Source organism: Leptinotarsa decemlineata, unplaced genomic scaffold (assembly GCF_025532065.1).
Source record: "Leptinotarsa decemlineata unplaced genomic scaffold, Ldec_3_MD MMD2_P_RNA_scaffold_6, whole genome shotgun sequence".
Classification (NCBI taxonomy): Eukaryota; Metazoa; Arthropoda; class Insecta; order Coleoptera; family Chrysomelidae; genus Leptinotarsa; species Leptinotarsa decemlineata.
In genome coordinates this window covers 8,031,240-8,103,328 of record NW_027412533.1, presented here as the reverse complement: position 1 = coordinate 8,103,328, position 72,089 = coordinate 8,031,240, and the positions used below count along the sequence as shown (strand labels likewise).

The following is a 72,089-nucleotide window of genomic DNA, read 5'->3' as shown; positions in this document are numbered from 1 at the left end:
ATTGTCAACTTTTCACACAGTAGCGTATGCAGATGACACAAATTTCATAGTGAAGGAAATTGATGTAACGACCCTACAGGAAAGAACCCAGGGTGTACATAAACAAGTAAACATATTGGCAGAGAAAAATCACTTAACACTCAATACATCTTAAACTGTGATGATGAAGTTCACAATTAGTAAGTGGCCCGAACATTTTGTTATCCATGAAAATTGGGGTTTGCCAATTGAATCTTGTACTTCTACAAAAATGTTTGGCTTCACCTTGGACTACAAACTCACATGGACTCCTCATATTGAGACCCTCTGTATTAAATTCAGAAAAAACTGCTATGCTCTGAGATTCATGGCTAATTGTTGTAGTAAAGATATTTTACTGAGCTTATACTATGCGACCATAAATTGCCACTTGAGATGTGGAATTTTGAATTGGGGTACCGGATCTGCTGCTGAAAGAATATTTATCTTGCAAAAAAATGCAGTAAGAATCATTGCCGGTATTGGTTGGAGAGAATTATGTAGAGATGCTTTTAAAAATCTCAAGATACTAACTGTTGCTGGTCTCTATATTTATGAATTGTGTATATACGTTTATAGAAACAAGCATAATACACCTTTCCAGAAACATAATTATCCAACTCGTTCTAGAGACAAACTGATGCCCAATTTTCATAGAACAACTCTTTATCAGAAAAGTTTTTTTTTTTCTTGGACCAAAAATGTTTAATAAATTAGAAGAATCAATTAAAATATCACGAAATCTTAACATTTTTAAATCAAGACTGATTTAAAAATGTCATTGAAAAAAATTGCTACACACTTGACGAATTTTAAACTGTTTTTTTTATATTTTAATGACAAAATATCACAACTATGTGATAAAATTGACTTTCATTCATTTATAGTCATTTTTTTTACATAATCTAAGCCAAACAAATAATTATATGTATATACGTATATTTATCATATTTTTAGATTATTGATTACTACAAACATTATACTCTGTAACGTGTCCTACCCTCAGACGTTTTACTTGTCACTGTACGTATAACAATGTACTTTTTAACAAGGAAATAATAAAAAATCATTATTATTATTATTAACTGATCGCGGTTGATCGTTGTTGATGTTGTGTTTTCTAATCGGTGCGATCGTCAAAGATGTAATCGGCTTCATAAAATAGCACCTGTGTTCGCAGGACTTGTCATGATGTGCCCTGATTTTGGTGATCTCTGCCGTGAGAGGGCTGCTTGGTAAGAAGAATTCATAGAATTTGTAAAAGAGTATTCGGATGTGGTTCGTTACTCTCTTAATTCCGGCTCGCTCCAGGATATCATTTGTTCGAGTATCGATCGCTATCCGTGATGATATGTAGTGCTTCATTTTGCAACCCTCCTAGCCTTTGGAGAGGCGTTTTCTTCAGGCTGCAGAATACTAGACGGGCGTATTGCATTGCTGGTCTCAACAGCTGTTTGCATATTGAAAGTTTGTAATCGGTGCTGAGCTTTGAGTTTCTGGAAATAAGCGTGTGAGTCTATTTGATTGCCGATCTAGCCCTCTGTATGCTCAGTTTGATATACTCATGGAACTCCCAGATATCTCGTTGACTCCTGCTACTTGATACTTCTGTCCACAACTCGTAATTTCCTGAAGATTTTCGTATCGTTGAATTTCTTTCAAAAGTTGACGAGTTACGTCTTCGTCGGGTTTATAATACATCCTGTTCCTCTCTAGCTACGGGATGATTTCCCTATCAAGGTGTTATTGGACTTTCCTCGTATCTGTTTCGTTCAAGGAAGAGTGTGCGTAGACTGCAGTAATATATGTATATCGCAGTCTTTCTGCTACGGTATATCGGGTAATCAATTGTATACAAAAAGTTCAGGTGTGGTTATAAGCAAGATTGCTGCGTGCTCCCTGCCTCGTTCGAGTATTCTTCGGAGTGAGCTTGGTTCACTCTTACTTTAAAAGTCCTCTCCGATAGATAAAAGTCAAAGATTTTTACCATATGAGACGGCTTATTAGCTCCCAGCATTTTGGCGACCAACTCCTCTGTCCAGACTTCATCGAAAGCTGAAAGCTAATAGGACCATGACTGTGGCGTTACCCCAGGATCCCATTAATAATATATATGAATTGTGGTACATGGTTGGTTTGCTCCACTCACTCAATTGACCGCTGTGTGAATCGGTGGTTCGAGTCGCAAGACCGGACGATCGATTTTCACTTCCTGTCGTCCAACTCGTGCTAGAAATCGCACATTGACAGGTAAGACACAGTCCATCCCAATAAATGTACAAAGATTTTCCAATTCCATCTCTGACGTAAAAAAAGCAAGGCAACATTTCCGGACGACCAAGCTGGTCATTCTAAGGGACCGCGTATATTAATCCATCGGTTAGGATAATTGTCATCCAGCAAATTTGGAACCAACATGTCGTGATGGGGAGGCATACATACTATTTTGTTGGAATGTAATATAGACTACAAACTCATTTGGGTTTGTCTATTATTAAATCTGATAGATAGGCCGACGTGGTGCCCAAGAATAGCCCACTGGATCACGTGACATGATAAATCTAGATGTTTTTGAGGCGATACGTGAAAACCGCAATTTATTTTGGAATTCTTTGATGGAAAAAATTTATTATAACGGGATACATATATTTCACATATATCTATTAGACATATTTACACATTTGTCATAGAATGTTCATGACTAACCATGATTCATGACCAACCAACGGTCAAAAAATTTGCAATCCGCAAATAATACCAATTGGTTTTCAAATAATTGTACTTTTATGTCAATTACACTGAAAAGCTGAATTGGGACAAGTTACGCATATTTCTAGGAATCCGTATTCGAAGAAAAAACTCCTTGCAGGTGGGCCTTGGTCGAATGAAACCTGTAATCCGGTACGTTTCGTCTGATACTATGTCAGGTATCACTGATATAGTATATCCGTTGACTAGGAGGACGAAGGTTATATTCCAGTCGTTGCTAAGACTTCAAGATATAACGTTCATCTTGGCAGTCAGCGCATTTACCACTGATGATGTCTGCTGCAGCGTCAGACGAAACATTTGGTTCTTCAGATTCCATTCAACACGGCCAGGTAAAACCCGTTTATACTAGTGGTGGCGAAACGAAATCACAAAATTTTGTTTGAATACTTTTTTAGGCGTTTTGGATTCAAATTAAGCAATAATTACTTTATATCATTAGGAAACACAGTCTAGTTTCAAAAAAATTAACATTAAATTAGATGAACTTGACTGAAAGAAATTAGTGTTTTCTCAAAAAAATTACTTCAGATGTCTTTCTCCGTGACGAATTCATACATTGTTTCTGTTCGATAAAATAAATTTTCTCCTATCTGAATTGTACTCTGAAGAATATACTTTACAGTGCCGCCTTTCGGCAAGAATTTCTACTAGGGTTTTGGTTATCATATGAAGTGACCAGATTGTAGGTCCCTTCCTTTTTACAGTTACAGATTTGGTAGATTGAGGTCACACTGTTTTCGTTTTCGGTTTGAAATATTCATCTCTTTGCAACACCTGTTTTGTTTTTTTGCGAGTAAGAAAGAAAAATCTCCATTCGTTCTGATAGTGTATGGAGATACGAAAAAGTATACATTAAAAGATTGCTTCGGCTTTTCAAAGTTCCGTGCGTTACATGCTGTCTTGTACTGGAATGTTTAATTTAAGGTAAGCTGAAAAACACTGTAGATACAAGTTGAAACTAGAATTCGATTGAAACTTTCCGAAACGGTTTTTTTTATTAGACCGTACGGCAGTATGTTGAAAATATTATCTTATCAGAATTTCATCTCTAGGTATTATCGTCATATTTTATTTAAGATACCCCGGTCAAATCTGTTAATGTGTGTTACAAATATATTGCAGCAAATTAATTTGTTACGTCAGTTTGTGATTCATGCTTTTCTGCCACCCTATCTGGAGGTATACTCAAAGTCTGAATGAAAAAATAGGTTTTTTTATTTATTTCACATCTGTGAATATTCTTTATAGTTGCACATAATTGAGAAATTTCACAAGAATTTTTGAAAATACTATAGTCAAAAATATTTCGTTTGACAAACGAAATATGTTATTTATATCTATGACGTACATAATAATTGAATGAAAAAAAAGGTGAATATTTCCTTTATATTTTCATCATTTACGATTCGAAATCTCACAAATATACCCACTTTTACTCAAAAATCGTTATATCATTTTGAGCTGAAGCTTGATTGATTATTCATATTCAATAGACTGTTGGAAAAAATTTTATACTTCACAGAATTTAATGCATAATAAACATATTTGAATTATTCCAGAATAAACAAAAGTCAATTTACAAGAAACATTTTTTTTTCAAATTGCAAAACAATTGATGAGTATGTCTCTCATAACAATTTATTCGTAGGTTTGGTTTTATATTATAATTTATTTGCCAAGTACATTCAATAGTAACAATGATTATTCTATGTGATGATCAATACGATTCACGATATTTGAAAATTTTTCTCAACTGAAATCAACTCAACCAATGTCAAATCCAGAAGAGAAGGAGTCTGGTGAAACATTTATGTTTTTCATTGCTGTTCAGTCATCAAAGTTATACCTAGTTGAGTTTTTGTTTTCTATCGAAATATTTTGGATTTGGTTTTCCTCAGTGCGTGTCGACTGTGAAAGATTGTTTTCATTGTGTTTTCGAGAATCAACGACAGCATATTTTGCTGTCTGGCTGCAGCTTCGCAGTTTTTTGGATCTTTTCTTAGTTTCAGTTTTCGATCGAACTTTATTCCTCATGGTACTTTCAGAACTCTCCATTTTAGTTCTCCTTGCCAAACATATAGTGGAAACTTACCGTAACCTTGAGAGTGTTTCTATTATTGATATGATTATAACAGAATCGTTTCCGTTCCAGTATTACATCTCAACAATTCGTTAAGCGAATTTTTTCTTCATATTTTTGGTAAGCAATGCCATTCGACAAGTACCACAAGGAATGATTGGGAAGCGAATAGGTATATTTTCCGGAAATTTTTGTAGCAGGAAAACTTCAACAAAATTCAACTTCAAATATTATATTTTCAATCCTGATGTGTAGGTTCTTCGTTGGTCATTCATATTTAATAAAGCATAGAATGAAAAGTACAAATATGGCACCGATAATAACAATTATATAAGTTCATTTTGAAACTGCGGAAACGTTCATTTTTCGCGAACATAAATCATAAAATCAAGTGTTTTATGTTCATTATTTCTCAGAATACTAATGAAAAGTCTACATTTATTTACAATTACTGTCAAAATCTTTTCCCTTCTGATGACATCAACCCTTCGCTTTCCATCGATTAGTTTTCATGTTTCCATTACACTAGTTCCGATGAAATATTTATTCAGGCCTGTTTAAATAATAATAGTTTTCGAATTATTAAAACAAATATCCACTGTTTTTCTATTCACTTTTACGTATAAGACAGTAAAGACCATAGTTTATTAAATAGTTGTTGCAAATTATGTTAAAAAATATAATTACATTTATGGAGCTTTTTCAAAAAATATGAAAGACTTGGAAAAACTACTGATAGCTATCAACAAAATATCCTATATTTTTCAAAAACATCATGTATCGAATATGAAAAAAATTACTGAAACATCATATTACAATTTTCACCAATTATGTATAGATGCATTTTGATCATACCACAAGCATAAGTTCCAACAATGACAATATAATTTGTTGAAATATAGAAGAATCACAATATTTTTTCTTTTTGAACTATGAAAAACACGAATCTTCTCAACCAGCAGGAAAAAAATCGATAATGAATTTTTCTTGGATATATCAATACTGTCTGAAATTATCCTGATACTCAATTTGAGATGAATATTCTGAAACAATTTCAGCAACTACCGTCATAAAAAGAAATAAACATTTATCGATTTGCATTAACAGTCATTTATTTAATTTTATAGAGTTATATGAATTTGTATCTACGAATATTATCAAACGTTACTGTGCTTTCTGAAATATCACTGCTTTTGGTGAGATGAAAAAATGAACTGTAATTTCATTTGCGTACAATTGCATTTCAGAAAATCATATTGTGATCAGAACTAGAAAGAAAATTCGAAGTGTTCTGGAACAATATTGAAAAAAAAATTCTTTATTGTTGCTGTGTGAATCTTATGTGTTAGTACCTGAATAAAGAGTAGAGTAATTGGAACAAATATTCTAAGAAACAAAAATCATTTCAACATCATTTCCAGGTACCTTTCGAGGGAAAATCTCATCAATATTAGGTTTCTTAGAAAGGTTTTTCTATTAACTATATAAGCTATAAAGTGTACATGATACATGTATATGAGATGATTGAGGTACATAATCCTTTATGAGATTTATTCAACCTAGATTTTACGATAATAGGTACCTACACAAAATTGTTAAAATCCATAATCCTATTTTGAATAATGAATAATCTTTTTTTGGGAGATCAAATTTCTCGAAAATTATTGGCATATGATTATTGATGATGAATCAACTGATATTTCTTCTTGTCGCGATAAAATTTAAATGTTCAAAAAAAATATTTTTCAATTGAAAGTTTCAGTTCTCTTTCATTTACATATAGATCAAAATTGACTCATTTTCACTGAAATACAAATTTTATATATGTCACATTTGTACCCGACTTGGTTAGTGTTTATAGTATATGTATACTTGGTTTTTGAAGATGAACATTAATTTTGATAGTCAACTTTGAAAAAGTATGCTTGTAAGCTCAGCAATTATTTTAGAAGAAGAAATTCTGAACAATATTTCAGTTCTAATGAAGAAAAAATGAGAAATTGATGAGATTTCCGTTGACAAAAAAAAACATAATATTTAATTATTTTATTTCTGACCGGGATATTATAAGCTTATATCGTCATAGTTACGCTATCAATAAAGAGGGTCATAACTCCCTTGGGACATTATAGATTTTATAATTCCCTCTACCTTTCACAAGTAAAAATAAATAGAAATGAAAACTGAACCATATTTTATTTATTCACGTCATTACAAATAATAAATGTACAATTTTGAAATGTTCCCTGAAAATTACTTCCGCCACTGGAAACAATTTCTTCTTTTGTATGGCTGGAGCTTCTGTTCACTACAGTCGAGGTACCTGCCTCTTCTGATGACAAAGTAGACAACATACGCGCCGTTTCATTTCTCAATTCGATGCTATCCTCCAAATACCCCTCCGCCACCGTGGAACTTTTCCAACCTCCGTGTCTTTTTAAGTTAGTCATAGTTGCTCCTGCATTGGCTAGAGCAGTAGCAGAAGTGCGACAAAGGCAATGTCCCGTATAGGAAGATGAGTTTGGCAATCCTAAATACATTGCGATTTTGCTGGGGATTTTCCCAAACATGTTTTTTCCAATTGGCTGAGATGTACATTTATTTTGTCGGAAGCTCAAAAAATCGTTCAATACCTTTAGGACGCAAAGACATATAAAGTCTTAATAAAGGCAAAGCGGAGAACTCTTTTTCATCCACAACTGTAAATTTCTTCGATACACCAGTTTTACTTTCCGGTACGTTCACTACCATAACGGAATCCCGGTCCTCTATATCCGATATCTTCATATTCAAAAGTTCCTGACTTCTGCATCCTCCAAAATAACCCATAATCAAAACAACCTATAACAAAAAAAAGGAAATAAATACACACAAAAAGGAAAATAAGAAAAAAATTACCTTATGCAATAAATGAATATCATTAGGAGCGTCCTTTAGGAATCTGATAACATCTTTAGGAGATAAAACAGCAGACTTTTTCGGCTTATAACTCTTACTCTTCCGTTTCAAAAAAGCCTGTAGTTCATTGAACTTGGTGATATCTCGTTTCTCATGTATAGTGACCATCGATTTTAGCATTGACCATTTAGTCCATAAAGAATTCGGACTATACGTTTCTGACTGAAACGAATAAACACAATTACTACCAAATCTACCGAAAAACATAGAAAATTCCTTACCAGTTCTTGAAAATATGCCAGAAATACAGTTTCAGTGACATCTTTTGGCATAACATTTTTCCGTGTCAGCCAGTCCAGATATATCTTGTATTCTTTTTGGTATACGGCTTCACTTTTCGATGGAATTAATGATTCTCTTGCTTGTTCAGCTTTTTTCAAAATATCCTCCATTATATTTGGGGTAGAAAACACGTTTTCACCGCAAACACAGCTTGATAACAAAGTTCTGTTTATAAACAAGTAACATAGCAACAACCTAGCAACAAGAAAACTCTACTATAATCAACGGTACCTGATTCAAATATACCGGGAAGGTAATGAATTGGTACATTTTTCCGTTTCAAAAATGAACAAAATTTTATTGAAATCGGTCAGAAATAAAATTATCTATGTACCACGGGAATTAATGAGCCTTAATAACCTCAGGCAATTGCTGTCCCTCGGGCCAGAGGCCCTCGGGACGCAAACTTTGCCATCGGTAATTAAGGCCCTCCTAATTCCCTTGATACATAAATAACTATTGATATGAGGTCCTGTATTCGACTTGATCATTTCTTTCCACTCTCTGAATCGATATGACTTCTAGAGCATATTTGAAGTACATAAATGAAGTGGAATTCGAAGTGGATATTTTCATTTTCAATGGTTATTATGAAATGATTTTCACATTTTTTGTCGCAAAATAATTCTGGGATATTATTTTCGTCATAATTCAATTAATCTTGATTACAGAGACATATTCAATAACGATAATGAATGAATATCATTATTTCGAACTTCCATTGTGTGATATTATATAAAATGATCTGAAATCCCTCAAAGAACTATAAAAAAAGGATTAGAAATGAATAGCTAAAAAACAATTATAGTAAGCAAAAAAAACCTGAAATGAAATAATAGTGAAATAAAATTCAAGTAAAAATGAAACATTTCAAACTTCAAACTTTACGACGTTTCGATTGTTAGTATCCACAATCTTCTTCGGGTGTTGACTGGACTAATTCCTCCGAGAGATGACTATTTATGGACCATTCAAGTACTTTCACTCATCTCCACTTTCCTTTTTCCGCTTCACTGGATTAGTGCCGCCAAACGGTTATCTCCCACTAAACCAGTGGGAGATGACGTTTTTTAGTTCTTTCAGGGATTACAAATAATTTCATATAATATCAGACAATGGAAGTTCGAACTAATGAAATTCATCATGAAACATTGTCAATCACATTCAAACAAACGATAATGAATATTTATTCAAGCTCATCATGAAGGTATCACCGTTGGTATTGGGTCTGCTGGTTACATGAATCCCTGATTTTTTTCAATTTTTCATAATTATTTTTTGATTTATTCGGATAAGCCGTCTGAAAATATGGCACTCATGTGCAAAATTGGCTTGAAATTAGTTATTCCATTCATTTCTGTACTTATTTTTAATGAAACCTCAATAATCCTCCGGGTAGAAGCAATGTCCGGTACAAAGGCAAATTTGGAATAATTCAAACCTATATCAAAATAGTTGAGCTTTTGCGGCCGAGGTTTTCAGGTCTAGAAGCCGTCGATTTTTGAATTTTTATATCAATGTTTTTCATAAAGAAGAGTGCTGTTTGACAAACGTATACGGAAGAGGTGTCATTAACTGAACTATAAATTAAAATTTCAGATGGGTCGTATGTGTGTGTCATATATTTTTCAATTTTAATTTTCTTTTTCATAAAAAGATTCAAAATAAATTTTCCATTCATAGAAAAATGTCCAATTCATATTTGTATTGAATTTACCTGATACATGTAATGTAATTTCTAGGATGGTTTCTTTAGGAGCTCCTGTAATCCCATCCATGAATTCTGGTATGGACGGCGGTTATGTAACGTACCTACATTTTGCATTCCAAGAATCCTCATAAAATACGCAACGCAATATTTTGTACGACCAAGCTGGCAATTGTTTACAAAAGTATGAAGTATGATCCATTCATATTTGTTATTGTACAAAAATTGTATGTATTGTATTTACCTATCATATGTAATGAGGCCCATATTCGTCAAGACCAGAATACGATAATTATTAGAATGAACTAGGTGAAAAGTCAGGTACACATATCCTTCTATATGACTTCTTGTAACATGGGAGACTTCTAGTCATTTTTGATTCAGTAAGACATAATTTATTTGACGAAAGAAAATGCCACCTAGAGACGCAGGATGTTTGGAAAATATTTGGGTAACAGGTCCAGAACATCTACAGAGACATTATAATAATATAGATTTCCAGCGTAACATCGATGATGCGTTTTTGTAAGGAGATGATGTTAACGGTGCCGGTGTAGATATAAACGGGAGTAGTATACAACCTATAGAAAATGGTGTGGAACCATTAGACCCCGTAGATGGAAATCGTCGTCCATCATAGTATCATTTATATATTTTGGACTAATCAGTGAATTTTTTGTGATGTGTGTTGAATTTCATGGTGGTGAAGACGTTAGTTTCTTAAATTAATAAATTTTGAAATGTAAACCAATTGTATTATTTGTCAAATTTTCGATATATTTCATTGAGTCGCGATCATTTCAGACTAGGAAAAAATGATTCGACGTTTTCAAACCGTTCCTTGGCATGCAACCACAAGTTTCCGAATCTAAGCTAGACGGAAATTTTGCACTATGCAAGGAAGGGTTACAAACTTGATTATTTAGAATCCTTGGAACTTCACAAGCTTAAAACATTGCGGGTGCAACCTGTTAAATGATCAAATCGATTTAGTTTACTCGCAGGTTTTTAAATTGGCAGATCCGCAATGTGAACTGTAAATTCGGGTACTCAATCAAGCCAAGTACCTCTATTAGTACCTACAGGGGTGATATATAATGGCTAATGTAAGGAATGGTTGTCAGTTTATTGTATAAGTTTGAAAATGTCTGTATAGGACGAAACTGCAGTAACGTTAGTTATAAATAAAACGTTAGAATAAAAGTCGTAAAAGTTTCATTTCTCTTTTTTTCATTTAATAAATTTCGAATTATCAAAACAAATAAATACTTATCAGCGTTTTTCTATTCTCTTTTTTGCATAAGACAGTAAAGACCGCAGTTCGTTATATATTTGTTGAAAACAACTCCACCACAACTTTCACCAATTATGTACAGGTAGTAGTGATGTGCCGAGTCGCTGTTTTGATGGATCAAGTCGACTCGAGCCAGTTTATACGGTATTCGAATCATGACTCGATTTCCTAATTCGAGACCAGTACTCGAATTCTATGTTTGGTATTCGAATATTGACTCGAATCCGGGTGGACTCCAGTCTAGAAATTCGAGTCCAGAACTAGAGTCCGCTTTTAGAACAAAAGTTCCTTTGTGTTGAAAAGGAGTTAACTTCAAACAGCGTGTAGGTTAGGTTAAGCATAATGACACAACAATAATAAATCAATAATTTTTAATGTATATAATGACATAACATAACCTCGAAGTAAGAGGTTATGTTATGTTGCAGATTATTGCTTGCAGATTATTAGTGATATTTTTATATCGACAAATAAAATTATTCGGATATTTTTTCCTCATTTTATTATTTTATTCTAATATTTGAAAAGAACATATATTTTGCGTACGATCAGAAATGAACGATCGTACGATGGGCATCCCATCTAGTTAATACAAACCCACAAATTTTCCCAAACGGAAACCAACCTTATTATTTCGCTATAAAGTTCAAAATCGATTACAGAAATTTAACAGATTTGTATAGCTTGGCGTGCTGGCGACTGTTCATCGTACCAAAGCCAAAAAAGTCGTATAAATACGGTTTGAATAGTACGGTTGGCAACGCTTGTACAAGTGAGTTAACCAAATTCGAATACGAGACTCGAGTCAGTTGGACTCGCATAAATAGAATCGAGTTAGCGAATACAAATCGATTCTTTCTGACTTGAGTACCGAAATCGAGTCCGGCGTACTCGAATCAAAATAAATTGGTATTGGAGTAGGCGGGTTCTAAAGTAGGAATCGAGTCTGGCTCGCGTCAAACTGTACGCGGCACATCGCTAATAGGTAGATGCATTTTGAGCATACCTTATCAATGACATAATATAATTTGTTGAAATGTAGAAGAATCACAATTTTTTTTCTTTTCGAACAATATTTCTCCTTTTTGAACTACTCTTCAACCAGCAGAAAAAATCAAAAATAAATTTTTCTTGGATATATCAATACTGTCTGAAATTATCCTAATACTCAATTGGAGATGAATATTCTGAAACAATTTCAGCATCTAACGTCATCAAGTGTTGATCACAACAGTAATTTCAAATCAAATTTTTGAAGAACCAACATTTCTCAATTCCATTGAAACAACCATTCATTTCATTTTATAGAGTTATATACAATTTCATCTACGAATATTGTCAAACGTTATCAGTGCTTTTTGAACTATCACTGCCTTTGGTGAAATGAAAAAATGAACTGCAATTCCATTTGTATACAATTGCATTTCAGAAGATCATATTGTGACCATAACTAGAATGAAAATTTGAAGTTATTTCGAATAATGGTGAAGTTAAATCAACTTTTCATTATTGCAGTGTGAATGTGTTGTGTTATGTGTTAGTTTTAAATCTTTTTTAAATCTATTTTTCTGTTAACCAGCTGTAGCACCCCTACGAACGACAACCCTCAGAAGCCGAAACTTGTGCTAGCTAAGGATTAACGAGGTCTTACCTTTTAACGTGTGATTCCTAACGCGGCTAACACACGACACTTGAATAAAAAGTATACTGATAGAAATTCCATGAAACAAACAATCACTTTATCATCATTTTCAGGTACCCCTCGAGGGAAGATCTCATCAATATTGTCTTAAAAAAATGTTCCTATCAAATATATCAACTTAGTATAGAGGTACATAAAACATGTATAAGAGCTGATACATAATCCTTTATGAGATTGTTTTAACCTAGATTTGACGATAGTATCCAGACAAAATTGTTAAAATCCAAAATCCTCCTTCAAATAACAAATAAATGAATGAATGATGAATTAGCTGATAATTTTTCAAGTCGCGACAATAATTATTCAAATGAAAAAATATTTTTCAATTGAATTATATTGGAAAAAAAGTATCATTTCTGATACATTCATACACGTAGGTCTGAATAAATTCATTTTCACTGAAATACGACTTTTATATATGTCACAGTTGTTGAGCTATACGTTTTCTTGGTTTTCCCAAATGAACATTATATTTTGACAGTTAAATCTGAGAAACTGAAATTTTCAGCTTCGTATTTATTTTTAGGGAAAAATAATTTGAAAAGAATTTCAGTTCTGAGGAAAAAAAATGAGAAATAGTCTGATAAGTTTTCCGTCGAAAAAAAAACATAATATTTCATTCTTCTTATATGAGGTCCGGTATTCGAAAGATTTCATCGGTTTTTCTTTCTTCACCAAAAATGTCATTTCAGTGAGTGACAAACAAATATAGTCCAATCAGTGAAGGTAAAATACAGTAGTATTGAACGATTTTGCCACACAGCAAAAACTTCACCTTAGGTTCCATTCACCCTCTACTTGAAACTTGATCCTGTACAGGGGGTTGTTTTCACACTGGGGTAGATGCCACTTCTTTTCGTGTGTGGAAAATGTTTCTACGAAAAAGACAGTAAATCAAGAAGCCGACTGCCTTCAAGCAACTTTTGTTCAGCACAGTTTTTCCTGAAAATTAATATTTTTCCAGCAATTTGTGAGTGATTATTTCGAATTTCTAGAAAATCAATCTACTTTTTCAGAGGACATTTTTTTCAATAACGCATAATATCTCGATGAAAAATTTAGTTTCTGAGAAAACAGAAAGGAAGGTGGTATATGGTGTTTGTAGTCACAACAAAAATAAAGTGATAGCTTGTTGATGGTTGGTTCTTATCCGTCAAAAGTACTCAAAACATGATGTATTTTTTTTAATTTCATTAAAACTTCTATGATGTGCTTCAAAATACTTTCAACAATATTTTCAATTTTCTACCAAACAATTTTCGTTGGTCGCCATTTTCCTTTGACCGTAAAACATGGGAAAATCATCCACTTGTATTGGAAACAATTCAACTCAGTCTACTCATGTACTTGTAATATAAATATTATTGAACTTTGGCCGTGGCTTGTTTTGGAAAAATTTGAACTTGAGGTGAAATGAGCATTTCTATTATTTCGAAAATATCTTTTGTCAAAACTGTTAAGTAAGAATTGACGAATACATATAGCTACATTTTACTATAAAGACTTCTGGAGCATATTTGAAGTACATAAATGACTGAATTATAAATTGAAATTTCAGATAGGTCTTATGTGTAGATCTTATATTTTCCAATTTTCATTTTCTTATTCATAAAATTATTCAAAATAACTATTCCATTATAAGAAATATGTTCCATTCATATTTGTTATTGTTAAAATGAATTTACCTGATATATGTAATGAGCCCCATTATCGTTAAGACTCCAATACGAAAATTATTAGAATGAACTAGACACAGGTAAAAATTCAGGTACACATATCCTTCTATATAACTTGTAACATGAGAGACTTCTCGTCAGTTTTACTTTAGTAAGACATAATTTATTTGACGAAAGAAAATGCCACCTAGAGACGCAGGATGTTTGAAAAATTTTTGGATTACAGGACCAGAACATCTACAGAGACATCATATCGATATAGATTTCCAGCGTAACATCAATGATGCTGATGCGTTTCTGGAAGGAGATGATGTTAACGGTGCCGATGTAGATATAAACGGCAATAGCATACAACTTATAGATAATGGTGAGGAACCATTAGACCCCGTAGATGAAAATCGTCGTCCACCATAGTGGCATTTTTGTATTTTGTGACGAGTGCAACTGTTGTAGTGACGTTAGTTTTTCGCATTCATTGAATTTTGAAATTAGGAATAATTGTTTTATTTGTCGAATTTTCCATATATCTCAGTGAATAATAATATATGTATTTCCCCCTACTGTTTTTGATTCCAGAATTGACTTGAAAAGCATTTGGATATTCAAATTTAATGTATTTTTTATCGTAATGAAAGAAATTCGTTTGCCTTTGGCCGTTGTTCCTTCATTATTGGTAGATTTCTAAACAAAGATTATGTGAAAAATTAGTGCATTATAAACTCATTTATTTCTCTGTTCGTTTCCAACAGATATTCAATATAATTACAGTTCATATGAATTTCAGAAATCAGTTTGTCAGCATATCCCTGAAAAGTTCTGCAGTACAACTTTGAAATGGATTACTGATAACTTGGCATTAGGGTGTTTTGAGAATTGTGTTTTCCAAGTGGTAATGTATTGTGAATTTCAATTGAACAGTTTATAGAAGTAGCTTCTTTAGGCGTAAAGATAATATTATGTAGTGAAACACGTGTTGCAGGTTTGTGAGCTATGTGAAAATCTCATAGATTTTCTATGGGTATCAGCCAATTTCAACACATGAGCTTACCCATTTCAAAAAGTGTCCGCTTATTCACAATTCACAACAGTCCTATATAGTCTAGATCTGAAAGTAAAGTCATCAGCTTTGCAGATGATATGTGACTGGTTCATATTCAATAAGCTTGCAATGAACGAGCAAAAAACGTTTTATCTTCCTTTTACCTCGTATTCCAATCACATACCCTATCTAGGTTCTCTCATAATATTTTTTTTCTGATTGATTCCGCCGTTACTTGATTAAGATCCATAGTAATTTCATTAATCGTGAAGTGAGGTGTAGTTTATGAAATCTCTATAATAGACAAAAAAAAAGGGTATACAGGAAAAAGATCGTTCAAAGCATACAGACATTTGAGGGACGACCATTACATCGAGAATGTAAAAAATAAATTCAGGGGTCTACTGAGTGAGTTCGGATACCCTGCTGAATTCCTGAATACAAAAACAAATGCTCTCGTACAATCACAGCTGAGTTATGAAATCTTATGTTGGGGAGGCTTGACGGGAACTTTTTTTTTTGTTTTAATGTGATTGCTAACCGTGTTAGGAATCACAAGTTGAAAGGTTCGTATGTGGGCGACAGCTGATTAACGGAGAAACAGATTTTTTGAACAGATATACTTTTATTCAGCTTCAGAAAAAATACATTGGAATCGTACGATGTGTACAAAACGAAATTAAATTAAGTTAAATCAAAGGTAAATTCGTATGATTTCTCCTGATACAGTCTAAAATAAATGCATTCTTATACAATACGATACAATGTATACATCTTTATACAATAATAATCTTGCTTCTTCCAAAGTGGGGTAGAATAAATCTGGGCGTATGTCGCCTGTTTTGTGCTTTTTCTACCCCACTTGAAGAAGTAATAATATTATTATATGCATGTAACAGCAATAGTAGAGAATAAAAAATGCAAACATAAAAAAATAGAAAGAAAAATATGAATTTAGAAATTATAATGAAAAAGTGGTGATCATATTGATGTTGATAATGTGTTAGCGATCGGCGATGCAGGATTTTGAGGTGAGTCTATGAATATTCTGTTTTTTTTTAAATACTTTGAATGTCATCGGGTTCTCTTGAATGTGTTGCTTGGGGGTCGGTTTAAATTCACTTGATTTTTTTCATATGTGTTGGGACACGGTTGCATAGTTTGGGTCCAAAAAAGAAACAATCTTTTTGTATTACTTTTTTTAAAGAGCGGAATTTTCATATGCAAGTTTACGACTGATCATATCGTTTTGTGAGCAATAAAACGAAATTTCTGAATATTCAATAACATATATATATCAAAAAGTGGTGCCTTTATAAGGGTCTAATGCTGAGTATTTTGGTTTCCCTCTATAGCTTTTCCGTTGGGCAACGTCTAGCTCTTTCAAATGTAATTTTTATTAAAAAGTTTTGGGTTGTTTGTAGGAAATTGATGGCATTATTGAATGCTCCTCCTCACACAATTTAATACCTAAGAATAGATTCTGCCAAGCAATCATATGAAATTGATGTATTTTTCCGAGAGTTGTATGTCATATTCTTAGTGCAAGTGAGCATGTGCATTCTGAGTTTGTTGATAGAGGGTTGGTCATCAGAGTTTAATTAAAAAGCACATACATTTTGACTTTTTTGTATCAATACTCAGTGGGTTATTGTTTAACTAGATTTTCAATTTCTGAAAGTCTTCCTCAGCTCGATTAAAGATATTGTGCCAACTGCCATCTCTGAATATTAGCGCTGTATTTGGGAAAAAGCGTTAATGTATACAAGGAACAGAATTGGGCCCAAAACTGTTCCCTGTGATCACCAATAGATATATTTAATGGCTCACTGAATTGGTCCCCGATTTTAACTTTCTGAGTCCGTTGTGACAAATATACTCGCAACAAGTCCAATGCATGGCCACGAATTCCGTATGTAGAAAGTTTGTTCAAAATAATCTCATGTGAGATGGTAAAGAAGCCTTTGCTGAATCAAATAATACCAGTAGGCACTTTGATGATTTATTCAAAGATTCAACTGTTTGTCCTATAACACCTATTATGGCATTTCCTGTGTAGGAATTGTTGATGAAATCAAAATTTCGTTCTGTTACTACATTATATCTATTAAAATATCCAATAAGTTGTTTTTTGAGGGATTTTTCAAAAGTTTCTGTTGATAACAGAAATCGGACGATAATTATTCATTCCATTTTGATTAACAGATTTAAAGACGGGTGTGACTCTAGATTCTTTCCATTGGTGCGGTATATTTCAGTTTTCTTAAGACAAGTTAATTATATGTACTGATGGTTTCAATATGTAAGGGTGAATATTTTTAATGAGGGTTGTTGTTATTCCGTCTGGACCTGGAGAACAATTACTTTTGAGTTTCAATTCTTTTTGCCTTATCCAACTTCTTCATTATTTACTGTAGGTTCGCTGTTCCCTTTAATAACCATGGTATTTTCTATATAATTTTTATTCGATTCGGTATTAGAAACCTCATTCATTATTTTCCATGTCTGTTTACAATTGCGTGTAGCTTCATCAAGGTTGTTTTTATAATATTGATTTTTTTGTTCGTTTCAGTAAATTATTAAGTTTGTTTCTGTATTCTTTAAATGTATATTCTTTCAGAGTCTTCAGAGTATTTATTCAATTTTTTTTTTTCATAGAAGATATTAACCCTGCTGTGATCCATGGTTTTAGTTTGCTTATTTTGTTATTTGAACTGAACGGTTCGGTTGCTTTTGTTATATAGTTATTTAATACCTCAATAAAAGCGTCATATGATTTTTGTGTTTCATGGTATTGTAATATATTTACCCATTGTTCTTTCTCTTAAAGATATTTCAATTTTTTATACCTAATCCTCTTATATGTATTGTTTATATTTTGTGTTTGCAGTGCTTGAGAGGATGCGGATAGATATATGAGTGTTGAATAGTGATCTGTCATATCACTACCGATAACAGATGATTCAAAATTGATTTTATTTCGTAGAATTTTCTCCTTTTTTTGTATGAAAACATGATCGACAATCGATTTTGATTCTTGAGTTTCTCTCGTCGGTTCATTATTATTAAAAACGAAACTATTTTCGGTCATCAGATTTTGGTAAAGGTTTGTGTCCTGAGAAACTGTATCTGATAAATCTATATTTATATCACATAAAAATAATTCCACTGCTTGGCTACTAAAATTCAGAAAATAGTTCTCTATATCATTCAGGTTAGTTCTTACATCAATAGAAGGGAGCAGGTATGAGGCAGTGACACCAATTTTAACTTCTTCACCCACATAATTCGCTAGGAAGGTTATTCTTAGTATGTTTGTGTCGGTAAGTGGAATAATTTGTGCGTTTGCTGCTGAGGATTTTTTTGTGTAGATTATTAAACCATCGTTTGATCACCGATCCTTCTGGCCCTTCCTCCCCTAAAGTAATCAAGTGAATTATCAAATATTTTCTTTTTTTTCTCTTCAAAATTGTCTAGATATTCTAATATGTCTAGCATGGTATGAGGGTATAAGTAAGGTTTGCTTTTGTTATGTACTTCTCAGAACAATATTTACGTACTAATGCAAATACAGCTATTATTTATTGATAAAGACAAAAATAATAATGAAATAGAAGTTTCGACTGAAAACTAAATTACTGATTGTAGCAGGAAGTAGAAAATGTATTTAAAATATTTTTTCCAAATCTTCTCTACATTTTAGAATATTCGTTTTATTTTCCTTATTTGAGTATATCTTTCCTGAATTTGTCCACACGTTCTTCATTCCGGCCTTTTCAATAGCTTTTGTTAGGATTTCTACTCTTGTACTCGTGAAATCTTCCTTAATGACTACTCCAGTCCCTTTGAGCATTCTCTTCTTGGCGAAAATTTTTTGTTTGAAATAATATTTTTTTATTTAAGGAAAATACCTCTTGATTTATTCTCTTCTCTCTTGCTTACCCTGTAACATATCTCTTTCTTCTATTTGTGAACGACTCACCCTAAGCCTTGAATCTTGGTAGTGTATACCAGTTCGCAAATGACACATCAGTCATTATCACTGGAACAAATGCATTAGAATTCTCAACCAAAGCTTCAGCCATGTCAAATAATATGGTCAAATGGTCAGAGACAAATATGCTTGACTTAAATAGTACCAAAACAGGACTAGTTATTTTTACCAAATCAATAAACTGCGAGGAATCTCTAAATGTAAAACTCCAAAATAGGTCTATTCCAATATCGGATCACACTAAATTCTTAGGCGTCACTATGGATGCAACCCTCAGTCGGCAAACCCATATAAGTTTATTGAATAACAGATTAAGCTCTACTTGCGGTGTGATACGATACTTAAGTATCTGTTTGTAGCTTGAGAACATATTACTATGCGCATGTGCAATCATTGATTTCATATGGTATTATATTCTGGGGTTTTTCAGTATACTCACAAAAAATATTTATTACTCAAAAAAGAATCCTGAGATGTATCCTAAATCTAGATCAAAGAAGCCCTTGTGAAGAGTTCTTCCGTGAACTTGATATTTTGACAGTGCATTCGTTGTACTTCTTGGGTCTTGTCTGTTTCGTAAAAAAATATCCATACCTGTTTCCCAGAAAAATTGGTCAATATTCGAATAATATGCATATTAACACCAGACAATGTAACGAACTAGCTATTCCCAGGCATAACTCAACATATTATGAGAAGGGAGCATATAGTTCTCTACCGAATGAACTTAAAAATATCACAGTCTTCAAGAAGTTTAAAAGTTCAGTCATTTCTTACTTGAGACATAAATGCTACTATTCGTTTAACTGCTGACTAATTTGACATTTGTTACGGAAATCTTCAATAAAAATAGCTGTAAATATTGTTTATCATGAATATTTTTGAAAACTCTTCATTTTTTATAATATTCAACTGTAATTTGTCGATGATGATACATTAATATCTGTTAATTTTAAAATTGGTAATTCCAGGGTAAATGACAATTTACTTCTCGAAAGTTTGACTTTTGCTGTGTCCACTTGTAGATCGTATTGCAATGAAATTATTATTATTATTAATCAATTACTATGGATCTTCATTAAGTGATGGCTGTATCTATCAGAAAAGAATCAGTTATACCTTTAATATTACTATCCTCTCTACTGTCCAAAAAAGAAATAAAAATCGATTACATGTTTCATGCCAATATATATACAGTGCTTTTCAGATAAAAGTATCCACCTTTAATAACTTTTGTAATACTGGTATTTAGGAAAAATCCAAAAACACGTCAATTTATGTTGGAAGGGGCAAGCATTATGGCTTATTTAAACTTACTGGAAAAGCCACCCCCTCAGCCCTAGCATCATCCCTTTTTTTTAAATTATTTCTCATATTTTTTATGTAAAATTTGGATACTCCTCTTTGAGCTGATTTCAAAAATGTATAATACTTGTAGGTTAAAGTGGTTAGTTTATGAGATAAACAATTTTTCTTTTAATAGCACAAATTTTACTTATTTTTTACTTTCACCTTATTTGCCTGTACTAAAATGGGTTGTACAACAGTTCAAACTCTTTAATCTGTTTAACTGTGCTATTTATTCTACTTCAAAAATCCAAACAACAAAAAACTCTACTTTTTATTGAAGTTTGTCATTGTCAACTAGAATCTGTAGTCACTATTGATAGTGTACTTTGATACATTATTTATTTTGTTTCACTGAAATGTTTTACTCTTTGCAAAAAAAATTGAAATTGTAGGTTTATACTACCAAAATAATAATTGTGCAAGAGCTGCTGCTAGAATATTTAACGAATTACATAAGTATGTAATTCAACTGATGGAGAAATTTACCACAACAGGGTCTGTTTGCAATAATGTGCATAAGCGAGAGGGACTCGTAAATAACGAAGCAATCCAATTGGCAATTTTAGGGCAAGTCAGCTTAGAGGCTCAACAACCCCAATCGTTGTCAACAATAAGTAGAGCGATCGGTGTTTCATCTTCTACAGTTTTCCGAGTTCTACATAAATTCAAGTACCACCCATACAAAGTTAAGTTGGTGCACGAGTTGAATGAAGATGATTTTGATCGTCGTCCAGAGTTTTGCGAATGAATGACGCAATTTATCAATAACAATCCACAATTGTTAAACAATATTTGCTTTTCTGATGAATGCTCATTTTCATTAAATGGCTTAGTAAATAGGCATAATTGTAGATATTGGGCTGAAAGTGATCCACATATTATGCGTGAATTCCATACACAACATCCCCAAAAGTTAAACGTTTGGTGTGGTATTCTAGGTGACCACATTGTCGGACCTTTCTTCATCAACGGAAATTTAAATGGTGAATCATATCTTGAGTTACTCAGGGAAGGGGTTGACCTACGTATTACAACAATAATAGAAAATGATGATTATTTTAGGTGGCCCCATAGGAAATAATCCAGGGGGTGCAAGTTTGTTGATCAAGCAAGCCATATCCCAACCAGCAAAGTTGTTATATAATTCCATGGTGTTGAAACAGTTTTATTATTAGTTTATTATTCATTTATTAGTATTTTATAATTACTTCCAAAATGCTAATTGATTATATTAGATGATCGGTGAACACAATACAGTTGTAGGCAATGAAAGTGTTTTATAAATTTGTCTTAGAAACGTTTGTGAAATAAAATTAAAAAACCATTATAAAATAGTAAGGAAATTATCTCAGAAACTTTTTTGCAACTAACTTATATAACTTATTTTCCTATAAAAGTGAATTGTTATGTAGCAGTTTCATAACACATTTCAGCGAGATTTTTAAAGTTTGATTTGAAAGGGTTATATTTTTAGGAGTGATTAATTTTTTGGGAAAGAAAGTTTTTGGCTTTCTACTACTCCATCTGATACAAAAAAAATGGATGAGAGAATCTTCCAAAGAAAGGAAGGAATAATCAATTTGAAAATAAGTAACTCTATACATGGATGTGTAGATCATGCAAAGAAGTAACTTTCAGACAGAAACTGAAAGAAAGTCCTCCTGAAACAGCTACTTTCATATAAACATTGAATTACACGAAAGAAAAAATTCTTTCGAAACAAATACTTCTATATGAACACTGAATTATACAGAAGATACTTTTCTCTATTCAGTTTGTATATCGAACATTCGTGGAGGAATAAGAATCAGATATCATTCACATGAGTTCTACTTTGAGTTACTTCTTTGAAATAAGACACAGTCTGTGGTATCAATGTGACGGGGCTCTGATTCATAGTTCAAGACAAGTCAAAGAGAAACTATTAGAAATGTTTAGGGGGAAAGTTATTGGGCGAAATATGGAGCAAATATGGCCGCCTAGGTCGCCAGATTCAACCCCACTAGATTTTTCCTTGTGGGGTTACTTAAAACAAATCGTTTATAAACAAAGACCTTTTCGTGACGTGAATCACCTAGAAACTGTTATTAGAAACTCTATTTTAAACATAAACCCTGTGAGTATCAGCAACTCAATAAACGATGTATCAAGAAGGACAATTATCTGCATAGAACGCGATGGAAGACATACAGAAATGTAGTGTATTTAATGTCGTGAGTCTTTTTTTCGGGTTTTTTTTTGCTATTAGGTATAGGTACATGTTTATTTTCAGTTCCTTTTAATTAAGATTAAATTCCACTGTATTTTTTGTTAAAAAAACAATAAACACTCTGAGATATTGTTTCCTAATGTTCCGTTTTGTTCTAATTCATATTGTGAGGCCATTTGCTCATTAAAATCTCAAGTACTGTATAGTTTGGAAAGCCCCGTTGAAACTAGATGAACTTTGCATCAAGTTTGACAACTTTTATTTTTCAAAATTTGTTTTTAACATCAAAGAGGCTCTTAAAATATTATTATATTACAAAAAAAGAAATTCGGTGACGAGTTTAGTGAAAATAAATGATTTAGTACAGGTGTGCTTAAATTTTGATAAGTAGAAAAAGCAGGAATGTGGAAAAATAGTGAAAATATAAAATACTCATTATGGGTTTGAAACTTGGTGTGTGGGTATAAAATTACGGAAGAAAATGTTTTTATCCTTTGATATTTTTGGATATTTTGAAGAATAATGTCATTTTTCGATTTCTTTTTTTAAATGTCAATTTTGACAGGGTAAGGAAATCACGTGACCTATTTTGTAGACGCCATTTGACATCATTTCTTAAGCAAAATCTACTGCCAAAATCAAATTTCACATAAAACGATTAATAAAAAAGTATCCCATTTGATGCGGACTTTATCGGTGACACTGTATGTATATATATATATATATATATATATATATATATATATATATATATATATATATATATATATATATATATATATATATATATATATATATATATATGCATTTAGGTTGCATACACCTCCGAACAAAATATGTTCCGGTTGTGTTGGGCTCCGTTTTTTCCAGTTCGCCTCCGATTTCGGAGGTGAAAGCGTTTCGTCAGTTTTTCGACTCTATTATATTATTAATGGTATTTTTCATCATCTGGGAACTTTTAGTCCGGAGGTGAAAATGACCAAAAACATGTACATTTATATTCTATAGTTGAATCAACTTTTGGTAGAGGGCGCAAATGTTTATACAAATATATAATTATACCATGCACGTGTTTCCGATAGCTCCTTGCATTACACGTACTTGTCGACCTCATGACATTGGCACCATCGCCGGAGGCAGTTGATACACTTATACGTATAAACATTTTTTGACACATCGAGCCTCGATTGGAAGTTTGAGGAAGAAGATATTAAAAAATAGGTCATATAAAAGTTGTAGACACCAATGCGGTAGACTTTTTTAATCATTTTCCAATATAAAGGATATCCAGTAGGAGCGTGACATATCAAAGTAATTTTTTTCTGAATACTTTTAATATTCGAATTTCTTCAGAAGAGTACTTTTGAAAAATATAGTATCATATGGGTATATACTGAGTTAAGAAGTTATGCCAAAAATAACGTCAACAAGTTAATCTATTAAACCATCACTATTTTGAGTCAACACTAATTTGATGACTGTATTGTTATGAAGATCTTTGAAAAATATAGTTTTTTCATTATCGAATAATGATTTGACCATACTCTTTCTATTACTGGGTGAATCAAAATTCGAAAACATTTTTTTACTTGATTTCCCAAATGAATACCTAATCAAAAAAAAATCAATATGTGATTTCTCCTTCAATAGCGCTTTTTCAAAATATAGGGTTATATTGGTAAATACCTAGTGGTTCGAAAGTTTTAACAAAAATAGTTTAGAAGGTTGACAATGTTTCGAGATGCATTTCATTAGTTCGGACTTCCATTGTCTAATATGATATGAATTGATTTGAAATCTCTGCAAGAATCTGTATGAAAATTAAAAAGTTAGGAAAAAAAAACAATTATATTAAGCAAAAAAACTGAAATTACAATGAAATAAAATACAAGCAACAACAAAAAAATCAAAAAATTAAACTATTAACACGAGCTGAAAATAAAAAATCATTAACAAGAAATGAATATTAAAAATTAAAAGATTTCAAACCAAGTTACTTCACGGCGTTCCGATTGTTAATACACATCCACAATCGAAGTGAAGTAACTTGGTTCGGAATGTTTTGATTTTTAATTTTCATTTCTTGTTAACAATTTTTTATTTTCATCTCGTGGTAATAGTTCAATTTTTTTATTTTTGGTTGTTGCTTATATTTTATTTCATTGTAATTTCAGTTTTTTTACTTAATATAATTGATTTTTTTCAGCTAACTTTTTAATTGTTTACAGATTTTTCCAGGGATTTCAAATCAATTCACATCAAGGATATCAGGTTTAAATCTGCTTTTTTCGTTAACCAGCTGTCGCACCCCTACGAACGACAACCCTCAGAAGTCGAAACTTATGCGAGCTAAGGATTAACTAGGTCTTACCTTTTAACGCGTGATTCCTAACACGGGTTGGACGATATCAAGTGAAAATCGATCGTTCAGACTAGAGCTTGAACCACCGACCAACACGGCAGTCAATTCGAGTAAGTGAACAAAGCACCCACGTCGAACCGCCTGGCTACCGACCGACAATATTAGACAATGAAAGTCCGATCTAATTAAATGCAGTTTCAAAGTTCTAGGCGTAAACTCGGGAAACTAAATTTCAGAGTGAAATAAATTTGAGACAAATTATTAGATCTCTAGATCATCAACTCGTTTGGGAATATGAAAAGAGGATATTATCAAAATGACTGTTCTCGAGACTCTTACTAACGTAAAAATTTTAAAAAATATTGAAAATTCTCATAGGAGATACAAAAGAGTTTACTTCATCAACATCAATGACAGCGTTTATTTCAGAAAACAAGAAAAACATAAAAAGTGAAAAAAATAATCATCCGAAATTTTTGAGATGAAATAACTTTGTCAATAAAATTGTGTTTGAAATTTGTTTTTTATGTTTTTGAGGAATGTTTTTGAATCGCTAGGTATGGACTCGTGCCACTCCTTATGTTCAGAAAGCACTTTTCAAAGGTAAATCAAATATAAAATAAGAATGATTTCTCATTGAATATGATGACGGATAAATAAATACATTTTTCGACATTATTTTTCGAATAACTTCTGTTCTGTTGGGTATATATATTTTTTGAAAGTACTTTTCCGACGGAATCCGAATATGAAATATATATCCATCCGATTATAGACACCTAACTCCACGCTTTTACTGGATGCCCTGTATATTCAATATTTTAGAGAAGCCGAATGCATTGAAATTCAGAACTTTTGTATGAAACACTTTTTGATAGCGTTACCCCTTCGTCTCGATATGACCCACAGTGTATGTTTTTCTATGGGCATTTTTGAATTGCTGCAAATCAAAATGGTTTTCACAAAATTGAGTATGTATTATTCATTTCGCCTTGTCCCGAAGAAGTTCGAAAAAAATATATAAATTTGATTTTCATTGAATCTCCATTAGATATTACTCAAATTTGACTAGAGCGGAACAGTTCTTGACTGAACAAAATCAATATGGTTATTAGTGATATTTTTTCATGCCATAGAAAAAATTTGCAATAATAATGGAAAATGATGTTTCCGTTAGGTATGCCTTGTTTGTACAGAAGGTAGGTTTCCAAATAAACTAAGTAATTTGTTACCAACAGTTTTATCAAAATAAAAATAAAACTAGATTAATAGTAAATAGTTGTGGAAATTCAGGATGTATAATTCACGATACATTTTATTTTTGAGTGTAAGAATTACAAATGAATGTTTTTATTCGAACCCAGTCAAAATATGATAAAACAAATTTTGTCTGTTCCTGAGTTTATTTCAACCTACAATTTTTTTAAGGGGTTCAATTCGAAGACTCCTGGTCACTAGCTGACGAATGGCATTCTTCTTTAAATGGATTTGCCTCTTTTTCATCTTTATATATTGCGGTAATTACTTGCCGTGAAATATTCATCTTAAACAGGCGGAATAACTTGCGAGGAGGTAAACTCGTATTACCTACCACAATGAAAAGCGCACGTGGATGATCGCAAAATAAACCTCCGCATGGAGCCATATAAACATGCAATAAGTTTCAATAAGCAACAGAGGCAACCCTGCTGGAGGTGGAACGTACCGCTGAATATGACTTTTTTTATTGAAGGAGGTGAATAAGGTATAGAAGTGTTAGGAGTTCAACGAGTACTCCTGACATGTTGATATTTTATATGAAAAAAAAACATTATTTCATTACCCCTCTCTATTTGCCTCGTATATTTGTGGTAAAATTAATAATAAACCGTCATTTACACTCAGGTAAATGAATGTCTTCTGGTGGAGGGTTGGAAGCCCTAACTGTATACGGAGTCAAAAAGGTTACAAATGCATATATATATATATATATACATATATATATATATATATATATATATATATATATATATATATATATATATATATATATATATATATATATATATATATATATATATATATATATATATATATATATATATATATATATTTATTCATATAAGCACTTTTGTAGAAACCTACAGCTTTAAAAGTAGTCCGACTCTGCCGCAATACCATCACTCCCAGAACTAAGTGTTTCTTAACAGTTTTATAGTGGTAACATAATAGCTTAAATACGTTGAAATGCTTGCTTCTGATACCAATTTATTCTATAGAACGACGCCATTTTAAATGATAGCGATCCGAGATACTGAAATTAGATGAGTTGAAAATATGAAATACCGCACATATAGTGATATTTACATTATATTATTTAGAATGAAGTGAAATAAGTTTGTGACTAGAAAATCAATACCTTGACACAGTGAATTTTTGTATAATTAATAATTTTATCGAAAACATTTATAAATGAGTAGTGCGCTTAAATTTTACTAATAATAGGCTATATATTTGTCAATAAAATTCCATTTGCAGTAAAAATATCAATCTTCGAAACACAAACGATGTCTTCAACAGTTTTATGAGTGCAAAAGTGAAATTTTGAAATGGCTTCAACCTTCCTTTTTCTTAGTTTCCAGTTGGTGACATGTCAATTATATTTTCCTAGTGTGCAATACATAATTACTTCTTGCGTCTTCAAGAAAACATTTTCAACACTTTTTTATTTTATTGTTATCGTTTTCTGCTGTATTATATTTCAAAACGCCTACTTGGAACTACTAAAAAACTCTAAAAAAAACTGTTTTCTGATTATTTTATAGATATCGCCTAAATATGTTGCTGAAGTGCAGTAAGGGAATTCTTTACAAAACAAATTTTTAAGAGTGTTAGACAAATTTTATAGTAACTGCCATAATGTTTATAAAACTTTCTATTTTGGGAAAGAAAGTTTTTGGCTTTCTACTACTTCATCTGATGCAAAAAAAAGGAGTAGAAAGCCAAAAATTTCCTTTCCAAAAAAATTAATCACTCTAAAAATATAACCCCTTCAATTCGTTTATAAAAATGTTCTGTAGTGTTTGTGAAAGGTCTTACAAAATATTGATAATAACTATAATTTTTCATAAAACGGTACCAATTTCCTATTTATAGCAGTTTTATGAACACATTGAAAACATTTCTGGGAGAAATGTAGTTTTATAATTTGTTTCTCCGAAACGTTTCCGCAACTATTATAAAATACGAAATTGCTAGTTGAGAAGTGAGGTCTACCTCGACCAATCCAGTGATCCCCTTATGTTACTGTTGAAAACTCTCGAGTCAATATGCTAAAATGCGCTGGTGCACCATCGACCATAAGCCACATTGCATTTCTTGTAACCAACAAAAACTGAGATTGCGTTTGTTCAAAAAAAATGCGGCATACCTCGCCGGTATGTCTTCCTGCCAGAAATACCGGTACAATTAGAGAACTGATGTTGAAAGCAATCTTCAAGCACTTCATGTGAATTTTCTTCAGCCCAAACATGGTCATTGTGGAAATTCCTCATGGCATTCCTTAAGAAACTAGCTTCATCAGTAAAAAAATAAGCATCAGTAGTTGAGGGATTTGAACCAATGTGTGCAAAAGCCATTGACAGAATGCAATACGTGGAAGAAATTCTGCAGAAAGAAGTACCTGAACTTGTTTCATGTGGTATGGGTCAACAAATAGTCTCGTCCCGTTACTTTTATTTGAAGTATCTGCAATTTTTCAAGTAGAAGTTCCTGGATTCTCTTTTATCACGGACAGCACATTCTCTTCTACTTCTACTGTTCTTAATGTCATTGGTCTTCCTGGTTCTTGATTTCTCTCCAATGCTCCTGTTTCACGAAGTAGTTGGTGTAAACTTTGAAATGTTTTTTTATTAGGCATATTACGATTAGGAAATCGTTCACTGTACAACCGCTTACCTTCCAATGAATTGCCATCAGCAAGTTCATAAAAGAAATGCATATCAGCTATTTCTGTCATGAACGGCTATAGTAATTAATAGCCGTTCATGATAGAGGACTCCACTAACAAGACTTACTTTTATTTCGGCTACGTTAGTAACTTTTAAATTACCAAAATTGTTATTGTCGAAATTCTATTTCGCCCCGCATCTTCAAAAGAAAGCGCACTATCAAAAATCATCAAACGACAAAATATCCTTAGAATAGTTCAAAGAATAGTTCCTTGATTTTTTGCCGCATCTTCATCAAACACCCTGTATAAAAACATTTCTTTGGTTCGACGGTAGCCGGTAGAGTACGTGGGTGGTTCAAGCCTCGATACCACACGATCGATTTTCAGTTCCTATCGTCCATTTTTGCTAGGAATAGCACGTACAAAGTAAGACCTCTTTAGTACATAGATCGCAAAGGTTTCATTTTCTGAGATTGGTTGTGTGTAGGGAAGCGACAGCTGATTAGCAGAAAAGCATATTTTACCAGTTTTTTTAATAATAATTCTTCATGAGTCCACCTCAATGGATGTTCCCAATTTACTTTCTGACACGAATCCATCTTTTACATTGTGGAATATTTCTGGAATGATTTCGTTTGATGCACCTGTATTCCTATCCATTAATTTTGGTATGTACTGCGGTTGTGTTAAGTACCTATACTTTGTGTTACATACCTCACAAAATACCCAAGGCATCATATCACATGATTCAGCTGGCCTCTCTAAGAAACCGATTGGTTTAATTGTTATCCAGCTTGTTTGAAACCGGCATATCGGGATGTAGGAATGTAACATAATTATATATCTCATTTGGGTTTATCTAGCATCCAAACCGGTAGATAAGCAGACGGGGTCCCATGGAATGCTCCACGAGATCACCTGATATGGTGCATCTAGATGTGACGGCCACAATTCCTTTTGGAATTCGTAAATAAAAACTGTTGATTGTAACATATTACGTATTTTTCGTATATACGTGTCAGAGATATCTACAAATCTTTCAGTTTTACGCTTTCGCTGATACTTGTAGACGATTGTTTCTTTTCCATATACTTTTCCATACGATAAAAAAATTGCGATAGATATATATCAGTTCGATTTTGAATAATTGCACTATTATGTCGATTACACTGAAAAGTAGAATTTTGACCGATTCATCGAACAAATTACCCGTATTTCTAGAAATACGTATTCAATTAGAATACAATCCTTGCAGGAGGGCCGTGGTGGAATCGAACTTGGACTACTAAACGTATCGTCTGCTACTCATTTAGACATCGGTGGTATATGCATTGACTAGGAGAAAGAAAGTTATATTTCAGTCGTTGCTGAGGTAAACAACGTTTATTTTCGCAGTCAATGCATACACCAGTGATGATGTCTGCTGCGATAGCACATAAAACATTTAGTACTTCATTTCCCATTAGACTACAGTCTTTCAGCCCGGTAAAGAATCATAAACTCGCCTTTAACAACTGTGGCCCATCATGACGATATCACAAAATTATGTTCGAGCACTTAATTAAAGATATTTGAATGAGGTAAATAGGTAGGTCACCAAACGTACTTTTCTTCCCTCATCGTTTCAAAATTGACATGTCTGTGAGATTAACAGCAGCAGGTATAATGAGAACTGGACCGTTCTAGTTACAGAAGATAATGAAAGATTGAATTCATAGGTAGTTTTAGGAATGAGGGGTATTGAAGAATGTAATATATCTCAAGAACAATTCATTACTTGTGATGCACTGTTTGGAACCTTTGATGTAGTGATGAATATTACTGGAGTTTTTTCCCAACACCAAATCGCCATTTTAACACCTCGACACGTATTTGAATCACCAAGTGATCATTTTCGAAAGGAAGTGATCTTCCTCTTAAATATGATCACTTAGGTGATCGAAACACGTGTCGAGGTGTTAAAATGGCGGTTTGATGTTGAGAAAAAACCCCAGTAATATTCATTATGCAGTATTTTTTTTCATTTTATAGGTTACCAGTCTTATTCGAAAAATACAACAAGGAGTAATTGGATATAAGGATATTGCGAAACTGCGAAAATGTTTATTTTTTGTGAAAATGAAACTTATAATAAGACATCGAAGACATTTTAATGTACATTAAATTGTTATTGGAGATAATGTTAAAAAAAATATTACATTTATAGAGCTTTTCAACGAAGTCAAAGGCTTGAGAATAATTGCACTATTATGTCGTCAATTCTCTGGATGATAGTGACCCTTATTATTTAACTATGTCAGATAATTAGAATTTTGTTAAAAAATTACTGATAGCTAAGAACAAAAAATCCAAAATTTCTCAAAAAGATCATGTATTTATATGAAAAAATTGACACCAATTATGTATAAAAGCATTTGGAGCATACCACATGCAGAAGTTTCGTCTGATGAAATACATTCTTCTGATGAAATACATTGAATTGAAATATAGAAGAATCAAAATATTTTTCTTTTTCGTACTATATACTGAATGTTCAGTATGAAAAACACAAATCTCATCAACCAGCAGAAAGAAGTCAATAACACCCTGATACTCAATATATTTCAGTATCAATTTCACCAACTAACGTCATATTATCAAGTGCTGATCACAATAGCAATTTAGAATCGCTTTTGAAGAATCAACATTTTTTACTATTTCTTCACTTCTTTGAACTAGCCATAGATGTTGAAATTGAGAATATAATTATTTTATAGTTACTCTCATAAAAAATTTTATTTACGAACATTTTCAAACAAGATCAGTGCATTTTAAACTATCTTTGGTGAAAAGAAAGAGCAAACAGCAACATCATTTATGTACAATCGCATTTTTTCGAATATAATTGAAGAAGAATCCTTCATTATTTTAGTGTGAATGTACTTACAATTAGTAGTCTTACAAAAATACTTACCTACTTCAATAATATAATCATTATTCCATTTTGAGCTAATGCCTGATTGGAAAGCATATTCAGCAAATTACTGGAAAAGATATTATTTCACAGAATATAATCTCTATTACAGAGATTCAAATTAGTCCAGATTGAATAAAAAATCAATTCACCTTTAAAAAAATCTATTTCAAAATAATTGATAAATCTCTCAGATCGATTTCTTTCAACAAGTACATTCAACAGTTACAACGATAACTCTATGTACTGTCCAACATAATTCAGGATATTCAAAAATTTTCCAAAACTGCCAAACATGCTTTATACCATCTAAACAAATCATTGTCAAATCCAGAAGAGGGTAAGTATGCTGGAATATTTATGTTTTTCACATCGTTACAGTTAGTTCGTGTTGAAGTTTGATTTGTTTTCGGAATATTTTGGTTTCCTTCTGCTTCAGTACCTGTCGACTGGGAAAAATTATTTTCATTGCGTTCTTGGGAATCGACTTCAGCGTTTTCAGCTGTCTGACAGCAGTGTCGTACTTTCTTGGATCTTTGCTTTGTTTTAGTTTTTGATCGAACTTCTTTCCGTATGGTACTTTCGAAACCCTTAACTTTGGCTCTTTTTGCCAAACGTATAGCAACAACTTTCCTTTCCTTATCAGTTAAAACTGGACGTGTCTTTTCTAAGAGATTAACAGCAGCAGCTATTAATTGTGGACTGGGATCACCACGATTATATTCTTCTTCAAAATTAACCATTTTGCACGGAGAAATGAAATGTGATAAAACAAACTTATTATTCACAACGGGAGTATTAACTCGTAACTGATTGAAGCAACTCTCTCTCTGAATATTATATAGGCTTTTCTTATTGTGATAATGAAACAGGTAGTTTTAGGTAGTTTTTGGAATTGATTGTGGTATCGAGAAATATAGGTATCGAAAATTTGATACCTCTAAACAACAATTCATTGAAATTTTTTTATTCATTTTTGTAGATAGCAGTATCATTTTTGAAGTACAACAAGAGATACTTGGGAAGCAAATGATAAATATATAATTTGAATCAAGTGGTGGGTTGGCTCACTCTAGGAACTGACACTACTAGTACCATAATTGATCACATATTTATGAACTTTTCTTATGAAGGGACTTGCTATATTTAAGATGATGTTATTTCAGATCATAGGATCATTCTGAAAGAATGAGTGTCTTTCAACGGAAATTAAACTCCACAAGAGCAAGCAGAAAGGAATACAACATTATAGATTTTGGAAATTATTTTATAGTAGGAAATTGGGAATATATAGTTTGCATAGACGATTTCAATGGGGCTTTTAACATTGAATTTTTCGAATTGAACATATGAAAATTTAAATCACTGAGATATGCATATGTTAATGTAAAATTATTAGAAAGTTTTTTATCGACCTTTCTTTAGGTATTTGTTACCTTTCACAATCTGAAAAAATATAAAAAATTATAATGGAGAGAACTTTATAACAAATAACCAAAAAAAGGTCGATTAAATACTGACTTTCCTCCACAAAAAATGACTTTCTTTGAATATAACAAAAAGGTATCACAGGTTTATCAATTCGTGAGAGTACATATTTGTTCAACTGAGCATTTGAAAAAGCGTTGTACAGAGATAAACTCATTTGTCTAAGAGATAAATATTGAAATTCAATGGATCATACTATTGCATATATCATGTCTAGAGTTGTTGAAATCATAGAAATTTTGATAATTGATACCAGTATTTATTCTTCTACTATTTTCTAAAATCGTCATGAAATTACTATAAAAATTTTTTTCATCGAATATAGTTCCATGTTACACACTTCAATATAAATTTTGCCAAAAATATTTTGCCGTGAAGATATCAAGAGATGGGTGGATGAATCAGTTGAGTATTCAAGAACATTTTTGAAAGATTCGTCCAAACTGAAAAATATCGTATTTTCAAACCTGCAAATGAAGATGCTAAGAACAACACCTTTCTTTGATGAAAGAGAACAAAAAAACATTTTTTCAGAAAAGGATATTCAACTCTCCAACTATGAGTCGCTTTTTATGAAAAGTTGTATCTGAGATTACAAACAAAAACGAAACACAAAGGGTCATTATATAGAAGATAGATTATCATATAATTGGAGACCCGAATACAATCGTATCTAAATTTAATACATTTTTCATTCAAGTTCCCATTCACTTGGTGAGCTAAACTCAAAAATGAAAAATAGTCAAGTCCAGATGACAATCCGATTTTAAAAATAGAAAGAGTTCTCTGTTCATCAATACAGTCATTAACACATTTTATCAATATGCCGTTCCCATCAGGAGTTTTTGCTCAACAATTAGAAACTTGAGAAGTATTCCTATATTTGAAAAACTGAACAAAATATCTATGAAAATTATGATTCTGTTTCAGTTGCTTATGATTTTTCTAAATTATGTCGATATGTCTTTCTGGGTAGAATTCATTGATTTTTGAATTACCATTTTATTTCAACCCAAAAACAACATGGTTTTTGTCAACAAAAGTTCACTAATACAGAAATGTTCTTATTAATGGATCAAATAGACACACATATTGGTGCAGGTGACTATTGTATGACTTGAACCGTGCATTTCACTGTGTTGATCATGAAAACTGGCTTCAAAATTATTGGAATATTATGATATACAAGGTGAGTCAGTAAGTTGAATGAATTCATTTTTCCAAAAACAGGATCAATTTGTGCCCTTTCAAATGACTAAACACAATAGCACCTTCGAATTCAACTCTGAACTGAACGTAGAAATATAACAATGAGTGTAGCACATGGCTCCATATTCAGCCCTATTCCATTCATTCTATATGTATAAAACATTGATTATTCAATTGGGGACATTAGTTACACAGCCTATGCTGATGATTTTTCATTAATTGTCCTGAACCTGATACTACAATTTTAGAAAATAAATGTTCAAGTGCATCGAATCAAGTATCCATTTTTTTTATCACGAATAATTTTCTTTCACAGATAGAACACAGGTTATTTGTATTCACAACGGCCATAAAAAATTGAAAATCTCCAGCTCAATGTAAATTCATATCTTCAAATTGTGATGGTAGTAATGTTAATTATTCAGGTATATATCAGAATTAATTTCTACTATTCTCATGTAAATTCTAGAATTAGGTACGGTGTTTGTTTCAGGATGGTCAACTCGCTCCACAGAAAGATTCTTGTAGGCAGCATTTCAAACATACATAATAATTCAACTCTTGCATCAGTCTATATATTTGGAACATGTATGTATGTATTTGTAATAAAAAAGACAGATCCGTATAAAAATAATTGATGGTGGCCATGCTGACACGAAACGTTTCATCGAATATCCATTAATACATCGGCATAGTATTCTTCGAATACAATACCATTTTTTTCTATTTTTTGATATTCTCCGAAATAACAATTCCATTCGAAAAAAACGAAAAACAGCATTTTTGGTTTTTTCAGTTCAACCCGGGAAGGGCGAGAGTCCCCGTAAATTTTCTTCGACCATTGTATTTTTCCCGATGACAGTTACCTTTTTTTTCATTTATCCGTCTTCCTATGGTAACGTAGACTATATCAATGTTGTTACCACATGATAAAAGAATCGGCCTTATTATATAAAATAACGATTTACAATCACATCATCATAACTGATGATTTGTTTTCTCCAAAAATCATAGATTGAAGAAAGGGTTTCTAAGCTATATTCAACAAAATTTTCCATATTTTCCCAAGAAGATAATTATAATCGCCATATAAAGGATCCAGCGATCTCTTCCCCTCCATTTAAATTCTCTCTCCAACTTCCTCTCCATCAATTCATCACCAGTGTTTCATTATCCAGTTCAAGTTGGTGAGTTGTGTCAACTATTGTTAGTTGGGAACAATGTTTTTGAGGTTATTAAAGTTTGCTTTGTACGTTCACAAAGATGCATGTTCAGTGCGTGTCGTTTTATTTAATATTGTATAATGGGCGATCAATAATTAATGGGAAGTTGTTGACTAGGACGGGAGAGCATAAGCCAGATTAACTTTGCAGAGATGTGAAATTGATGACTAACGGAGAAAAGTTCGTATAGATATTCCAGTTTGTTGATGGAACAGCAATCGTACATATTTCAATCACATAATGAATGTTTGGAATGCAAACTGTATAGGAAGAAGTGATTCTCGTATGTTCATTTGGACGCTGTTGTTTCGGAACTACTTATTATTGCGTGTTATTCATTGTTCATGTTGAAGTAGTTGTTTCAGGAGAGATTTTTCTTCCAGATTGCATTTGAAAGTAACTTGAATGATTGTTCCAACACATGGGCTGAAAATTCACAAACCTAAGAAAGAAAACGCGGTTTTTTCAGAATTGGCTTTATTCTTCAACGTAATATTCATCAAGAGCCACAAAATAGTTACAGTAAGACTTTCGTTGAACGATTTTTTTTACTCAAAATATGTCTCAATTTTAACAAAGACCTCTTGATTCGAGCATAATTTCTGACCGGTGAGTATTTTTTTGAGGTCTGCGAATAGAAAAAAGTCATCGAGGCCTGATTTAGAGAACACGGTCGATGCGGAAGCAACTTTGTTTGCCAATTCGAACGGGTCTAGATCCTTCTGGTCGGTAGCTGAAGCTGTTAATTCCACCACTAACACAACCAGATGGTTCAATTGCAACAACAGCCATAGAAAAACTAAATCTACTAGCTGAAAAATTTGCGTCACCAGGTGCTCTCCACTCAGATGACGATTATTCATACCGGAGTGAAGTGATGGATCTATGTTTCATCCATTTTCTCATATCGACGCAAAAATTCCGGTTAGTTATGTTCAACCATGGCCAAAAACTGTTCAGAATCATCAAGATGTTCTTGTTTCTGGTCAACATTGAGCTCGCGCGGCACTCACTTTGAACAGGGTTTTCTCAAAGTCAAATGCTCATGCAATATAAAGCCAACACTTCCTTTTGATATCTTCACAATATCAAATAACTCACGCAACTTCACTTTTCGATCATTCAAAACGATTTTGTGAATTTTTTCAATGTTTTCTGATGTTATTGCCTCATTTGGACGTCTGTTGCGTTTTGCAAACCAACGTTTAATTGTTGTTTCTGATAGAGCGGAGTCCTTATAACACTCTTCAAGCCATTACTTTGGTTGAACGGTATTATTTTTTCCCATCAAGAAACAGTGTAGAATTAAAACAAGAAATTGTTTTTGATCCATTGTTTTGAAAATAACAAAAGTAGTGTCACTCTTGTTACAGTAACTCACGAATTTATGAATAGAATACCATGAAATTTCAAAAGCTTCCTTTTGAAGGTTAGTACCAACTGAAAAAAAACGGTGATTGCAATAGGACTAGCGCCATATATGTGTTACGCCCGATACTTTTCAGCACATGTAGTACACATGTTTGTAAAAGGATTATTTCGAAAGTAATTGGTTACTTCATTCGAGAGTTTTCCAAATTTTTTTTTGAAATCAAGAACTGAAGAAGCCAAAAGGCTTCTCTATTTCTTGCACAAACCAAAATTTGTCAATAATTCATTTTTTAGACATTTATTTCGATAGACGATAATGCAAGATGACAATTATTGATGTATTATTTGAGAGAAATATTTTCTAAAGTAGTTTCTTGTTGCTTTTCAGATAGATATACTTTACACAATCTGCTTTTCAGATATATGTACCTCACACAATCTGACAAAAAGGCAAGTCTATTGACATCTGTCACATGAAAAATTATTATTTTCATCTGATATGCTTTTCACGAGTGGATTTTTTTGGGTTTCGAAAACCAAGTTTTATTTTTATAACTCTGTTCAATTATTGGAATTCCTGGGGCTTCACAGTTACAGACGAACCTTGCCATGGTTTGAGTACTTGGAATTATTTCGACAATACACCATCTCTAATTCGAATGTTATTGGCGCCCAGCTGCAACACTTTTAGCCGATGCCAGTACAGATAATCTGTCATTAAAACAGCTGAGAGAATAAAAATCTTCAACAGTCGCGTTTTGCATCACATTCCCAATAAAATAAACATATCATACAGAAGTTTTTCAACACCCATACTATAATTATATACTTTTATGCCCATAATCTGTTTTATAATGGGATCCATTATGATACAGATTTTTCATAACGATACTGATTTTTATTCAATTTTTCAATCTATCATGCTGTGCAATTGACGTTTATCTTAGATTCTATCTTATTGTTTTATTTGTCAAAATCAAACGGTGTAGACCCACCGATTAGACCCACAGCCTCCTAGATGTAAAATAACATAATATAGAGGTGGAAAATATCTATTGAATCACATCAGAAGGAAGGCCGTTATACCTGGTTGTAACGACGCAAGATGTCACACTGAATCATTTGAAGAGTTATGTCCCAAGCACTCCTTACATGAAATTCAAATGGGAACTGAGAAACAACAGAAAATTAATCGCACAATGCCACCGTTACCAGATATGGGAACACGCGAAAACTAATTGCAACAAAAGTTTTGGTGCACCGAATGTGCGGAACAACATATCACATATGAGTAGGGTGCTAATGCCGACTGAACGCCTCCCCCCACCCCTTTTGACCTTGAGACGTCACACGACCTTGAATGACGTCACCTAACCTTGAACGTCGTACACGTAGTATGAGCTTGAATGCGGTGTTTGACCTTGAGTGTGGGGTTTGACCTTGACGTTCGACACTTCGACTACCTTGAGCTTGCTCCATGGCATTGAATGTTGACCTTGAATGAAATCGTGACGTGTACAGAATATAACCTTGAACAGTGGGCGTTCGACGTTGTCCCCTCCCTTGTTGGTAATTCCTATATAAGTTCAGAATATCGTATGACGTCACCTAACCTTGAACGTCGTACACATAGTATGAGATTGAATGCGGTGTTTGACCTTGAGTGTGAGGTTTGACCTTGACGTTCGACACTTCGACTACCTTGAGCTTGCTCTGTGGCATTGCATGTTGACCTTGAATGAAATCGTGACGTGCACAGAATATAACCTTGAACAGTGGGGTTCGGCGTTGCCCCCTCCCTTGTTGGTAATTCCTATATAAGTTCAGAATATCATGCTTCCACATTCAGTTTAGACACTCTAAAATACCCAAATAGGTAAACAGAAGTATTTTGTGGAATTCCAAAGTGAAGACAATGAGTATCAACCCATCCGAGAGGGCGTTTTCGTCAGTGAGGTGAATATATATTTTTATTTTAATTAACCGTAATTTCACTATATTTATGAATATGGATAATTTGAAATTTGACATTGAAAAAATTAATTTTTCTATAATTCAACAAAGTGAAGCTTTAGAGCAGAAACCTATAAACGCTCTGGTTATTGATAAAGAATATAAAATTGAAAAAATGTCAATGTATTCCACACGATATGGTAAATCAATTCAAGTAGTTTTATTGGATGAGGAAAGTGATACTCCTTTTAAAGCATGGCTTCCAAAACGTGTCACAGAGCAATTACCAGAAGACTTCATTCGTGAAGTGAATTCATCCAAAGCCAAATTCACACTTACTTATATGGGTCAAAGTTCGCAGGATTATCCTGGTGCTAAAACCCGATCATTGATGAAATTCAATGTTTTAGATTGAACATTTTGAAATTATGATTTTTTTTGTAAATAGTGAAAATATGGTAGATTAATATAAAATATGTATCAACTTGGTCACTTCATAGACATAGTCAGATTTCAAGTGAGTATTTTTTTTATATTATTTGCAAACTAATGAATGCCATTTATGAATTTTCAGAACTCACCATTCTATAAATATGTGGATGCAATATTCAGCCCAAGAGTGGCCGGAAGCAGTGGATTTGGATTCCGCCATAAGAAAAATGGCTTGGGAGATGGCTGATCTGAGTTTTGATGCTCTACATTCATCAAATTATGATTTGAGTGTATGTTACGATGCTGAAGAGGTGCGAAAACTTTTGGAGCTCAGTGAGAAGTATGAACTCGGTGTGGCATTGTGTCATAAATATTCATATGGGAGTAGAAATTTGGATGAGTTCTGTGAGTTAATAATTGAAGCAGATTTGAAACATTTTCTTCAAGACATATGCACCTACCTACCGCAAAATATCATAGAGAAATATCAATTGGAACCACAGAGTCCCAACCCGCAACTGGAAGAAGCGATAAATGATGGTGTTGTAAATATTTGAAATCTGTTGTATATGTTTGTGAATAAAATAATGTTTCAATCCGTATTTGTTTGTATCTAATTGTTTGGTGAATAAAAGATATAACATAATTATTGAGTGTTTTATTATTCATCAATATCGAATATTTCATTGCATATTACATGTCAATCTTATTACAATCCAGTTTGAACAGAGCCATTAAGAGCATTATATGATAGAACAGCATCGTGGAGGATGAGTGCATATACTTTGGTGTTTGCTGGAAACTTCACCTTGCGTGTTTCGAATTCTATTTTGATGTTGACAGTGGATGACTTCATAGCTTCGGGTTGATGGGAGCAGTCGATAATGAATAGTGGGTTGTTGCGAAAGCTACCAATATCCATCATCGGTTCACTCATAGTTTTATAATAGTAGCTACGTTGGAAGTTTTCATATGCATAGTAAGCTGATGAATCTAACTTCTTGTCGAAATCCAGATTCCAACGCTCATATGGGTATACTTCAGAGTTCAGAGATAGTCGAATATTATTAATATTCACATGTGTGAATTTCATTACATCTTTTGACATATTTTCGGATTGGTCGGTGTTTTGAAAGCCGATGATGATATATCGTGGTCTTTCGAGGCTGCTGGTTGTCTTCACCGCCCATATATCCGAGGATGTATCACGAAGTGTGGGTAATTCATAAAGGTCCCACATACGATAAGCCACCTTCACTTTAGCATTATTACCATTTTTATTTATGCGATTCAATAGTTTCAGTTTCTGTCGATCTTCCGGCACAATGTGCCTGATTCTCCATTCTATTTTATTGATTTCCAAATCTGCATCGACTTCTCCAATGAATGAATTTTTGAATGAGCGAGCTATAATCAAAATGAGCTCCTGCTTCACATTCATTATCCTCTTATTGTAATCTTCAGCAAAACCCATGAGATACTTCAAGGGTAATTTACCACTAAATACATTGCTAACGGAATCGAATATATCTTGTTTATTCACATCGAGTCCCCATCCTATCGGTAGTAGCGAATTTGCATGCGTTTTTCCGAATGATATCATCGTTTTCATTGCGGTAGTTATGCCAGGTTTTCGAACAACAACCACTTGCTCACCACCCATTTCATAGCGAATTCCGTCGAAGAGAAAGGCGAGAGCATTATTGGATAGGTAGCACCGCTTTGTGGCATCAGATGGTGTGAACTTCCCCTCGATATAAATGTAACTATCTGCAATATCGAGTATGAGATCTTGATAATTGATTGGAATTCGTATTTCATCTGAATTTTTGTAATATGGTGAACCATACGGCTTATATGTATGCTCATGAAGGCTGATGAGGGAATGGTCGAACATGGGCTCCTCGAACACTTCCAATTTATCACTTGTGGTGATTGTCGCCATGTTATTACTATTTTTTATATCGCACCTTCAAGCCAATAGATTTGAGAAAGTTCAGGCTACTAGCACTTATTCTATATCTTGACCGTTTGGCAGATATACGTGGAATGAATCGACTGCTGGATTTTCGCTTCTTTAAATGCACATGATCATAGCCTCCACCAAATACATTATGCTGACTCAACTGCTGCCGCTGCGGCAATCGCTGACTATTGAAGCACAACCCCATTTTTAGAAACGATAATCGCAGAATTTATAGTTCCATCAATGAATATCACCTGCTCAGCGTTAGGAAGTAACAAATACTGAGTAACAATTTGATCAACTTCAGCTTTATATTGACTTTTTTCACAGATAATCATCGCTCACCATCGTTTTTGCTCGATCGTTTGAATGCTTATTGAGGGTTGTTTTTTCAAATCAGATTGCAGCAATTTGATATCCTTATCCATATGCTCATACTTTTTTACAAATTCTACTAATTTCAGTCCAAGCGTAATGAGATCTTCCCTCACCGATACGGAATATTTTTCTACTCCATCTAATTTCAAATTAATTTTGTCAATATCAGTATCTAATTCTCCTCTCATCTTTGAGATGTAAAAACCGACATATCCTCGATTAACACAATCCGTACTCTCTTCAGGCTCTGCTATATTTTTCAAACGTTTATTTTCCATATCAAAGTTTCCATCGGTTGTTAATTTGAAACCAACTCCAGGCTGCCCACGCAAAACAGTATTTGAAACTGCCTTACTTCTGCGACCAAACTTATCGATGCTTCCTTTACTCATTTTCTTTATGATACACTAATGACAGTCATCGATGTTCTGAATCAACGTATGAGAAACGATGATTGTTACTAATGACTGTCGTCGATGTTGTGAATAAATATATGAGAAATGATGATTATTATAGCTTTATCAATTCCAATTTGACTATTATTTTTTCACCATTGAAATTGATCAGATTACCATTATCATCCAATATGCGAAGAGTGATATTGTCGAGGTACTGACGACCACCAGGTCGGATTGGCATATAAATAATATTTTGTGGCTCCTTGGTGAGTTTGTAACCGGGCTCTACATCAATATCAAATTCAAAGATGCTATGGATTTCATCGCCATTCGAATATGCTCCAGCTGTGACATTACAATCCACACGAATAATCCTCACCTTATTGATATTCACGGGCAATGTTGATTCATGTATTTCACCACAATTGAAAACATTGTCATCGAACCCTAGAAGTTCAGCAATGCTGTTTTCATGTTTGAGATGAATGTAATATTTCGATCGCATTTCACATTTCAGAGTGTTGTTGTTTGCACGTAGGAGAAATACTTCGTCGATATTTTCTTCAATTCCATTTTCTAGTTGCACTTCTTTGGATTTCATGAATCTTTGAATCACCTTATTAATTTCATCAAATTCATATGCCCCAGGTGGAATTTTTATAATAGTGGGGGGTGAGATAATTGTCTTCGAATAGCCGATAACATTATTCTTAGCATCTACATTGAATATGGAATTGTAGGAGTAGGAACCATGTAATCCCAGACCATAATTACTATTGGTATCCAATTCGATGGGTGGGTAGAAGTTGGCACTCAACTCGCTAGAGTATCCCGACAATGAAAACGTGCGTGACATGACTGACGAATTTTCGATGATTCATGTCTTTTTATTGCTGACAGCAGAAATTGTGGACCAATCGTCGCTTTTTCGGTGGTCTATCCATATCATTATGTGTGACTACATTCACATCATTCACTTTACAATAACAAAAAAAAAATTTTCTTGTAGGTGGACCATCATTCATATCGGAATTACTACTGCTACCGCTGGAATCATTGTAATGCTCTTGACAGTACTGATACTTCAAGACATCAATATCATTTTGTAGGTTTTGTGGTAACTTATCCCATACAGATGCAATTTCATGTGATGCACACCCAATCAACACCTCTTTCGGCATATCAGCGAGTTGTTCTTTACTCATTTTTTGTAAAGTGCGTACTCTGGAATATGCGATCAATGAATGACTCATCCTCTTGATACTCTCCCTATCCTGTACTGGTGTTAACTCCATGTCTTGTTCTGAAGAAACTTCAAACACAAATGGCCACACCATACTGTGTTGAATCGTTGTTCACGCTTATAGTTATATGTGATAGTATTGATAGGATTCGAACCCATATAAAAATAGTGAATCAGTTCTTTGGGAGGGGGTAAATCGCCAAAACTATCAAAATATTTTATCGAAGTTCCCCTTTTTCTATATGCTACCCAATGTGTCCCTTGACCATGTCGACTATCCAAATTTACTATGGCAGATTCATATCGGAGTGGTCCTGATTTTGGTAAATCGTCACGCATATATACCCCCCGAAAATATGGAATCGTCATTTTCTTAGCGTAATAGTTGAGGTCGATATTGGAGAGAGCTCTTTTAGGTAGCAAATTTATGAGTTTTTTGAATTTTGAGGTTTCAAATAGACTCCTAATCCTTTGCGGTAAGGCTTCAAGTAGATACCACTTCCTTGTTTACCTATAGCAATTGCCTCCATGTGTTTATTATGGCGATTTGTCTCACTCAACTGCTCCCTACTCGCTTTTGCTGCTTGAACTGCTTTCGTTTTACCAGCAGTAGCACCGGCTAAACTACCTAGTGCTGATAAACCAGCAAAAATTGGAATGAGTGGTAGTATTCTACCAATTTTAGGAATCGGTATGATTCGCGGTGTGCGAATTTTCTATTTCCCACCTGCAGCCCTCATATATTTGCGTGCTGCTTTGAGTGCAATTTCAGCTGCTCTTTTAGAATTTTTGACAACAAATTCACTTCCACCCGCTTTGTGTAGAACATCACGCACTTTCTGAACGATCCCAGAACCAAAAGCTATCACCTTAGAAGCTTTCAATATTTTTTTAACTTTTTTTTTCTTAATAGAACGCTTTTTCTTCGGAATGTGTGACTGCTTGGGAGATGAGTCACAACCCATACCAAATCGGCGTTTCCCTTTCATTATATTCGTAACTAGCCAAGCAGCTCCTTTTTCTCCAATAGTAGCGTCTTTTGCTTTGACACGATTCCAAGCACTTTCTGCAAGCTCCTTATCCGCTATGTGTCTAGCTGCAAGATTATCGGGGTTCTGTGAATATGCAATATCGTGTTTTTTGCATGCAAAATCCAGCTGATTGACACCCGAATCACCTCTCAACAATCTTTTCTGCAATTTGGTGCCCGGACCGCAATACTGATAGCCAGGTAAGTGTAATTCAAATGGTAGATTATTGATGAGGGAATTGATCAATCCTCTACCAGTTTTATTTGAATGCAATTCAGTAGATCTGCATCGACTCATAACCCCTATTTAAATAAAGGAATCGATGTGGAACCCTGCTTATATAGTCTCCAACTGTCATACAATGCGCATATTGAAGCAGAAGCAGCAATTTTCCATCGATAATTTCGATGAAAAAGTGGGTGGTGGATCGGGAAGCGGTGTCAAACAACGTCACGGATCTTTACTTCCACTTTCTATTCGCGGCCTGATTATTGGACCTTCTAACTGTGGCAAGACAAATGTTATGATTTCTTTGCTAACGCATCCTCTAGGATTACGATTCGCAAATGTTTATCTTTATTCAAAGTCTCTTTATCAACCTAAATACGAGTATTTACGTGAAGTATTATCTCCAATCGAAGGGTTGGGTTTTTACACTTTTGCCAATAATGCAGGTGAAATAGTAGAGCCTTCAGACGCCAAACCTGATTCGATATTCATTTTTGATGATGTTATGTGCGAGAAACAGGATGTTATACGATCATATTTCAGTATGGGTCGTCATAAAAATGTGGATTGTTTCTATTTAGCCCAAACATATTCACGAGTTCCGAAACAATTGATACGAGATAATGCAAATTTTATCGTAATGTTCAAACAAGATGATATGAATCTCAATCATATTTTTTCCGACCATGTATCACCAGATGTAACATATAAGCAATTTCAAGATATGTGTGCGAGATGTTGGGAAGATAAATATGGATTTTTAGTAATTGATAAGGATCGAGAAGTGGTAAATGGACGTTATCGAAAAGGATTCGACGCTTTCATATATCCTTGACGTTCTTGAAGAATTGAATCACTTGAGTGCTAGATAGTGGAGATAACACTTCATTATACAAATTCTTGGAGTGAATTATGGAAGGAAAAAATGATGATGAAATATGTTTAAAAAGAAAGTTAATTGAAGCAACGGATGCCGTTCGGAAGAAATTCAATTATATCAAAAGTAGTCGTCTAGGTGATCAATCAGCACTCGAGAGGATCTATGAGCCAATAATAACACCTTTGAAAGTAATATCTGCCAATACTGAAGGAGCATCTCATATGAATCAAGTGATGCAGAAAACAAAGCCTGCTACACCATTAACAGCCAAAACTGTAATTGAAAGTGAGTGGAAACCGAAATTTGAAGGGGCTTCCTCGAAGGATCTTCAAACCTCTCAATTGACAACTTTAGATTCACAATCACCTAATGTATTCGATGATGGTGATGAAGTACAAAAGCATATAAAAAAGTTACTATCAGAAAATCCCTCTTACGATACAGTCTTTGGAGTACACATGAACACTGAAACGGGAAATTTACAAATGGGAGTAGCTGATGTGGAATTTATCGATGAGAAAATTGTGTTTATGAAAAATGGTAAAACTATTGGCTCTTATCAGGGCACTCCAAAACTATATAACTTGATATTCATGAAAGTACCATCGAGAAATATCCCCTCTTCCGATATGACCACATATGGTGATATACTCAAATTAACAAAGGCTGCATATAAATACAATGAGAGAAAACAAGGTCTTCTATCGAATAATTGGAAGAAATATAGAGAAATAATCCTACCATTATTATCCAATGGAAACCCTAGTAGAGAAGGTGCTGGCATGATCAAAATACCCACCCAGAAAAAATATATCAGAAATAAGCATACAGATTATGTTTACTGGAATGAACTCGAAGAATTGATTGATCGCCTTCGACTACTTTGGAGTTCACGACTGGCTGGACATACCGGACATGATAATGAAATATTAGCCATAATTGAGGAATTACGTGAAGAAGGATTAGTCTATTGACCGCAATATCATGAACATGATGTGTGAAACTGGCTCAGTCGATCACAAACGATCTAACTATGCATACCACAATTGATAAATTTGGTCGTAGAAGAGGTGGTGTTAGTAAACCAATAGTTGGAAGATCTGGTGTTGGATTCATTCTCACACCAAATGGTGATTATGATATTCAGAATAAGCGGTTTCAAAATGTTGGTGAACCTGTAGACAGTAAAGATTCTGTTACTAAAGGATATGTTGACGATCACATTAGAAAAGTCAATGAGACAACTCTGGAGTATTTCCAAGAATTCATTGCATCAACGCTGCGTAACATCGGAAAACATATTGATTCAAAACATAATGAGGTGCAAATAATCATTGACAAAAATGCACTCATCACTTCTGCATTAGCTGATCAATTGAGTAATGTGGAAAAGCGAACTGACGTAATAGCTAAGTTGGTTGATACTTTTACTGAGCGAGTCATTGAAGTTTAATAGTCAATCGTTACACTTGCACCTGAACAGTAGAAAAGTGATTCCTCAATTTTATCATCTTGAAGAAGTCTTAGAGCAGTAATATGAGTAATGCAAAATGGCAGGTTGTGAAAGAAATACACAAGCCGGCGCGTCGAAATTCCCCCGTCGGAAGACAATAATAAAGGGTTTTTCTGACTTGTGGCAGATGGATTTGATGGAAATGCAACTCTCTTCTAAAGAAAATGAGGGATGTAGGTACATCCTTATAGTTATCAACTGTTATTCAAAGTTTGTATGGTCAAGGCCGTTGAAGAATAAAACTGGTGATTCAGTTACTGCAGCTATGGCAAGCGTGTTGAAAGATGCTAAATATACTCCAAAAAATTTACAATCTGATCATGGTACTGAGTTCTATAATTCGAAATTCTCATCGTTAATGAAGAAACACAACATCAATCATTACTCAACATTCAGCACAAAAAAAGCTGCAATTGCAGAACGAGTAATCAGAACATTGAAGAGTTGGCTTTATAAGGAGTTTTCACTTCAAGGTCATTACAAGTGGTTGAATATTCTTCCTAGAATTACTCGTCAGTATAACAACAAAGTTCATCGTACGATTGGTATGAAACCTGCAGATGTGAAACAGTCTACTAAATTGTCAATGTATGCCGAATCTAAGAGTCCACATGTGAAACGTAAAAAAAAATACGTTTAAAATTGGGGATAGTGTTCGAATCAGCAAATATAAAAATGCATTCGATAAAGGTTATACAGCAAATTTTACAGCTGAAATATTCAAAGTTGTCAAAGTTAATAATACAGAACCTATAACTTATGCATTAGAAGATGTGAATGGGCAACCAATCAAAGGCTGTTTTTATGGGCTGGAGTTGAATAAAACGAAAGATCCCAATACGTATTCGGTGGAGCGAGTTTTAAAAAGAAAAGGACATCGCCTCTATGTAAAGTGGCTGGGGTTCTCTGAAGATCACAACTCATGGATCGATGAAAATTCTTTAGTGTAATGAAATTATCATGATTGTACTCAATATTAGATAAAAAATAAAAAAATAGTGTATTAAAATTGTTTTATTTATTAAAAACTAAATAGAATAATAACCTTAGAAATGATGCAAGTAATATGTAAACTATTGGTTTTATTTTTCATAAATTCAACATATTGAAATCACTTCAAGATGTGTATGTTAGCATAAGATTTCCATGAATCCTCCGTCTCTCTATCCGCTCTTCATGGGTTAGACACCAGCACTCTCGAAAGTGGACATCTCTGTTGGGGTGAAATTGGCCGACATTCTCACACAATTGCCAATTATTTCTACAAGCACTGCATAAATTGTTCTAACAATCCACACTATATTCACCACATTGTAGACATCGTTGGACTAATGTATCGCAAGTCGCTACACAATTTATGCATATATTCCTTGAAATGCCCATATTATTACACATAATCTCTTTCGAACATTCTCTGCACTGCTGGCGGTAGTCACTTACTTCTAGAGTTGAACCATTTATCCTCTTCCGAAGTGGGTCTGGATTCCTTGCCACAACACATCTACGACACAGGCCGGTACATGGGTTGATATATGTTTCAGGCCAATACCCATGACAGTTGTAACACACTATATGTTTGCCAATTTTGATTGGAAAGCCGCGTATTGTCGGTTTTGTATCCCACTCTTTAGGGAAAGACATATTCACTGATAGATGTACAAATATTCAATCGATGAATTTAACTACACTCTCACGCTCCCATGTTTCCCTCTTATAAACAGGTACCGTGAAGAGTGGGGTAGAGTGGAGGGAGCTACCACCACCACTGTCAAAAATCATATAAAAATCGGTGAGTGATTGTAAACTTCAGTCAGTATTCAAGTATCACCACAAGAATACATTAATATGTCTGCCCAGAGAGCTGCTGTGTTAGCATTATTATCTCAGAGAGATATTAATAACCATGAGCTGGTGGAAGAGTTTGAAGACGTTGGACAGATAGTGGGTGTTGACGAAGAAAATGATGGTGGAGATATGCAGTATGAGGTGAATGAGCAAGGTGCAGAAGGTGGCTTAAATATCGAAGACGATGAGGCAATTGAGCAAGGTGTTGGGGATTTAGATATTGATGATGATGAAGAAGGTCTTGTTGAAGAAGAAGATGAAGGTATCGCAACAGATTCGACTCACGAGACTGACGACAGCGGAGTAGTTATTGGCAATGTTGAGTGGTTGAATATCACTGAGACATTGGATGATCCGTTAGATTTGTATTGTGTAACGGATAGCCATGTCAGGATCAAAATGATTGACGGTGAAATAGAGAAGTTGTGTTGGTGTTGCTTCCGCTTTTATTCTGTGCGGAATAACAATGGAGGGTATTATGAGCACGTCGACATTCATTACACCGCCCGCTTCATGGAGATGGGGCAAACATGGTGTAAAGCATGTGATAGGCCTTTGACCAACTTTAGGAGAATAGCCGTCTGTATCATATGTAACAACACCCCACCTCTGGAGATGTAACCGTGGACCTTCGGGTCAACAAAAAAAACAGCCCTTTTCAGGGCTACATTATTTAAACAAAGAGTAGATATCTCATAATGAGATTGCAACAACACCCCATCTGCGGAGCAGTTACCGTGGACTTTCGGGTCAACAAAAATACAGCTCTCTTCAGAGCTACAAACAAAGTGTAGATATCTAATAATAAGATTGATCACTCAGTCAAAGAAATAGAATATTTTGAGTGTCACATAATCATACGAAGAGTAGTTTGTAATATATGTATATACCTCTAAAATGTACATCCATATACATATGAGGTATGCACAAATGTGTTATAGAATATGTAAGTTCTCTGAATATCTTATCTTTGTAAAATAAATCACATTGAAAAATGATTGTTTAAGCGTCCGAGTGGATTTGAATCTGTTTGATAACATACTAGCTCTCTCTTATCTGAACAATTGCAGAATTCATGTCAAGATTTGGAAATATAATTTTCATAAGACAATATTTCAAATTCGAGGGGTGTTTATTCAGAGTAGTTAATAAGAGTAATTGGTATTGTAATTCAGAATATTTATTTCAAAGGTGGAAAGGAGAGAGGGAGGTAGACACTGCCCCAACCACGCAGTGTCTCGTGTACACCAACCAAACAAAATGTGTACTCCGAGGAAGGATAAAGGATGGGTGAAATAGGGAAAAAAAGGAAAGGATTACAAGTCGTCGTCGTCGTCGCTGTCATCGGGTCGGGGGAAGTACTGCCACATCACCGAACCCTCAGAAAACGCCATTTCCTCCGCAAATGCGTCGTCGTCCCAGAGATCGTCATCATCATCCGAGCTGCTCGAGTCTTCGGAGTGGTCTTCGGTACTGGTCACATGCAGTACCTGGACCGAAGATGTGGAAGGGTGATGAGGCGTGGTGGTTGAATCGGCCTCCATATCTAGATTCTCCATATCGGAATCCTCCAACTGAAGATCCGGGAGTGGCGCTGTAGGTTCTTCCGCCTGGGGTCCGGTCGTGGAATCGGCTTCCTGGTATGTTGACATGCTGACGATAGCTACTCAACTGAAGATCACATTGAGGAACTCCTACATTTATACTCTTGCACAGGAGGGGGTATAGTGGGAGGCGGAGTGGGGGGGGGGGAGGTGGGGGTCGCAAAAAACGCGCCCCGGATGCAAGTGGTGGATGTTGAGCGCCCCAGGCCGCGAAGCGGCCTGCTGAGCGATCTCTTCACGATCGCGAAGCGATCGTGAAGCGATCGCGCAGAGCATTACTAGAATCACTTTTATTTATTCTCCAGAAAAAATATCTATTTTACAATTCACACACTTTCAAATGATGGAAATTTTATACAATTATCCTATTTAACTAATTTTATTCTATATACTACATGCGACTGAAAAATGACTAGAATGAAGGAATAAATACTGCCCCAACCACGCAGTATTTTGTGTGCAACAACCAAAATAGATATGCACTCCAATATTCCTTATTTTATTTTTTCATACATAACATAGACTTTATTGAATAACCTTAAAATTAACATGCAAGTTTTTATTATATTCCTAAAATTACAATTTTTTTATTCTAAATATACATCTAACTTGAACTAAACAAAAATATATTTACAAAAGGGGTTAGGTATTGAGGAACCCCTGGCACATGGCATCCCATTCCTGAACAAGAGGTCCATATTTTTGGATGTAAGCCAAACTCTTTCCTTGTTGCGAATCTTCTTCTTGAAGTTTCGCCCTAAGCAAAGAGAGTCGCTTCTCTAATTCCAGTTTCTGGGCCTCGATGGTGGAAATTTCCGACATCAAGGCCCTTTTTCTGGAATCAGAACCATCCACAACCTTCTTCTCCTTCAAATATCTCTTTTTCACAGACTGTGCATAGGTAATAGACTCTTTGAGTTTATTACCCTCTACCACAGTCTGTGAAAGGACATTTTCCGGGACAACCTCCTGTTCGGAATGCTCAACACGTACCTGGGGGGTGACTGGAGGGGGTGACGCATCCGATGGACCTGGGGGGTGACTGGAGGGGGTGACGCATCCCGATGGACCTGGGCGACGACTTCCACCAAGTTCTGCATCTCCATCACTGGAAGGGGTGCTGTAGGCCAACCAACGTAAGGTGAGTTCTTTTCACATTTTTTGCGAAAAGCACTCAACTTACCACCCCTCCCACCTTTGGCTTTGGATGCCTTCATAGGTGCGGATTTCTTCACAGGTGCGGACTTCTTCACAGGTGCGGACTTCTTCATCTTCTTGGCCCTCTTCACCGGTTTCTCGAACTCATCCCCTGAATCGATGGGCGATAATAGTTCGATGGGCGATAAGAAGCTTTGAAGATGCGATAAATCCGCCAGAGACTCGTCCAGGTCCGGGTTGTAGACATTCAGTAAATCTTCGATTTGGGGTGCTGACGAAGAAGTTGGTCCACTGAATGTCGACAAAGTTGGTGGGGGGTCAATCTCCTCCTCGGGGGTTGGTTTGAAGTCCTCGAAAAAGAACTTCAAGTCAGGAGCCGCCACTTCCTGGGTGGAAGTCATCCCCGGTGGTGGAATGGGAGCCGCCACTTCCTGAGTGGAAGTCATCCCCGGTGGTGGAATGGGAGCTGCAGCTGGTGGTGCAGCTGGTGGTTGTACCATGATGTCCTGTAGGACAACCACCCTCCTCCGCTCTACATCCTCCAACTGTCTCTCACTGAGAGTGGTAATCGGGGTCATCAGAGCATTCCTTAGAAAAGACATGATTCTAGAAAGAGAAAATGAAAATATTAGACAATATAATATAAAAAGTATGGAAGTGTGTACTTACATCAAGCTGCTTGGAATTTTCAACTAAGTTGGCTGGCAGGTATCTCAGGTTGGCTGGTTCTTTCGAAGGAAGACTGCAATCGAATGATGAACTGTGGCCTCCTCCTCATGTTTTATAGCCGTATGCTCCCTACCACTTCGGGTGGGAATGGGAGTGGGGGTGGAAGTGGGGTAGGATAATTCGTTTGAAATATTCGACAAGTATGAATTTTACAATTTGTTGAACAAACCAGATAATGAGTGAAAAAATTCAATTACTCGATTGCTCTTCCAATAAGGCAATGAGTAAATTTAATTTCTTGTCACTTATACTGTTTTCATCTTTCAGTACATTCAAAAGAATTCTTAAATTTTGTTCGGAACTTGTCTGATAGAATTCAATATCGTTGTGGCCCCAAGGTAATGTCTTGGTGGTATTAGGAATGATGAATCGCTCATCATCATTATGTGATAGCGCGACTTTATTGCACATCAACGTGTAAATATCATGTAAATCACTCCTGAATACATTCATCTTTCTAAATATTATACCGCCTGTTTCAACAATCCTAATGTAATCTTCAATTGAAATTTGATTTGTTATAACGGATTTTTTAATACCTTTTGCTTTCTTTATTTCATCAGACACACTTTGTACATGATATGCTTTCGCACCGGTGCCATGGAAACTGATGATGGGATCACTCGGAAGTTCATCCTTCATATTTCCAATCACCGATTTGCTAACTGGCACATTGAATTTATTACCCAACCTATAGTTAGAAGTGTCAAATTTGTCAACATTTGCAATCATAAAATTATAAAAATTATCCGTCATTATTTTCAGTATCAAAGAATCCGTATCGGTATAGAGAAGAGAAGCTTGTGGTCTGTAATGTTTTTTGATGACATCATAGAAAAAATCATAAATGACTGTTTTCGACATATCCAATATACTGAACCCCAAATACAATGGTTTATTATAACAAACCTTAACTTTATCCATATGTATGACGACAAAGTCTTCCGAAAATATGGATAATGTTTTGAAATTGGGACGAGCTATCAAAGCATTGGCACCCATACCTCTTCTTATGGATTCCCAATGTGTGACAATTCGAATGTCTCTTCTATTGTTTACATTTTCCATCGTTTTGCCAAATATGGAATTTATATTCAATTTGAAGTAACCCTTCTCAAACTTATTGGTAGCCTTATTTCTCAAATTTGTATTTAAATCGATATATTTTTTCAGCCACGGTGACTGATTGAATCTGAGAATTCTATGAGTTTTCATCACCATCAAACCATTACGGACCGCTTGTTTCAAATTCCTATAATGAACGATATATTTCTTTTTATCATTCAAATTAGGAATAAGTTTGGGTATTTTGGACTTTGAACCAGGTGGTATAATACTTTCAACCAAAAATGGTAAATCCGAATGTAGATCGTGTAACTCGACAGGGTAATGCACATCTACTTCAAGTATGTATCCTTGGGGGCTATCATCTGGAATACTATTGATATCCAACTGACATATTTCACTGGCGGTCAACCAAGCGAACCCACCAAAAGGTAATGATTGAGACATGCTATGACCATACAGATTTGTTGCATCCAAATACATTATGAAAGATGAAGGTTCTTCGGGATTATAATTTGGAAGAAACTGATTGTTTGCAATATGCTTTCTCTCCGAACACTGGCTTACACCACCACGTATACCGTTTTGGAGAAAATGCACCATATCGATATCAGTTAATAATTCCAAGTTGACACCCGTATACTTCAACATAGCATTCCAAGAAAGACCTGGAGAAGTGAAATAGTGAGCAGGATCCAATTTATATGTATCTAAACTCATATTTCTAAAATTTTCAAAAATATCGCACAACAGTAGAACATCAGATTTTAGATATATGTCAGAATATTCACCCAAATCTTGACAATTGAATGTGTTCCATACCTGCTTTACTCTATCATAATCCTCATCAGAAACATGTTTTTCATTTAATTTATCATAAAAGTCCACCTTTGATGGTATACTAGAATAATTTAATTTATCTAAAGAATCGATAAAACTGTACGGAAAAACACCTTTCTGCCTCATAAGTTTGAATTTATCCTGTTCCGGAAAATATTTTCTTGTTTCCACAAAATGTTTTTCATCTAAATTGTCACCTAACTCTTGAAGGGAAGCAGCCATAAATTTAAAACTATCGATGAACCTTAATTTCAAAAACTTATTTTTCATCACTCCATTGTGATCTACTATTCTCTCCATAATTATATGTTTCGTGAAGGAAACATACTTTTCTTTAGTTTGAGCAATGACATCTACTTTTGTTTTGTTTGTGCATAACTCTTTTATGAACAAATGACAGTCATACCCACTGAGATTATGAAAAATTATTGGTATAAAGTTGGGCAATTTGAAATTGAGGTTACAAATACTATGTGCAGCTCCATTTCTTTTTTTTCCCGTTAGATGGCAGTGGTCACGCACCTCAATATCACCATCACCAAATGGTTCTCCACATATACCACATGTGGCGGCAATATTGAAATCATGCTCTTTCTCATCAGTCAATGGACTCATTGGAATGACTTTCTTCAAATATTTGTGATAAATATTGGTGACATCAGCCTCCAAGTTTGACACAAACACTTTAGCTGCATCAGCACCTCTATATAGTACAAATTTAGATATAGAATCATCAAAAGAGCACTTTATGAGGTAAGAAAAAGCATATGGTTCATGAAGATATGTTCGATTTGTATAAGAGTTAGCAGGATTTGGCTCATTAGTATGCACTGGTTTCAGAATAGATTCGAAATCAGCATATACAACGAATGGAACCCTCAACTGTTTCTCGATATTTTCAAATTTCAAAATATTCTCAGGTACCCTTTTACCAAATTTATCAACCCTGAAATTTGTGGATGGTGTCGTTGTCGATATGTGATTACAATCATTCAACTGATGTCGCAATAAAGTTCGTTCATTATCAAAGTACAATAAACAACCATCACAAAAATACTTTTTATGACCACGGGCAGATATTTGTGATGATACTAGTCTCGATAAATCCTTAATCCAACAATAATGACTATTACCAGAATCATCTGTAATAATCAACAGATTAACATGACTATTTAATCTACGTTTAGAATAGTGTAATGGACCCACAACTTCATATTCAATTCTACCATTTTTAAAAACATTTTCCAACCCATAAACATTGATAGAGCAATCGTTCATGACCTCAAACTTAGGAATATCTTTCAAGTCAACTGGAAATTCCATACCTGCTACATTCAAGACGGTTGAGAAGTGGGGGTATGATGAAATTTCACTAAGTTTCTGACTGGCAGGGTATAAAGCTGAAGTCACAGCCCACGCAAAGCAGCACTGATCTTGATTAAGAACATTCACCACACTTTTCTTCAATTCGATGAACCTTGGCAATTTGATGTAAGAAGACCCTCCGAAGGGGCTATACTTGTTGATATTCACCTCCAAGTACAAAATTTTCTCAATGGTCCAACCTGAAAATATGGGTTTTCTCTATAAGTCCATCATCATCAACATTTTGACTAGATCACATACCTGAATCCCGATCTTGAAATTCCGCTGCTTTAACAGTTAAACTATCTGCAAAACTGCTATAAACCACATCCAAATCATTCGATTGATCAATTACTTCATTGGGACTATTAAATGATTTGATGTCTGAAAGATCCTTAGTTTGCAGACTGTACCGCCCAAACACTTCCATGTTCACTTTCATGCATTTATGGATATCCAACACTTCTTCGAGTAGTTTCACTACTTTCTGCTTAATTTCATTGAAGAATGTTGGGTAATCCATGTGGTGGTTTTCACTGTCCACTCGGTGGACAGTGAAAACCACACTTCGACACTTGAAAGCTGTATTGACAATTTTCACACCTTCCCCATATTGAACACATGCATTTGTTCTGTGCTGCAACGTCCTCCGATGTACATTCATCTGATCGCTTGCAATAGTCAAATTGCAGCAAACGCATGTTTGCAGTGTTGGAAGTGCTGGGGGTGTCAACCGTTGCCTCTTCGATGTTGGAGGTCCATCACCATTTGCGGGTGTGCAGGAATCCCGCTGATGACGACGTAGGTTGTCACTACGAGTGAAACTTTTTTTACAATCAACGCACGAATACATCTTGTATATAGAAATATCTACCGTACGATAAGGAGAATTTGAAATGAGTGAAACGTTCACACCACACTCCTTATAAAAGCCCAACTCCTCCCCCCCCACCATAACCCAAATGAGAGCTACAAGGTCAACATTCAGTGCCACAGAGCAAGCTCAAGGTAGTCGAAGTGACGAACGTCAATGTCAAACCCCACAATCAAGGTCAAACACCGCAACGCCGAACCCCACTGTATATTCTGTACACGTCACGATTTCATTCAAGGTCAACATTCAATGCCATGGAGCAAGCTCAAGGTAGTCGAAGTGTCGAACGTCAAGGTCAACCCCCACACTCAAGGTCAAACACCGCATTCAAGCTCATACTACGTGTACGACGTTCAAGGTTAGGTGACGTCATTCAAGGTCGTGTGACGTCTCAAGGTCAAAAGGGGTGGGGGGAGGCGTTCAGTCGGCATTAGCACCCTACTCATATGAGTGTACCAATTTAAGGACCAGCAAATTTCACCAACTGCGCAGGCCTCCACCCAGCCAACAATTTGGACTGATAGATGAACTAAGTATACCCCAGCTCCGGCCTCACGGACTGATGCGCGGGGGAGTAGTAACCCACTGAAGAAAAAGTCTGTTGTGATGACGCCGCGCAGACTGGAACAGATCAAGTCTGATGCGACGATGTCGTTGCACCCGAGCAGACAGGAAAGCACGAGAAAGCTACTAAAAATGGTAGTGAATACAGGAAAATGAACGATCGCCACTCATACGTACAACGCCCCCCTTGAGCAATGTGAGCTTTCGTGACCCCTTCGCTATGGTTGAGCAGGGGTAAAAGATCTCTCAGGCTTTCGAATCGCTTAATTCTTCAATGAATATAGGGAAGATTTTGAAGAAAATCAATCATCTCATTCGCTTGCTACAAGGCACTACAGGTCCTCTCGAAAAATGTGAGCCTTTGTGGAGTGTCACCAGAACACCAATAATCACAACTTATGAAAAATTGTATACATGTATCTTTTGGAGAGGCGACGCAGATGCATCTTCAAAGTATATATATATATATATATATATATATATATATATATATATATATATATATATATATATATATATATATATATTGTTGTGTTTTTTAGAGATGTGATGTGGATAATTATTAATTTGTTTTTGTATAATTTTTCCAATTGATACTATGGTAAGTTCAATTGTCTGCTTGCCACTATATTTTTATTTATAATTGAATCTATATTTATTTTAATAAGTTTGATTTATCAATTCTCAATTTTAATTCAATTTTCAAACTTTCAAAAATTGTACGTGCTTCTCGTTTCAGCGTTGATCATCGACTCCTTTGGCTTCCCCTTTCAACAAACTCCCCATCTCCTTGGCAACCAATTTTCGAAAATTCTAGATGCTGTCAAAACCTTCTGATTTGTAAATTTTGGCACTTCACTCAAACTACACTTAGTTTATTTACCATTTGTACTCATAAACAAACTCTAATATCTGATATCTACAATATTGGTTGTTTTATAACAATTCATGTTCTGTATTTTACAAAATTAATTTTTGAAATTTGCAATTCATGAGCTCCTCTCCAATTCTCTCACCTAGTAGGCTAGACAATATTTTAGCTACATGTTTTTTTCATATACTGAGTGTTTTTCCTTTCACAAATTGAAACTCTTTCAAAATATTGATTTGGATAATTTGAATAAATTGTAATGTTGTTTTGTTTTCTAATTTTGATCTAAATGGTTTTATTAATTTGTTTTTATGTTTCAGGAAAATATATATCTGGTGACTGATCTTTTCAATACTGGATTGTGACATTTGAATTTCAATGGAAACCAACTAAGGAATGATTTAGTTGTTACATTGTGTGCGTAACCATTTTACTGAGAACAAAAGATAAGAAATTACTAACTGAGGTAACGTATCTAACCTATATTTTAAATGAACAAACTCATTAACTAGTCTCATTGGTCAAGATTCTTATAACAATAAATATCATAACAATTTTCCCCCAAATATATGTTCAATATTTAGGTACATCAAAAACAAAATTTGAACATTAAATTTTATTAACATATTTATATTTCTTCTTTATTATTTCCAAATCATCATTTCCTTTTATTTAAGTTTTATATTGATAAATACTTTCGATGTTAAAAATACCCCTTATACTTTTATCGATAGGATTTATCAATTTATGGCTATTCTTTGGCTCTTCTGTTTATATCATATAGCAATTTTGCACATTTGTTTCTTCTATTATCAGGAACTCTCATAGACTTGACAATTACTAAATCACCTTTCTTAAACTTCACTTCTTTACCTCTACGTCTACTCTCTCTTTTCAAATATCTATTTGCATTTCTTTTTATTTTTAAATTAACTTTTTCCATTATTTCATTCAAATCTTTCTCATTCCTTATCCATTCTCTCTCAGGCATTCTAGAGATTCATAATATATTCTGGACATTCTTCTGTCACTCTACTGGGTACTTCATTTAAATATCGCTCTACATCATTTAACTTTTCATCCTAAATTCTATGGTTGTCCTGTGACATTATTCTTGAATATTTTATTACTTTTATATATCTTTATGTTGGATTAGATGCTGGATGTCTAATACTTGTAAAATTCAATTGTATATCTAAATTATCTGTAAATTTCCTCATTTTGTCATTATTAAAATATGCATTATCTAGGATAACCTGTTCTGGTTTACCTATCTCTACTAGGAATTTTGTTAATTTTGTGATTTATACCTCATTATTATTACTCTGTACCTCATTCGTAGCGTGTGTCCGTTGTATATTGTTTAGCTGTCTAATTTCTTCTGCGCTTCTACTTCTCCTATGTCTGTACATATCATCATTTCTTTCGTCATTGTAATCTCTATTGTCTCTGTAATTTTGTCTGTCGGTACTATTAGCTATGTGTCTGTATGTATTATTATTGTTGTTATAGTATCTGTTATTGTTATTATTATTGTATTCATTATATCTATTATTATTACTGTTATTATTTCTTTGTGGATAGTTATTATAATTTCTGTTATTAAATTGTGTATTATTATTATTTATAGGCCTATTATTTTGTTGTGGAAATCTTTTTTGTGTATTATTATTATATTTATTATTATTAGTTCTCTTATTAAAATTTTGATTATTATTGTTTTGATTATTAAATTGATTTGTATTATTACTCCTATATGCCAATGTTCTTTCTAATCTCAGCAAATATTCACAAAGCCTATCCATTGTTTTAATTTCGTACATATTGATAATTTTAAAAATCTCTTGTCTAAAATGTCTGCTTATATTATCAACTACTTCCTCTTCTCTCATGTTAGGTTTCAAATATTGTGCAATGGCATATAATATTATAGCATAATTATTAAAATTCAAACTTCTATTTTCATCAAATTGAAATTTATCTCTAATTTTAAGTTGCGCATTTTACCCCCAATATTGTTTTATAAATAAATTTTCAAAATCTTGGAAAGTATTGATATTATTTTCTTGGCTGTTAAACCAGATAGAAGGTTGATTTAATAAATATTGTCTAATCACGTCTTTTATTTCATCTGTATTCATTTGATTTGATATTTTATTTCTAATTATTTTTATAAAAGTTATCGGATGTAGTTTTTGTATATTACCATCAAATTTGTTATTTTCTTGAACACTTGAACACGTACTAATGTATCTAGTCTCTATTCTAGTCTGTCGATGATTTTCTTCTATGTCTTTAATTTTATTTTCTATATTATTGATTTAATTTTTATTTTGTTCATTATTTTCATTTATTAAATCATTTGAATATATTTTGTGGCTTTCTATATTTTCATTGACTTTATTTATTTTTCCTATCAATTCCTGATTGTTTGTGTTCAATTCTTCTCTAACTTCTTGAATTTTTCTACTATTATTGAAAATTGAATTATTAATATCTATGATATCTTGCTTCGTATTTTTATCAAATTCCATATTTTGTTTTTCTATTCTTTTCTCAAATTCCTTGTATAGATCCACCATTTCTTGTTTATTAGACTCTAATTTCAACTGTACCCTTTGTTCCAGCCTGTCCATATTTACTGTTACACTCTCAATACCCTACCTCACACTGTCAATATTCTGTCTCACTTCATCTTTCACACTATCTATATTCTGTCTCACTTCATCTTTCACACTATCTTTATTCTGTTTCACACCATCTTTCACACTATCTATATTCTGTTTCACACCATCAATATTTTGTTTCATTTCTTCTTTCATCCTAACCATAAACTTCATTATCATTTGCATTTAGTTATCCACATTCATTCTTTCTTGCATAGTACTTTCACCTTGATCTCCACTCTGTCTCACTTCTTCTCCCTCACTCACTCCTGTTTTCTTTCCATCTCTCAAATCCATTCTTTCTCACTTACAAAATTTTACTCTTTCTCTCACTCTACCTTCGGCCTTTCCAAATATGCCTCACGTTGTTGGCGACAATTGTTATGTTTTTTTAGAGATGTGATGTTGATAATCAATAATTTGTTTTTATATCATTTTTAATTTGAATTTTATAAAAGGGTTCAGAATTGTATTCTTTGTTTAATCAAATTTAATATTATTCTGCAGGTATATACCTTATCTTACAAATAATTCTTACCTTGATCAGCTCAGTCGGATTTCTATAAGCATGCAGCGCCCTCTCTCGCTACAGGTAGAGTTCTGGGAAAGGTCTTGTTTGTTTTCAAAAATATTGTGCCAAATGAATTTTCAAAAAGGATAATAAATATAATATTGAATTCCAAAATTATGGCACTAATACTATCAACCTTAACCTTAACCTACCTACACCTGCGAAAAATATCTTAAATTTTAAATCATGAACAGAACTACACCACAAAATACCACTCTATAATAATTGCTGTTCTGTGGTATAACCTTGTTGAAATTAAGATGCTACACCGTTCTCTGCCTTATGACAGACCACTAAAATGGCTGCTCAGTGAATGTTTATAAACTAATCATTAATATCAATTTTACAAATGGTTATCGTTCTCAATGTGTTTTAAAATGGTGAATGAATGTTCAGTGAGTTTTCAAACACTGAGAAATTGAAATGTCCCTTCTGGATTCCTTCTATCAGCAAACAGGTTCAGTGATGGCGGTTTGAGTTTTATAAATGATTCCTAAATACCTTGAATTTTTCTTTTTTGGTGCGGTGAATTGATCTGGATGTTTCTTCTTTCTACTCCAATTTTTCCAATTGATACTATGGTAAGTTCAATTGTCTGCTTTCCACTATATTTTTATTTATAATTGAATCTATATGTATTTTAATGAGTTTGATTTATCAATTCCCAATTTTAATTCAATTTTCAAACTTTCAAAAATTGTACGTGCTTCTCGTTCCAGCGTTGATCATCGACTCCTTTGGCTCCCCCTTTCAACAAACTCCCCATCTCCTTGGCAACCAATTTTCGAAAATTCTAGATGCTGTCAAAACCTTCTGTATATATATATATATATATATATATATATATATATATATATATATATATATATATATATATCTATATATATATATATAGAAACAGAAGTTAATATCGGACATAGCACTCATGAAAGTGGCAAACCATAGACACGTGTTTCGGGCTTTTGGCCCATCATCAGTATGGTGCAGCCAAGTGTAAGGATGGGCAACACTTGGTTACCAAAAGATAGAAATACAAATGCACGGAGCCACCAACAGGAGCCAACCGCACATTTGTGGTTTCAGTTGATAGATCTCGTGTTCACAAGAAAACTATCAAAAACACCACGGAGGCAGCTATAGCTACCTGCTATAGCTACCGGCTATAGCTATAGCTATAGCTATAGCTATGGCTGCACCATACTGATGATGGGCCAAAAGCCCGAAACACGTGTCTATGGTTTGCCACTTTCATGAGTGCTATGTCCGATATTAACTTCTGTTTCTATATAAAGACACTCAATAACTTTCATATTTATATATATATATATATATATATATATATATATATATATATATATATATATATATATATATATTACGCTATAGCGGATTTTTTTATCAATTCAGCTACATTTTTTTCAGTTCGAATTTGGATTTATTGAAGATACTTTTCCAATACCCGAACAAGAAATGCTGTCTCAAAATCTATTTTTCATAGAATTAAAATTCATACAAAATGAATCTTACTTTGATGAAAAATTTAATAAATTTTTCATCGTACATTTCAACAAGTGATGGGAAATTCGAAAGGTAACACGACGCGTGACGCAAAAGGCAAGTCTGGGAATAATGATTTATTTGACTATAATAGGTCGCTATAAGAAACGTGTTCCACATATTCAGTTCTCTTGACCAGATAACTGTGGTAAAGCTCAATGAATGAGGAATGCTTGACATTGTTGAGAGCAGTATATGATACATGGTTTTGAGATGAACAACGATAATATTCCTATACCAAACAGTCCATTGTTAACTCTTTCACGCAATAATCACAGGTATAAACCATATTTCTCACGGAAGTGTGTTTTTTAATGTGTTAAGATGGATTTTCATCAAGTAAGTATCAGTCAGTTATATCGTATTTTTCCGTACAGTCTATCCCGTTTTATGTTCGTAGATCTTTTGCTTGAAAAATCCTCATTAGTTCACTCTGTTGTACACGTTCAAAGGGCAGCAGAAACGTATGTGACTTCCTGGAACGTCATCTTGCGTTGACTGATAAACAATCCGTGTAATCATCTGAAATTGGAACTTTCAACTGGTGATGATTAACTGTATTGCCAAATATGCGCCAAACTATTGGACTAATATAAGACAACAAGTTTAGCTGAGGCACCAGTCAATCTAATAATAACACTGATGATCTTCAAACATGACTCAACCTCTGACGGAAGCACCAAACTCTTACGAAGGATCGAAATAAATGAACACTTCAATCTAGCAGATCATTATAATCTCCATGCAGTCATGTTCACTGTGATCCTGGCGTAAAATCTGGTCATTATTACGCATTGGTCAAAGAGGAAACGGATTGGTTTAAGTTTGACAGTAGTCGTATTACTAAATATTGTAGCGATATCTTCAATTTATTGGAGCCCCTGGAGACACACTACATTCTATTCTATGAAAGGGAGGACATTGGCAAATGAATATTTTCAGATTATGTGGTGCTGCAGGTTTTTCCGGGTTTTCCTGCAGCTAAAAATGAAAATGCGTCACTAGAACCGATCAAATAGCCCCGATGTGCCAATTAATTTTCGTTGTTGTTTCATTATTCATGTTAGTTTGAAGAATTAAGATTTTCAGGTATAAACCAGGTAAATATCAGATGTTATATTCAGGTAGTCGAATATGATAACATATAGAAAGATACAATAACTAAAATAACTATGTAATACTGAGAATCAATTAAAATGCTTCCATTTGGTAACCCTCATTATCGTTCAGCTAGATTCATAAAAAACTTCGAGTAAGTCCTAGGATTATGTTTGAGTAATCTTCTGATGATAAAACTCAGCGAAATGCGCTTGTTTCGATGTGGGAAAAGTGTTTTCAATAGACACATTTCATGCCAGAGTTTTCATTCCTACCTAATATGTTGAATTTGGAATATACCGAACAACAATATTTGGTTCATACATCAAGTTATAATGGCAATACAATTTGAATAATTCTGTATCATTTTAAATCTAATATATCCGTAATACAAAATGGCAGATGACATATTTTTTCACAACTACCTCAACACGGGTGTCAAATGACAGAGCTTGACTAGAAGAATAATAGTACCCTTTGGAAAAGACGCAAATTCAACTTGTTCGATTGATGCAGTCGTAACACCACTCTTCTCAGCAGTCTACTGTAGTGACCAGATGAAAAAATACTGAAATCGTTGGGCCTAGCGTAACCTGAGTAAATATGTTAATACTAACGCCTAACGATTTTATTGATATATCTGATCGATACCGTAGATTGCTGAAAAGAGTGGTGTGATGACTGCTTCCTAGGACCTATGACTCATCAGGGCCAACTGTGAAACGCCTATATATAAACAAACGTTCCCTTGAGCTATCAGCTGATTCAAATAGAGTTTTTCATATGAAACATGAAGTCGGACCATAAAGATACGGCCAGTATTGTTTGGTCATTATGAGTGGATATTGTCTCACAAAAACAGAACATGAATACAAAAAACTGTGTCATTAGTTCTAGATATTAGGAATTTTAGACTAAAAAGGAAGGGAAGGAATAGAAAATAAATAGAGGAATCGGATTGTCAACAAATCTATATTATATGTGGTCATGCCCTTACAGATAATCATTATTATTAAATATTATTTTTTTATTTCAATTTTTCTCAAACTTTCCTACTCTCACTATCTCTGGCAGTAGACTTGGTCTCTTCAGTCACTTAGATCATTAGAAATGTAGCAGTTATTACAAAATAAATGAAATTTCAAAACATAATTTAGGTCTGTATTGAAATTCTTCTCTATGATTGAAATTTCGTCCACATTTGGTACCATTGATTTGGGAAAAAGGTAACTAGAACTGACACAGATGTGAAGGAAAAAAAGGAACTGCAAAAAATTGAAGTCCTCCATTTTGATGGTGATATTCAATTTACGCATTTTGCGGATCTATTCTGAAAATCTCGTTCAAAACCACCAGATTATTGATAAGTTGGGTAATCTTAACCACCTTCAATCATTTGTGGATATATTTTCTGGAGTACTGAACATTCCAACCTTCTTCGACGTAAGTTCTACGTAATCACTTTCGAGGCCACACAACATCTAGGGTATGTTACCTTTCTCATTTGAACATTCACTACAATAGAAAGTCATTAGTGCTGAATGTATTTATTGTTTTCAGGCCTGTTTCCTTCTTCTATTATCCTTGATTTGTTCTGCTTTATATATCAAGAAGTAGAGTGGTGGAGTATAGTGCTAAACCTGGCTTCTCATTTCTTCCTGCTTAGTAATAGGGATTTGGAAGCTGTCATAAGGCTTCACTGGTTGAGGGATTTGCTTCTGCTTTAATTGACCCAATGCACGAGTGATATTTAAACACCCCAACTCTTAGGATACTCTCATGAAGTGGATCAGGACTTGAAGGAGACACCAACGAAACAGATAAGCCTTTTTTTAAGTGTGCTTTATTTCTATCATTTTATTGCTCAGCATGGTCGCTTTCACTGATTGTGCATGAATTACTACACAAATTGTTTTGATTTCTTTCTTTATAGTTGTACAGTTATCAAGTTGTGCTAGACCATTAGTTCAGTCACATCCTCATTTCCTGTAAAGAAAAAGCATATAAATAACAACTTTAAAATAACCTAATAGTGGGTCAAAATAAACAACTTACCTCTAGCGTTAGCAGTGTACACTTTCAGTATATATACTAAAAGGTTGAGGAATTTAGCGCATGTAACTAGTACATTCATGACGAATAATTGCCACAAGAACATAATATTACCATACAATTTACAAGATTGCATGTGTGCATCTATTGCAATATTTACATGAAAATCGAGCTTTGACCCCTGTTTACACCATAGCCCCTCATTTTCTTTCTTTTCCTGTCACTCCTCTCACTCTTTTCCTTACTGCCATCATTTATAATTGCGATTTCCCCAAAGGTCAAACGTCTTTCATCGACGGACTCTTGTTTCGAGATATTTATCCAGCTCCAGTTCCACAACATTGTCACCCTGTCAATTGTCAACAACAAGCACTTAAGATTTATTTGAGGATTATCAAACTTGATAGGTTGTTTAATTTAATAATATAGTTGGTATAACATTTCGAGTTTTATTTTTTTTTTGTTCAATGAAGAACCTCACCCGTCTCCACTAAGCAAGGGTATGTTCAGAAAGGATTAAATATTTTGCTGCTAACGGCCAACCGAGCATCGCAAAGCGTTGTATTCCTCGGTTCCGAAGGTCCGCAGTAGCAATTCGGCGCCCACCTTCATTTCCTTTATTATTTAATATTTTATTTTTATCTGAAAGCGTTGTAAGTTGAAGGAAGTCTTTAGTTTTTGGTTCTCAGCAGATTCTAAATTAATTTTTTTAGAGATTGTGAGTCCTTTCTTTAGGTAATAGAAAACACATTCAGGTATACTTAGTTAATTGTTTTGTTGGGATTCAATTTTATTTTTTTAAATTTTTTTTTTCTCCTTGACCGCTGTAGTTCACCAGTGCTGTTCTATCACGAATTTATTTTGTACGGCTAGTTTCTTTTTTTTTCTTTTTTTGTGAGTTAGTGTGGGGTGCAGTTCCACTGTCAGGAAAATAATTGATTTGTTTGTATTCTGTTTTGAACAACTTTTCAATATGGAAGTTGAAAGATTGCTAGGTGATGAAATAGCGTATGAACTACACATTCGTGGATGTCCTATAGGGGCTACGGTAAGCCAAAATAGAGAAACATTACGGGATGTTTTGAGATTAGAACGTACCGGTAAAACTTTTCCGCTCTCTTTAAGTGCAATGAACCCTAACCATGAACTAACTATTTGAGAAGGCAAACTTAGTGACTTACAGGAGGCTATTGAAAATTTTGACTATAAAAATAAACAAAACCAGTTTAAAAGAATTTATACTGGTCTTCTTCATATAAATTCAAGGTTAATGCGGATTCACTGTGAAAATAATCAGGAACCAAAACGGATGCACTTTTGTCCCAATGTGAAAAACTCATTTCGTATGTTAACGTATGTTCGGAACGAACAATACCTGAAGAACCGGCGGCACTTCCTCAAATTTCAATTCTGGATGAACCTATTCCTCTCATTCCAGAAATTATTAATTCAGATGTCATTAGAAGCCAAGGAGTAGAAACAGGATGCAATGCTGACTTCAATTATGGAAAAGAGAACACCCGTTCAACTGAAATCTTTACATGCGGTTTAAATATACTGAACATTGAGGACCCAAGAATTAGTGAGGAGCTGGAAAATCTTCGAAGGTCACTAGCTGCTGGTACTGTAGCCGGATCTTCTACTCAAGCGAGAGAACTGTTAGCTTCTGATGCAATGAGTAGACATGAAGGTCAAACTACGACTCGACAAGGAAAAGGATCGTCTCAAGTTCAGATAAATGATTTTTTTTTTTAATTTAAGTTGTTTATTGTCCCTTCAACCATTCAGGTTATTAGAACGGCATATTACATGTCATAGTAAATATAAAAATGTAAATAATAGATACAGTTAATCTAATATAATCTAAATTTCATTGACTAAACCAATATCAGTTAGGTAATCTATAAGTTGGGAGGGATTGCAAACTTCCTTCAGAAGTTCGGCAAGAGTTGAAGGAAATCCATGTAGTTTTCGATGTCGACTGTAAGCTTCGCACTCGATTAAAATATGTTTCACTGTTAGGGGGCAGTGGCATATTTCGCAGGTTGGTTCTTGGGTTTTATCGATCAGGTGGGAGTGTGTGATGCGGGTGTGTCCAAGGCGTAGTCTAGTGACTATGGTTTGTTGTTTTCTTTCCAAGGAATATATTTTTCGAGAGAGTACGGTCTTTTTCACTTCGGCCAATTTCGATTTGGAGAGGTTCCATTCAGCTTGCCACGCATTGATAATCATCTCTTTGAATATTTGTTTGAGGTTAGATTTGGCAGTTCTGGTTATTGTGTGAAGTTCGTCAATATCCGTTGCATCTCTAGCTAATTGATCGGCTATTTCGTTTCCCTTTATATCCATGTGTGATGGTACCCATACGAAGTGAGTCGTTTTATTCTGTTGTTGAAGATGATGTAGTTCTTTTTTAATAAGGATGAGGATTGGATGTGAGAAATAGAGTTGAGATATCGCGGTCATTGCGCTGAGGGAATCTGTAATGATAACTGTTTTTCCATTGTCGTGGGACCTTGTATATTCTAAAGCTTTGAGGATGGCATATAGTTCTCCCGAGAAAACTGAGGAGGTCTTAGAGAGCTTGTGGCATGAGTTATATCCAGACGCGGTGGTAAAAGCTGCGGCAGTTCCATTTTCTGTTTTTGAAGCATCTGTGTATATGTGATTATATTCTTGGAAGTGACTCATTATTTGATGGAAGTTTTTCCTGATGACTGTTTGGTTTGTTTCGGTTTTATTGAAACGAATTAATGATTTGTTACAATCTGGCAGCTTTACTCTCCAAGGCGGAGGTGTAATAGTTTCACTTGGGTAGATGTCTGGAAATTGGAATTGAAGTGTATGAAGGTATCTATTCAGTCTTTCATAGAATGGAAGATCTGTATTTTTCTGTCACCGTGTTATTCATGATTTACCTAATAATACAGTTAGATTTCGAGGTGAAATACCAGATCGGAATAAAAACGGATTTGGAAATCCATATCAGACTGAATATGCTAACTCCACTGTTAATTATGGTGATTACAGAAGACAAACTCCACAGATGCCGATTGTTAATGGTTCAGTATACCATGGGAAACCTGTTACGCTAGGATTGCATAATCGTTATGAGAATCTGGATATGAGTCGTTGGAATTTGCGTTTCGATGGAATTTCAAGTGTAACAAATTTCCTGGAACGTGTTGAAGAAATACGAGTGTCTCGTGGTATATCAAAAGAGAGGCTTCTTCGCTCAGCTCCAAAATTGCTGACAAAAGACGCTCTATTGTGGTACTTCATAGGAAATTTCACGTCCTGGGACGAGTTTGTTCAGAAACTCCGTGACGCCTTCCAACCACATGATTATGAATTGACTCTCATGGACGAGATACGAAGAAGAACGCAAGGATCACAAGAACGTGTTATTAATTTTGTTTCTATCATGGAAAATTTATTTAGGAAAATGTAGGGAGAAATTCCTAAAGCTAAGCGGGTATCTATAATCCGAAGAAACCTGCTACCAAATATTCAGACTCAGTTATCCACGCATACCATTAACTCTTTATCAGAACTTATTCGTCTAGCAAGAATAGTAGAGGAAACCGACTGGCGAGTACAAAAGTTTTGTCCACCTCCTTCAAATCCAAGAAATCTGGTTGAACTTGAATTAGCCTACAGGCGCCCAGTGAATTTTCAATTCTCTAATACATTTTCTGTAGATGCAAATCGGCGCATAAACAACCCAGACTCAAATCAAGAAGTAGAGTAGTGAAGTATAGTGCTAAACCTGGCTTCTCATTTCTTCCTGCTCAGTAATAGGGATTTGGAAGCTGTCATAAGGCTTCACTGGTTGAGAGATTTGCTTCTGCTCCAATTGATCCAATGCACGAGTGATATTTAAACACACCAACTCTTAGGATACTCTCAGGACTCAAAGAAGACACCGACGAAACAGATAAGCCTTTTTTTAACTGTGCTTTATTTCTATCATTTTATTGCTCAGCATGGTCGCTTTCACTGATTGTGCATGAATCACTACACAAATTGTTTTGTTTTCTTTCTTTATAGTTGTACAGTTATCAAGTTGTGCTAGACCATTAGTTCAGTCACATCCTCATTTCCTGTAAAGAAAAAGCATATAAATAACAACTTTGAAAGAACCTAATAGTGGGTCAAAATCAAACAACTTACTTCTAGCGTTAACAGTGTACACTTTCAGTATATATACTAAAAGGTTGAGGAATTTAGCGCATGTAACTAGTACATTTATGACGAATAATTGCCACAAGAACATAATATTACCATACAATTTACAAGATTGCATGTGTGCATCTATTGCAATATTTACATGAAGATCGACCTTTGACCCCTGTTTACACCATAGCCCCTCTTTTTCTTTTTTTTCCTGTCACTCCTCTCACTCTTTTCCTTACTGGAATCAGGCTAGCCATCATTTATAATTGCGATTTCCCCAACTGTCATACGTCTGTCATCGACGGACTCTTGTTTAGAGATATTTATCCAGCTCCAGTTCCACAACATTGTCACCCTGTCAATTGTCAACGACAAGCACTTAAGATTTATTTGAGGATTATCAAACTTGATAGGTTGTTTAATTTAATAATATAGTTGGTATAACGTTTCGAGTTTTATTTATTTTTTTTTTGTTCGATAAAGAACCCCACCCGTCTCCACTAAGCAAGGATATGTTCAGAAAGGATTAAATATTTTGCTGCTAACGGCCAACCAAGCATCGCAAAGCGTTGTATTCCTTGGTTCCGAAGGTCCGCAGTAGCATAGTGTAAAAGTGTTTAGAATATTAGTTCAAAAACCAAAATAGAGGATCCGCTGCAGTGAACGTGGCAACACTAGACACAACGCTCCTCTAGTGCGATTTCTTTTTCGTCTGCAGTGGACTGATTCACAATATTACGCAGTCTAATTGTATTACGGCTTCGATGTGAAATATTTGACGTTGGATATGGATGGATATGAACAAGCTGTTTGGTTTCGCTCAGCAAGGTTACAGAAAAAAATAGGTTTATCGATATAGCTTCACATTAGCTGCTTAATGACATTTATAAAAAGATGATCCTTTGTTAACTTTTTCATATAAAAAGTATTTCATTTCAGGTCATCTTGATTCCTAGATAGTTAAAATAACTGAGTTAGGTTTGCCTAGTTATAAGAAATTGGATTAAATACTATATGATGGAGGGCTATTTTCTCTGATGAAACTTTTGTGAAGTTTCATTGTATGGAAACAGTATTTTGCATTTAGAAATTTTCTACGCCAATCGTCCTAATTTTGTCCTTCAATGAGATTTTCGAATGTTTTGGATGAAACATGTCTTTGTATATTTTCGTTGGTGATACTTCATTTAAATTTTTTTCACAATTGTCCAATTTGAAAATATGTCAATAACGCAAGCAGATATTTTATTCGAACTTGCATAACGTAAATCGTTCTGACACTTTTTGAGGTCAATAAACTCTCTTCTTAATTTCAGCATTAGAAATGTATTCTATAGAAAGAAATACTTTTTGTTTTTGAAGTTTTCTTGCATTTTCTATAGCGTTTTGGATATTTCAAAAATTATCAGCAGA

At 34.2% G+C, this 72,089-nt stretch overlaps 3 protein-coding genes across 3 annotated transcripts; all 3 read right to left on the bottom strand.

Annotated features, from left to right (window-relative positions):
* Positions 1 to 6,913: 6,913 nt before the first annotated feature.
* LOC141480106 (uncharacterized) lies at positions 6,914 to 8,573 on the bottom strand. The gene is made up of 3 exons (XM_074169911.1): positions 8,050 to 8,573; positions 7,769 to 7,990; positions 6,914 to 7,711 (listed from the first exon to the last, which is right to left on the bottom strand). Exons 1-3 carry the CDS (start codon positions 8,218 to 8,220, stop codon positions 7,469 to 7,471), a joined length of 636 nt encoding a protein of 211 aa, XP_074026012.1. The 5' UTR covers positions 8,221 to 8,573; the 3' UTR covers positions 6,914 to 7,468.
* Positions 8,574 to 26,290: 17,717 nt separating this feature from the next.
* LOC141480206 (uncharacterized) lies at positions 26,291 to 53,038 on the bottom strand. The gene is made up of 3 exons (XM_074170098.1): positions 52,918 to 53,038; positions 52,084 to 52,854; positions 26,291 to 26,384 (listed from the first exon to the last, which is right to left on the bottom strand). Exons 2-3 carry the CDS (start codon positions 52,848 to 52,850, stop codon positions 26,291 to 26,293), a joined length of 861 nt encoding a protein of 286 aa, XP_074026199.1. The 5' UTR covers positions 52,851 to 52,854; positions 52,918 to 53,038.
* A 15,325-nt stretch (positions 53,039 to 68,363) lies between these two features.
* Positions 68,364 to 69,191, bottom strand: LOC141480205 (uncharacterized). The gene has a single exon (XM_074170097.1). The coding sequence runs from the start codon at positions 69,189 to 69,191 to the stop codon at positions 68,364 to 68,366; it is 828 nt and encodes a 275-aa protein (XP_074026198.1).
* Between the last annotated feature and the right edge of the window lie 2,898 nt (positions 69,192 to 72,089).

Coding starts and splice junctions, on each gene's coding strand:
- LOC141480106 (XM_074169911.1), bottom strand. CDS start 8,220: ATGGAGGATATTTTGAAAAAAGCTGAACAAGCAAGAGAATCATTAATT. Junction 7,991..8,049: donor TGGCATATTTTCAAGAACTG/GTAAGGAATTTT, acceptor TATTCGTTTCAG/TCAGAAACGTATAGTCCGAA. Junction 7,712..7,768: donor ATATTCATTTATTGCATAAG/GTAATTTTTTTC, acceptor TTTTTGTTATAG/GTTGTTTTGATTATGGGTTA.
- LOC141480206 (XM_074170098.1), bottom strand. CDS start 52,850: ATGTCTTTTCTAAGGAATGCTCTGATGACCCCGATTACCACTCTCAGT. Junction 26,385..52,083: donor CCCCTCCAGTCACCCCCCAG/GTACGTGTTGAG, acceptor TTTGATTTGCAG/CAATTCAAAAATGCCCATAG.
- LOC141480205 (XM_074170097.1), bottom strand. CDS start 69,191: ATGAGTCACTTCCAAGAATATAATCACATATACACAGATGCTTCAAAA.